The 70,052-nt window shown below is 45.4% G+C and overlaps 6 protein-coding genes and 1 gene segment (V, D, J or C); 2 read left to right on the top strand and 5 right to left on the bottom strand.

The window, feature by feature from the left end:
• The window catches only part of LOC308109329 (opsin-5-like), a 4,808-nt gene extending 4,350 nt beyond the window's left edge, over nt 1–458 (bottom strand). For 2 of the 3 annotated variants that reach the window (XM_080462831.1, XM_080462829.1), the window contains exon 1: nt 244–419. Coding sequence is in view for 2 of the 3 variants with exons in the window: in XM_080462829.1 (XP_080318955.1) it covers nt 244–373 (130 nt within the window). In the remaining variant the exon portion in view is untranslated. Of the gene's footprint in view, nt 1–243 lie in introns of all 3 variants that reach the window. The other variant, XM_080462830.1, reaches the window with a different exon arrangement.
• A 1,095-nt stretch (nt 459–1,553) lies between these two features.
• Nucleotides 1,554–8,234, top strand: LOC308109325 (serum response factor-like). Of its 2 annotated transcripts, none has more exons than XM_080462821.1 (8): nt 1,554–2,434; nt 3,290–3,559; nt 3,647–3,848; nt 3,988–4,152; nt 4,242–4,349; nt 4,528–4,713; nt 6,098–6,177; nt 7,815–8,234. In XM_080462821.1, the coding sequence occupies exons 1-8, from the start codon at nt 2,006–2,008 to the stop codon at nt 7,899–7,901; spliced, it is 1,527 nt and encodes a 508-aa protein (XP_080318947.1). In that variant the 5' UTR covers nt 1,554–2,005; the 3' UTR covers nt 7,902–8,234. The 2 variants fall into 2 exon arrangements, with proteins under 2 accessions (XP_080318947.1, XP_080318948.1); XM_080462822.1 differs by having other exon boundaries at nt 1,703–2,434; nt 4,582–4,713.
• Nucleotides 8,235–8,323: 89 nt separating this feature from the next.
• On the bottom strand, nt 8,324–11,460 carry LOC308109328 (BTB/POZ domain-containing protein 3-like). Of its 3 annotated transcripts, none has more exons than XM_080462826.1 (5): nt 11,307–11,460; nt 10,924–11,146; nt 10,752–10,842; nt 10,271–10,389; nt 8,324–10,196 (listed from the first exon to the last, which is right to left on the bottom strand). In XM_080462826.1, the coding sequence occupies exons 2-5, from the start codon at nt 11,076–11,078 to the stop codon at nt 9,164–9,166; spliced, it is 1,398 nt and encodes a 465-aa protein (XP_080318952.1). In that variant the 5' UTR covers nt 11,079–11,146; nt 11,307–11,460; the 3' UTR covers nt 8,324–9,163. The 3 variants fall into 3 exon arrangements, with proteins under 3 accessions (XP_080318952.1, XP_080318954.1, XP_080318953.1); XM_080462828.1 differs by having other exon boundaries at nt 8,929–10,196; nt 11,251–11,447; XM_080462827.1 differs by having other exon boundaries at nt 8,929–10,196; nt 11,315–11,447.
• A 768-nt stretch (nt 11,461–12,228) lies between these two features.
• Nucleotides 12,229–14,097, top strand: map1lc3c (microtubule-associated protein 1 light chain 3 gamma; the record flags this gene model as incomplete). The annotated part of the gene is made up of 4 exons (XM_080462841.1): nt 12,229–12,289; nt 12,369–12,424; nt 12,489–12,595; nt 13,932–14,097. The coding sequence occupies 4 exons, from the start codon at nt 12,229–12,231 to the stop codon at nt 14,095–14,097; spliced, it is 390 nt and encodes a 129-aa protein (XP_080318967.1).
• A 342-nt stretch (nt 14,098–14,439) lies between these two features.
• On the bottom strand, nt 14,440–18,320 carry LOC308109331 (Ig kappa chain V-III region 50S10.1-like). The segment is given in 4 exons: nt 18,220–18,320; nt 16,775–16,969; nt 16,050–16,202; nt 14,440–15,232 (listed from the first exon to the last, which is right to left on the bottom strand).
• A 4,467-nt stretch (nt 18,321–22,787) lies between these two features.
• LOC308109767 (sodium/potassium/calcium exchanger 3-like) lies at nt 22,788–63,358 on the bottom strand (the record flags this gene model as incomplete). Its single annotated transcript, XM_080463571.1, has 16 exons — nt 22,788–22,940; nt 23,028–23,093; nt 23,248–23,360; nt 23,449–23,563; nt 24,584–25,024; nt 25,362–25,522; nt 26,934–27,067; nt 27,157–27,210; nt 27,300–27,325; nt 28,041–28,115; nt 30,637–30,740; nt 31,398–31,482; nt 32,062–32,136; nt 34,565–34,641; nt 59,491–59,613; nt 63,160–63,358. The coding sequence occupies 16 exons, from the start codon at nt 63,356–63,358 to the stop codon at nt 22,788–22,790; spliced, it is 2,001 nt and encodes a 666-aa protein (XP_080319697.1).
• Nucleotides 63,359–67,860: 4,502 nt separating this feature from the next.
• dtd1 (D-aminoacyl-tRNA deacylase 1) overlaps nt 67,861–70,052 on the bottom strand; it is a 10,705-nt gene continuing 8,513 nt past the window's right edge. The window contains exon 6 of the mRNA XM_080463543.1: nt 67,861–68,886. The gene's annotated coding sequence lies outside the window, so the exon portion shown is untranslated. The remainder of the gene's footprint in view (nt 68,887–70,052) is intronic.

The raw sequence follows: 70,052 nt of genomic DNA, 5'->3' as shown, positions 1-70,052 counted from the left end.
AGTAACAAAAGGCTGGAACAATAAAGGATGCTAGAAACAGTCCAATGTTGTTGTGTAGCTGTTGTGCAGTCCTGTAGTGTAGGCTGTAGCTGTAGGTGTAGGGTAGATGAAGGTGGAGGTGTACGTGAAATGTTGGTATAGGTGAAGGAGTGGATGTAGGTTGAGGTCTAGTGGAGTGTAAGTTTGCGAAGTGTAGGTGTCAGTCAAGGTGAAGTTGTAGTCTAGGTGTTACGCAGCACTCACCCAGCAGAAGCAGGTACACTCCGATGATGGTCTCTCCCTGGTCAGACAGAGGAGGGTCTCGGCCCCCTCCCAGAATGAAGCTGTGGTTCCTCCAGAGAGCGCTGCCTGGTGCAATGCCTGTCCCTGACATGCTCTCTGCCTCCCAGTGTGTGTTCGTGTGTGTGGACCTGCTATGTATCTGTGTGGAGCTGCTGTCTGTATCTATGTGCTTCCCTTCTGTTAATCTGAGGTAAATATAGAAGCTGATCCTCTGAGATCACCAGCAGGCATCAAACCAGCACCTACAGGGTTCACAGGTCATTCTCTAAACTCAGCTCTGATTGGCCGATACCTTTTGTAGGGTAGCTTTATTCACTTTACTGTACTGGGCTGTTTGATAAGGTCTGATAGGATGAAGGAGAGAATCATTCCTCAAAATAAAACTAAAAACACATTTAAATCTCATCTGTTGATGTTTATAAAGCACAAATTCCATTCAATTCAACTGTATTTGTAGATAAATAATCAAATACAACAGTCATCTCACAGCACTTTTACAGAAAAAACCCCAACAAATTCACATGAGCTAGCATAAGAAATGGTGGGAAAAAAAACAACGATTCATATGTGTAAACTTTCAGCTGTTCAAGTTGGGGTTAGGGGATACAAAGAGAGAAAAGAATAGGACAGAGACAAAGAGGAACAAGCAAACAAACACAAATCCACTTGTTGCAGACGTGATGGGGCAGGAGGATCAGGCCATAAACTATAGAGGGAGGGAGGGAGGAAGCACAAACAGCTTCACCCCAGACTGTTTCAACAAGCTAAATTCCTCTGAGCAGTTGCTTTTTTCCCATCCAATCAGAATCTCAGATTGCTCCACCATCTATCAGAAAATCCATCTTTGTGAGGCCAATACTAAAACAGCTGCTCTCCATTGGAATGACAAATGTCCCTTAAGTAAGCATAAATGGGATTTTTTTAAATTTTATTTTATCTTTTATGCCTTGATTTTCCCCCAGATGCTGCATAGTCAATCAATTTAAATTCAACTATTGTTAAGTGTTGTTAGTCAATCTCTATGAAGGAACAATGAATGGGAATAAAATAATGACTGTTTATTTACATAATAATAATAATAATAATGATGATGATGATGATGATGATAATAATAATAATGTTCTCTTATTATTATTTCAGGCCGTTGACCATATATGGAATGGCGGTGCCTTAAAAGGAAATGCGTTCTTTATATGGAATGAAGTAGTCCCGGCGCATTGCTGTGAAAATGGTTAGTTCTGGTATCATTGCGCCAAACCTCCATAAAACTCGCACATTTCTATGGTGAAACGACGTTAAATCCATTAATGTGTCGTTTTCAGCAGACCGTGGACTTTTTGAGGTTGCAGCGTGTGCACGTGGCGTGTAACATGTGGGATTATCTTTTACTGCGGATGCAGCCAGTCATACTTGCAGCGGAGTGATCTGGGGGGGGGCTGGGCCTCGCTGTGAAAACAACTTTAAGTTAATTTGATGATTCCTCATCAAACTTATCGACCCGACACGGATCGATCCCCTGAGGCCCGGTGACGCCCCGCCGAAGTTGCCCCGAACCCTCGCCGACTCCCTGCTGACTCTCATGGATTGTTGCTAAAGTAGTAGTTAGCCTGGTTAGCCGAGCAGCTAGCGGAGCAGCTCCTCTCTCTCTCCGGGAGGAGGACGCTCTCAGGCCCGGGAGGAGGACGCTCTCAGACCCGGGAGGAGCGAAGGGATCCTGCGGGGAATGCTGGCAGGGAGCGGGGCCATAATGGGCACCCGAGCCGGAGTGGCGCGGGCGGATAACGGCCCCGAGCTGAGCAGCCTGCCCGTGAACGCGGCCGCTGGGCCGGGACCCGGTGATGCCCTCAGCGCCGAGGTGATCTACAGCGGCTCCGACCAGGACTCGGATTCCGGGGAGGACGAGGAGGCGGCGGGCCCGGTGGGGGAGCGGAGAGGCGTGAAGCGGGAGAGGACCGACAGGATCGTGGGGCACCAGGCGACACGCACCCCCGGAGGCCGGAGCGAGGGTTACGGCGACGTCAGCCCCGGTGGGTCAGGAGTGAAGCCCGGCAAGAAGACCAGAGGAAGAGTCAAGATTAAGATGGAGTTCATCGACAACAAACTGCGGCGGTACACGACCTTCAGCAAGAGGAAGACCGGCATCATGAAGAAGGTAACTTCAGTCTGTGTGTGTGCGTGTGTGTGTGCGCGTGAACCCACATGTTGCGTCCACAGCAGCGTGTTCACTTAATAAATGACAACTAAAGACTTCTGTAACAGTCGGATGAAGTCAGAAAAACGTCTCAGGTGTAAACGTGATAACAAAAGCAGCTGAAACTCCAGTCAGTAAATGGTTCAATAAAAAGCTACAACACTAGACGAGACTGAGTTTATTTATTTTAGTAGGTATCCCAGTTTGAACTTGTTTAAACCAGCTTGAGATAGCTTAGGCTCAGTTTAAACCAGTGGAGTTGAATCCGACTGCTGACAGGTCACCACTGTGGCTCCCTGAACACGACCTTTGACCTGCTCCCTGTGCACTGTCGCACTGTGGCAGTCCACTGTTTATTTAACATTAACTATGAACAGGATGGGTTGAATGAAGAGAAGAAGCATAGTAATCTCCCCGAGGAAATCTATAGACGGGACTTGGGAGCTTTGTAGTTGACAGTCGCCGCAATAACAGTCCAACTTGGTCGTCTGTCCCTATGGATGTCCGTGTCCTCCCGTTGTTACTGTTTCTACCGTATTGTTCTCTGCTGCGTGTGGTTTGATTTACAAAAACAATCAACAGCACTGACTCGTGGCCTGGAATGCAACTACATTGTTACTGCTGTTTTCGTGTAAACGTGAAACTTTCTGAAACAAAAAAACATGCGTTTTACCATGAAACTGCGCCTCCAATTCTGTTTAGTTACCGTGTAGGAAATGGTAAACAGTATTGACGTTGAGTTAAAATCCAGGGAAGCACAGTCCTGGTGTGTAGTATTGAGTCCAGTGACCTTGTGGCAGTGGCTCTCCTCCGCAGGCCTACGAGCTGTCTACGCTGACGGGGACTCAGGTGCTGCTGCTGGTCGCCAGTGAGACGGGTCACGTCTACACGTTCGCCACCAGGAAGCTGCAGCCCATGATCACCTCAGAGACCGGGAAGGCGCTCATCCAGACCTGCCTCAACTCGCCCGACTCGCCGCCACGCTCGGACCCCTCGTCTGACCAGAGGATGAGCGCCACAGGCTTCGAGGAGACTGACCTCACCTACCAGGTGTCAGAGGGTGATGGCTGCCTGGACGGGGCTAAGGTAACGCTGAGTGAAGGTGGGGCAGGAGACGCTACGGCTGCCGCCATGTGTTGAACATTGAAGACGAGCTCACTTTGTCTCCTGCAGGATGTGATGAAACCGACCTTCAGCCTGCCCGGTTCTGCACAGCCCCCCTCCTCCTCAGTGTCTATGCAGATACAGAGCAGCACCCCCTCCTGGCAATCCCCCTGCTCTTCCTCCTCCTCCTCTTCCTCCCCCTGCGCCAATGGAACAGTGTTGAAGACGTCGGCAGGCGTCGTACTTCCTGGAGGCTTTACTTTGATGACCGGTAAGTGGGTGGAACTTCCTCTTTCTGTGTGGCTGTTACTCAGTGGAAAACGTTGACCTGCTTGTGTTTGTCGTCCACCACCACCCCCCCCACCCCTCCACGCCCACACACACACACACACACACACACCTGTCAACAGGTGGCCCGCTGCCCCCTGGCACACACACCATCCCCCTCAGCCAGCTGCAGGGCCAGCCCCTTGCCATCCAGGGCCCGGTGGCCCCCGGCACCGCCAACATCCTGCACACTTCATCCGCACAGCCCACCACGCTGCTCCGCCTTCCTACCACCGTGTCGCTAGCAGGTCAGAAACAGCGCGCACACACACACACACACACACACACACACACACACACAAGAACTGGTGTTCATTAGATGTGACGTCACCATCAGGGGGCGGAGTCTCTCAGCAGCTCCATGCCATCCAGGTCCAGGCCAGCAGCCAGCAGACCTCCACCCAACTGACCAGCTCTGACAGCCACCCACCCACCTCCACCACAGGTAAACTGGAGCCCAGCGTTCTCACTCCTCTGCTTTCAGGATTATGTGATGTTTTTTAATTTTGAATGCACACGATCTCTCTCTCTGTCTCTCTGTCTCTGTCTCTCTCTCTCTCTCTCTCTGTCTCTCTCTCTCTCTCTCTCTCTCTCTCTCTCTGTCTCTCTGTGTGTGTGTGTAGCTGGACTTCCTGTCTCAATCGTGACCTCGACTTCCTCCTCTTCCTCCACCCCAGGGGCGGGTCACATGATGTACCCTGGCGCTCACACGGTGATGTACGCCACGCGGACCTCCTCGCTGGGCGACGGAAGCCTCACGGTCCTGAACACCTTCCCTCCGACAGGCCACGCCCAGTCACATGACCCCTGTACGACCCTGCTCAATGTCACACTCCCTAGTCGGGCTGCACATACACACTCTTTCTTTTCTCATTTCATCCTGGCAGGAAGCATTTTAAATCAAATGAAATCAGCTAGTAGCGCCTTTTGAAAGTAAAATGAGTCTTTCAGTGCTGCCATTCCTGATTCAACCTCGGCGGTCGCATCCAATCAGAACATCTCACTACTTTCTGTGAATCTTATTATGTAGTTATTAAAACTGAATTGAGTTTTATTTCTGTAGTGCCAAATACAACACCGTCATCTCAAGGCACTTTTACAGATAAAAACTCAACAATTCCACAGGAACACGCAAAATCCTGCAGAACTAAGATACTAGGGAATTCCAAGAGTCCAATCTGGAAGTAACATGGATTATTTTCTCAGCGTCACTCTGAGTCAACATGTCAATGAGTTTAAAAACATTCCAGGTGAAAGAAAGCAGACCTGCAGACTTGTTTTATGTGGGAGTTAAATTCCTGGTCTAAAGTAACTCCCAGGTTCCTCACTGTGGTACTGGAGGTCAAAGTTTTACTATCCAGTGTTGTTACATGTCGACATCATTTCTCTCTCAGATGTCTTGAGCCAAATATAACTTGTGTTTTATGTGAGGTCAGAAGCAACAAACAAAGGCTCATCCAGGCTTTTATGTCTTTTAATATAAACTTGTAGTTTCACAAGTTGATCAGTGTCATCTGATTTCATTGATCAATATATTTGTGTATCATCTGCTTAACAGTGGAAGGTAATAGTGTTTCCTGATAATATTCCTACAGGAAGCGTGTATAATGTGATAATAGGTGCTAGGATGGGACCCTGTGGAACTTCAGTCTGAGCTGAAGAGTCATTAAACGCAAACAAAGTGGACTCTGTCTGATAAATATGATTGAAACTCTTTTAGTGCTGCACCTTTAATACAGACGTTCTAACAAGCACTGAGTCTAATCCAACGCCAGTTATAAGCTTATAACTATATTCGTCACGTTATAAATTACTAATAAGTGTTAATATTACCTTTTGGTGTCATGTTATGTAGTTAGTATCAGATTCGTTAAGTTAATCAGGATTTACATTTAAGTATTAGTATCACGTAGTTGATGGTATTTGGTCACGAGTTATAATAATGATAAATATTAACTATATAGCACTTTTTAAAAACATGGTTACAAAGTGCTTTACATTAAAAAAATCACGTTAAAAATTTACAATAATAAATTACAGAGATCAGAAAAGAAACAATAACAACAAAAGAACTTTCCATAATAAAAGCCAAGCGATTAAAAATGAGTTTTAAGACCAGACTTAAAACAAGACGGTGAGTTTGCCTGTGTTTGTCGCCATAGTAACAGTTTTGGTGACGTCATTGTTTTTCAGCTGCCGTCTCGCAGGTTTTCCTCACGTCACTTCCTCCAGTCGCTGGTCAGATCCCTGTTTCTGCAGTCCAGCTTCACCCAGTGAGTACTACTGCTATTATTACTACGACTACTACCACCACCACGACATAAAGGGTTATAATAGTCGATTTCACTGCAAGTGCAAAAATAAATCTGAAGTCTCCCAGCATGGAAATAAAGTTGTTTATCATCTGCTCGCTTGTTGTTGTACGTTTTGTACATGGTTTGCTCGATCCAGTTTTATTTATGTCGCACCAAAAAAAACCACAGTCACATCCAGACTCTCAAACATGAGCAATGGTGGAAAGAAAAACTTCCTTCTAACAGGAAGAAACCTGCAGATCCAGACTCAGAGGTGGAGACTTTGGCCTCGTTCCCACTGCAGGGAAATGCGACCCAATTCAGATTCTTTACTCACAAGTGACTTGTATCCGACCTGTTGTGTGGCCGTGCGAATTCCGATTTTTTTTTTCACGGCCTCGATCATATGAGGCACCAATTCAGATATTTTTCTACATGCGGCTGCTTCGTCATCGACGTGTGACTGACGTCACGAATAAACGCCGGAGGAAGCGGCTCCGTTAAATGTTAAAGGCGGTGCTCTTTTTTTTAATTTTTTTTTCCTCATTCTCCTTCTTTCCCTCGTCATGCTGTCTACAGTTTGTCGGCTCGTATTTAACAACCACTTGAAAATGGATCTATAGGCTGACCAGACATGACGGGTATCCCCCGATTGGGAAGCCAAATTGTCTTACCTTTTAACTTTGCTTATTTTGTGTGTTTATGGTGTGTTCATTATTAAATATATAATAGTTTTACGGTTTTAACATGATTCCTACACAGGCTGAGAGTTGGACTGCTCTTTATTGAGGTGTGTGGGGTTTTATGTAGTTTGGGCTGAAAACATTGAGTCACATCTGGCAACCCTGGCGGGGACCTGCGTGCCAAGCGTAAAATGGCGTGCTCAACGTGACTTCACGTCATCTTCTGCGCTCTGGTGCGCGAAAACGTCTGGTCCCATCACGTTCACACGAGTTTGAAATGATCACGCAAAAAAAAAAATCGGATCCCAGAAAAAAAATCAGAATTGAGCATCGAGACCTGCGGCGTGACCCGGAGCCTCCGAGTCTTTTTGTAAAACGGCTATGAAAATGTTGTATTGGTCCAAATATGAGGTTTTTATTTCTTCTGAAATGTTTCGGAACAAGTGAGGTGGTCTTGTAATCGGGGTCTCAGGACAAACAGATATCTGCTCTTGTTTGTCTTTTCAATGTTAACAAACAAATCTGATGCAGTTTTTGTTCTACAAAGAAATAAAAGTCTCCTTTAGCATCCAGAGAACTCTTCCGATGTTAACGTAGCCCACGTTGTCTTCATCTAGAGAGCAAGCTAAACACGTTGTGAACGATCGAATCTGGTGAGAGGCCAGAGAAAATCGTGGAATCAAGTTTTTGCAAAGCTGACGCAACATTTCTCTGTGTGGTGTGATCAGGTGTCACTACCTCCCGGCATGGATTATGATCTTATGGTATTTATTACTTTTAGCCGACTCGTTTCAAACCAGGCTCGGTGTCGCCTGTTCTGGTCCCTGGTGTCTCTAACGTCACGTTTCGGACTATGAAGCTGCCAGAGTTCGAGAAAGAGCCAGTCTGTCTTGTTTGTTTTTGCCCTTTTAAATGTTCTTGCTCTTTGTTCAGATGGTGATCAGCGGGCAGAGCGGCAGCAGCAACCTGACGGAGCTTCAGGTCGTCAGTCTGGACGTCCACCAATCAAAACACGACTGAGTGTCACACGACTGCCTCACGCTTCCTGTTTACTCAGTGGTGGTGACGGTGAAGCAAACACAAACGTGTTGGGTGGAGGGGGTGATGATGTTACGCGGCGGACGATCAGGCTCGGAGCTGCTGTGAAGTCATCGTCATGACGACACAAAGTGAAATCCTGACGGTTTGGACTGATGCGTTCAGGGACCCTGTTGGACACGAGGCTGCATCAAACTGACGGTTGATATGAAGCCGTTCAGCCTTTTCATGTCTCTGGATTTCTGCGTTCAATTATTTTTGATATTCAGAAATAAATGTTTTGTTTTTTTTAAAATAAAACTTGTTTTCTACAGCTTCGAGCTTAAAGTCTCTATGTCAATGAATGTTTCTTCATGATGTCGTGTGACATTAATTCACAGCAGCAAGAACAATCTCTCGAAAATAAATGGAGACGTCTTTCATCTTTTCGTCGGACCTTCATAGAAAACAGTGGAGACACTAAAGAGCATCAGAATCTCTCACAATATGGGAACATTTTCTTTTTACAGTCATACAGTTTTTCTCTGGAATCACCATGGCAACGGTGTCAAACTGTCCAGCCTGTTTCTTCCATCCATTTGATTTTTACTCATTAGGAGGTAAAAAATGTGAACTTTAATTTGGACCTGACAAATAGAACCATTTAAAAAAAACAAAAACAAGCAGATTTCTGTGATCTGCAGGTGTTGGGTGGCTCTTAGTTGACAACCCTGAACCTTCTAATAATAAATGCTCAGTTCTTTAAAAAAAAAAAAAAGTCATATATATCTATAGATATATTTCACTATCTTTGCCCAACTTTAAATCATTTCCATGCTTTTTACCCATTTTGAAAATATTATGAACAGACCTGTGTGAGTCCTTGTAGCTGCAGACTTTTTCCTGAGTACTTTGCACTAATACTCGCTGTAGTCTGCAAACCACAGTATATCAAGAGCTTTAGCCGTCATGCAAAATGTGACTTTCTTCTCCTCGCCATGTTACAGCACGTTAGTTTTGTCCCACGAACACCGGTACAAATATTTTTATTGAAAAAGGCAAAAAATTAACCAAAGCTTAATAACGTAAGTCCAGTTATTCTAATTATAATAAAAAATAAAAAAACTGAGCCAAAAGGTGTTACTTAACACTTTATAAAACCTGTTTTATTTGTTTTTATAAATGCACTTTGATGAAAACGTCCCCTTGTGCATTTCAGTTGCTTCCTTGTTGAAGTGTCCAGACTTCCTGTGAAGGCGGCGGGCTCAGGCATAGAAGATGAGTTCGGGGATCTGGCCCCCCTGCACTCCGGTGCCGTTGGTGCTGTCAGACGAGCACTGGAACTGGAACGTGACTTTCCCGCACTGCACCTCGGTCATGCCTTCCTGGCCGAAGTAGCTGAGCTCGTTGCCGTCCAGCACCACGCTGGCGGTGTAGAAGGTGTCCGGCTCGATCTGCACAGGGTACTCGAAAAACACTGGGAAAGTGTTGCTGGAGCCGTCTGAGAAGTACTTGATGAGCCGGTGCGCCATGGACACGCCCTGCCGCTTGAGCTCGATCTTGGCGCTGTACTCAGCCGAGCCGCAGCTGGAGCCGTACAGGCCGAAGCCGGCGATGAAGACGCGCTTGTCCACGGCGAACTGGATGCTGTCGCAGCGTCCTCGGTAGCGCCACTGGTTGCTCCGGTAGGCGCAGGACTGGAAGCGATGGCAGCGCTGTGATGACAGGCCTTTCCGTGGCTTGGTGCAGAACAAGAGGTCGGGCTTTTTGGCGGCGGTGTACCACAAGAAGATGTCGTTGGTCTCGTTGAGCGTAAGGACGCCGGACTGCGCGGCACCGTTAGCAAAGTCCTCCAGCGCCATGGTCGGCACGCGGATCAGGTAGATGGCCTTCCCTAGCACCAGCCGCCTGTTCTCGATGGTTGGCGGGAGATCCTGTCTCTGGCATTCGGCTTCAGCCCAGTTCAGCGCAGCCTCGAACACCACCATCTCTTTAGCGTTGAGCGTCTCCCGCCGCAGGATACTCTCCAATGTTTGGTCATCGATGTCGCAGAAGCCCTCGGAGCGCAGCGATAGCTCCGCCTGCGCGTCGATCACCTCCCAGCAGCGCTGCGTCAAGTCGGGCTCCTCAAACAGGCAACTCTGAGACAGCAGCACGCAGGCGTTCTTTGCACTGAGGCTGGTCTCCAAAAAGTTGACGCAAGCGCGAGCCAGGTGAGGCACGATGTACTTTTTGGCAGCGTAAAGGGTTGCGAGCACGGTGTCGGCACACAGGTCGATCTCGTCGCAGTAGATGTACCTGTGGGGAGACACAGGTTAAAGGTCAGTGACAGCAAAACCAAACGGCTCAGGAACTAACTGAGCTCCACCTACTTCAACATGGCCAAAAAAGACGGCGGCTCCACATCAGGGATCCGGATCTCTTCCTGATCTTCAGCCAGTTCTCCGTAGAACATGGCGTGGAAAACAGAGCTGCCCACGGCCAAAACGTACTGCAGACACAGTCGGCGCACAAACTGCAGGTCATCTTACAAACACTTCATATCATCACAACACACAGTCCCAACTGCTGCTCATTAGCTGCAAATGAAAGTGCAGTTATTCAGAGAAACAAATCTTTGACTCTGTATTTACTGCAAATCAAATTGTTATCGTGATAATCAACATGTTAATTTGATATTGAACAGTCCTGCTTTTGATCCGGGAAACATGCTTCACCCTGAAGCCACAAATGTTTCACTATATTTTATCAATCAAACCTTTCAAAAGAAAAGATCCCATTTCTTAAGATTTACATGCCTGTTTCCATAACGACCACCTCATATTCACACTGTGTGTGTGTGTTTTGTGTTACCTTGTGTCCTGGGACTCTCTGCGTCCCCCCTGGAGGTCCAACCACGAAGTGAACGTCTGCCATAATCTCATTGTTGAACATGATTGAGTTTCTGGAAGAAGGCAGGTTGTTTGAGTCTGTGCGGGCAGCAGCAGTAACAGGGCTGAGCTGAGTTACTGGGCTGGACTCTCACCTCTCTCGGATGGTCGGGTACAGGCCCTGCCAGCTGCAGCACGCGCTGCTGCTGCCGTTGTTGTTGGTCAAGTTCTGGTACTGCTGGACGGACGAGCTGCTGCTTGTCGAAGTGGACGGAACCAGCTTGTTGGTGAAGAACAGCTCTGCTGCCATTATCGTCCAGTTAAACCGCGGATCGGTTCATGGCAGCGACGGGGGCCGAACCGAATCCACTAAATGCACTAGATGTCAAGAGTTCAAACAGATTAATATTAGAGCATAAAGTCAGCAGCTTTCCGGTAGATTTAACTTTAGCTTCTCCATGCTAACCACTTGTTATGCTCACACGGATGTTTCTGAGTTAATGTCGTAGCTCGAAGTCAGTCCTCGGTTTATACTTACTGTTGTACCTTCTGGGATCATTTAACGTCTTTTATTCCGTCTCATGGAGCCACTTTTTGTGATTTTTTGTGTTTTCCTTAAACGTTTCGGAAGCTTCGCTAGCTTAGCTTTGTTTACACGCACAGGTTCCGGTGTCGGTCTGACAGCCAATCACAGGCGAGCCACGTCTTCTTCGCTGAATTCAAATTCAGTAGCACAAAGATGAGCCGCCGCTGGACATAAAGCTCACTGCAGTATAAAAACTTATATCAAAACACACACACACACACACACACACACACACACACACACACACACACACACACACACACACACACACACACACACACACACACACACACACACACAAACAAAAGAGCAGTGTTGCTCTTAATCTGCATACTTAATCATCCAAAAGACCAATTTTTTTTTAAACCAAATTATTTTGTTAAATTAGTATGTGTCAGTGTCGTATTGTTTCTAACATTACAATGACAAAAGCGATATATTTTGTGATAGTTGGATTTTCTAATAAAGAACAATCATTCGGAACAGCGTTTTTCTGTATTTATTTGTAATTTAGGACTGTAAAAGATAGCTACTACGATGTTGTTGTATTTAGATTTACTATTCAACATTCCGGAGAGTAAATTTCTGGAAGATATCATTGAGCTCTCGAACTGGGCAAATTCTGAGTAAAACTCAATTAAGTAACTAAAATGTATTCATCCATGACAGCGTCAGACATAACCGTCAGTGGATCAGCGTTTATCTCCACCCTCCACCAGCTCTCTGCTTCTCTGTTGTCACATGATGGTTATTGGTGCGGTGACTGTGGACATGAGGTCATCAGCTGATGATCTGCAGCTGCTGAACTCTATTTAAAGTGAGTCTGCGCTTCACACCGACACACACGCGCTCTCCCCCCCCCCCCCCCCCCATCATGCCGCCGTTCGATAAGGCTCAGCTGCAGAACAAACCTTTCAAACAGAGGAAGACCTTTGGTAAATGTTGGGGGTCAGCAGGCCGCAGCGGGAGCACAGACTTTGATTCTCACCCTGTTTGTTTTTCCCTCCCTTCCAGTGACCAGGAAGCAGGAGGTGGCCGGAATCCGGGCAAAGTTCCCCAACAAAGTCCCGGTAAGTCTGCGGAAGAAAGGTCTCCCCTGTGGCGGTCCAGTTCTGACCTGCTGCTGGTCTCCAGGTCATTATCGAGCGCTATGAGAGGGAGAAGTACCTGCCCCCGCTGGACAAAACCAAGTTCTTGGTGCCACACGAACTCACCATGACGCAGTTTGTAACCATCATCAGGTAAATCGGCGAAACCCCCTGAGGGAGGCTGGGTGGTGCTGGGTGGTGTAGGACTCTTCTGAACCTGGTCAAAGATACTGAGTCTTTTCACACTTAAGAGGCTCACGTCTTTTAATGCACAAACTCCTCTTAGTTCAGGGACCACACAGTCCAATTTCATCTTTAATGGGCTGGACTGGTAACGTAGAGCCATAAGGACCTTTTTTTAAATTTAAACTTCAATGTTTGTCTTCGTCGTGGTGAAAATGTCTATTTTCATGAAGCCAAATGATTAAGACCAGAAAATGACCCCAATCTCAACATGAAGTCAGTTTTAAACCTTCGGGTGAAATGTCCAGAAAAATTCTCCCCCTGCAGCTGTTGCATTCTGGGTGTTTTTACAAATCCCCCCCCTGACGGCGCGGCTTTGAGGCTAGTTTGATAGCAACCAGGTCGCTGAGCTTTCACAACAGCATCGCTGAGATCTCCGGTCTCTGTGTTGTATTTGTTAAATAAATCTGTTCTATTAGAAATTTTTCCGATTTGCTTGGTGGCCGGTTATAGCCGACGGGCCTCATGTTTGACGCCCCTGGTTAAATGCGTTTGAATAAAGTGTAAATAGTTTTCATTTGAGTGTAACTGAAGGATCGTTTGCGTCTGAGCTTTCTGTTCCAATTCATTTCCAGGTGTTTGCCGGTTTCACTCCTGACTTAATTTTACAAATGGGACTTTTCTTCAGGTTCAGGAAAGTTTCTGCTCCACGGTGCTTCTTCTGTGTTCTGAGGCAGAGACGGTTTAAAGTCGCCAGTTTTGTTCTTGGACTTGAGCAGCGTCTGTACGCTCGTGGTGATTCCAAAAGTAAATGGGCTCATTTGAGGGTTTCATAGAGCAACTTGGTGTGTGTGTGTGTGTGTTGGTTTATAGCTTCATCCTCCCTGTATAGTAACTTTGCTCCTCTGGCTCAATCTGAACCATGAAACCAAATCTCTTGTAGTAATCCCAATTCTGTAACTGGTACTGTGAGCTTTAATTATGAAAGATTGACTTCCTCGTTGTGTTTTCCAGTCATATTGCATAAAGTATTCACAATACGGGCCTGCTTTCCAGCTTCACCTCGTATTGTCTGAAACCTTTCTACCTTAACTTTTAAAATGATTTACCCCAAAACATCTACGTTACTGATTTTGTTCGTTCTCTTAAGACTCATTTCTCTAAATGTGCCGTCTCGTCTCCAAATGTTCTTTCCAGGTTTTTTTTCTTGTAAAAAATTTTTTTTGGGCTGCGTCTTTCAGAGGGAGACTCTTGTTTTGGTTTGTGGGAGTGTCTGAACTGTGTAGCTGCTTCTCTCTCCGCTCAGGAACCGCATGGCGCTGCTGCCCAGCCAGGCGTTCTACCTGCTCATCAACAGCAGCGGGCTGGCCAGCATGTCTCTGACCATGGCTCAGGTGTACAAAGACCACCAGGACGAGGACGGCTTCCTCTACATGACCTACGCCTCTCAGGAAATGTTCGGACGCCGATAGCTTCGGGTTTTATCCACCGACGCCTGATTGGCTCCTGTAAATAGAAAACTTACCGTTGGTTCTGCACGTTTAGTAAAACGGCTTTTAATTCGGTGTTCGTCCATTAAATGTATAGTTTTAACCGTCCGCTTGCTGACTGCTGTGGAGGTTTTATGAGTTGCTAATGATGGGCTTGAGCGTAAAGACGGCGCTTCGCCTGATTTTCTTCGGGCGAATTGACAAAGGAAACACGTTTCCCCTCGGATCGTCCAGAAGAAGGTGCAGCAGCTTGTCTGTCAGAAATGCAACGAGACATGTCTATTTGTTCATGTTCAGGTTTTTTTTTTTTAATATTTTTTTGTTGAGTGTCTGAGTTAATGTACCAGTGACCGTAAATAAAGCACGCATTTAAATTATGAATTTTATTGTAATTGTTGTGCCTTTTCAAGACATTTAATAAAAAAATTTAACTGGATATTCTTGACTGACGTCCACATATCTGAAGGTTTTCCCAGTTCAACACTTGGCGCTTCACAAACTGATTTACACATTTGGTCCATTAGGAGGACCAGAGTTCTTGTCATGTTGAGTCTGAACTTGTGGTCACAGGAAATGAGCGGCTGTAACATTGCAGCGGTGCCTTCTTGTGATTGTACCGCTTCCTGTTTACCCTCTTTATGTTCTTGTTGAAACTGGCTGGAGAGTCGCATCCATTTACAACTCGAGTTATATCAGTCTCGCGCCAGCTTAAAAAGAACCTGTTCAATTTGCTTGTGACTTTTCAATAAGGAAACTATCTGCTCAGTGTCGTACCGGTTCTTCTCTAAAACCGAAAATCCTAGTAAAAAAACAAACTTTCTTTTCACACCTCGTCCTGTTGGCCTTAATGAACCTTTAAACATACTCGGTCAATAAGTGAACGTTCAGTGTGGCTGAGCAGAGTTTATTAGATGGTAGGGGGGAAGAAAACAGACGTGAAAATAAAAGCATAAAGCGCCATCTTATCTCTAGAGATTTTGGGTCTTCATCCTCCTCTTCTTTGGTTTGAAGTTAAAGTGGATGAAGCAGACGGTCAACACCATGATGAGCAGCGCCGAGCCCACAGCCACACAGTACCAGTGGTGGAAGTGGAAACAGGACGACTCGACCGATGCACCTGAACACACAAGAACTGAATTGTCTCTTTGACGCTCTGAAGGGAACCATCGGAGTCAATCCCTCCCTTGGTTCCCTGGATGCGGTATTTTGTGGTTTGATTCAGTTTCAAAGTAAATTCCGGAATATAAGTCAATCCTGTTAAATGTCATCAAGAGAAAAACTCTTGATTCATGTAAAGAACCGAGCTGACAGACTCACTGTCGCTGAGTTCATTTCATGAAAATGAACACGATCCTGTCGGGAGCAGGGATGTCACAGCTTTCGGACTTGTGGGGTTATGTTAATAGTTCTTACATTTCTTGGTGATAAAATCATTAACTTTTAAAGAATCTGTTGGCTCCAGTGAAGAGGACAACTCAGGACAGCCTGGCAGAGCCAACGGGAGTTTTCCGTATCACCGTATGTTCTGGACTAGATGTATCTGTCCAAAAACCGTCACAAAGAGGAAAAACAGATCCACAAGTCTCCCCACTGCACCAGGACATTTATTTGTCCATGTCCAGATGTAACTGCGCCGTCGAGTCGCTGCTGTTCCAGAACCCTCTGTGAGTTTGCCCTCCATTTTTGGTTTTCTTCATCACTAAGTTTCTCTACTTTTCTTCAGTCCATCACACGTTTCTCACACAATCTGAACTCTTCCTGATGCTCTGTTTCTGTTTCCTGCTGCACATTTGATCATTTTGTTCTTAAAATTTCGAGGTTCTTGAGTGTCACTGCAGCAGCGTTCTGCTGTCATACAGCGGCACCTAGTGGCCCCGGGTGGTATGTGTGAGTTAATTTTGATATATAATCAGATCGAGTGTAAATGATCTCACCTTGCAGAGTGACTCCTCCTCCTACCAGCGTGTGCGCTTTGTCTCTGGCGGTGCAGTAGTAGAGTCCCAGGTCACCGTCGTCCACGTCGGTGATGCTCAGGCCCAGCGAGCGGTGGATCAGGCTGACGGAGTAACGAGGGCCGAGCTGGAATACTGACCGGACACCTTCTTGTTATTATCTTCAATCCAGAGGCACCACAACCACACAGCGAGCCATCAGAACAGCCCGAAACAGAGCGTTCACCCAACTTTTGTTGGCGAAGGTTATAAATAAATAAATAAATAAATACACGCGCACAAAAACAGAACCTTTGCCCGGACTTTTGTTGGCGAAGGTAAAAAAAAAAACACGACACTTTCTAAATTGCTCAAGAGGCTGTTGTCTTGTTGTCTTGTTTAGGGAAGATTTTATAAAGATTCCAATCATGATGAAAACCACATGCGTCCAATGAAACCATGAGAGCAGTGAAGTGAATGTTGTGGACGCAGACTTCTACATAATTTGGCCGATATTTCGAAAACCTCCAGTGATGGTAAGTATTTCCCGATGAGAATCGATGATCAATACATTAACTAATTCCTTAATACAGTGCATCCAGAAAGTCACAGCGCTTCACTTTTCCCCGACATGATTTTATGTTCCAGCCTAAAAGGACCCGGAGAAACGTCCGGGACGTGGAGCCTGCGGATCGTTTCCCACGAGTGTGACCTGATGGGTGTCGAACCTTGGACTGGTTGACCTCCAGTGAGGATGGCACAGAGGACCACGGTGGGCGGGAGACCCGGGTTGTGTTTGAACCAGGTTGTGTGCCTGATGTAGGAGATGTTGCAGCTCAGGGTGACCTTTGCACCCAGTTGGACATGCTGGACGTGAACAGCAGGCGCAGACAGACTCCCGACCTGGAGCCTGCTGAGCAACCCTGGAGTGGATCACACAGTAACACAACTTTACCACAAGAAGAGGAATATTTGATGTCATTTGGATTGTAAACAGACGAAAATCACTTACCTTCTTTGGGGGGGAAAAGTGAATAATGGTGCTTTGTAAATCTACAATGTTTTATAATGGGAACTGTTGTGGCTACTTCCTGTTCATTATGTTTCCTTGTCTGTGGCATCCCCCAGGGCTCAAACCTAGGGCCCCTGTATGTCTTCCTGTATGTGTACGTTCAAGCAATCACTCAGGACTTTGCAGATGATTTTCTATTCTCTCTGACTAAAACAGCAAAGTGTTAAATCCAGCAATCACTGAAATGATTGCATAGTAATCTTCAAATAATGACTTCAACATAAAGACGACCACATCTACCAAAGAAATTGACTTTCATTTATATATATATATATATATATATATAAATTATCAAAATTATCAAATTCAAATTATCAAATTATCAAAAATTATATATATATATATATATATATATATATATATATATATATATATATATATAATTTTTTTTTTCTTTTTTTTACAAAACCTAAATATATATTTGTTGGAATAATTCTACGTAAAGTTATCACATTCACTGTACCAACAGTCTTTCTCATGAATTGCAGAAGTACTGTGTGACTTATGTTTCCCCACTGTGACCTCGGAACAAGATAATAAAAAGAGAGGAGACGCAGAGAGTTTTCAGAGCGGGTTGGAGATTGTAACTGAAACACTCTCTGTCCGTTCTCCTCGCGAGTAAGACCAGAACTTGACTTCGGTGTGTGTTCTTTCTTGCAGATTTAATAAATGTCCAGAGGTTGAACCTGACAATATTCATATATATATATAAAAAAATGCCGAAGTTGAAGGAGTGTCGGAAATTCTGCATGTTTCTAAAAATTAACTCACTGATCAAATAATCCGAGTGCGCGGGGAAAGGTTTTCCATACCAGTTGATAGTTTCCTCCGCTGCGGTGTTCCTCAGGGATCAAATCTAGGTCCTTTGTTTTTTGCTTCGGTCACTCACGTGTACACACGACTTTGAAATCCGATGTTACGCAGACGACACTGAACTCCCCGTCCAAATGAAACGTTTAAAGTTTCTCATGTTCAGTAGCTCACGTCTCACAAGATTTCACACTTACGTTTAATCCACATTCTCTGATTTAAGTCACCAAGTATTCTGTTTTCAGCTGATTCTTGAGTTTAATCTGCTGCAGGAAAACATTTCTAACTCACCAACAAGCACCAGTGTCAGTACAGTCCAGCCAGACGTCATCTTCTTCTGTCTTCTGGTATCTTTGTGGTTTTCTTTGTGTCTTTCATGAGCCTCGACAAAGTGAAGCGGTGAACAAACCACACCACTTCCTTTATAACAGCCGGCCGCTCGCTTTCCACTGAAAGCCTCGTCGCCTCTCCGCTCTGCCTCTGCAGCAAAGTCAAACATCCTCTGACATAAAGTTACTCCATCAGTAAATAGATGGAGATTTAAATGAGAGTTTTCTCTTCAGAGAATCAACTTATTCACAGAAAATGTAGATCAAAAGTGTTTCAGTACTAATTCACATTCCTCAGTTAGTCAGTAACTTAAAGGGCAGATTACATAATGTAACTTGTACTTAAGTATTTGTAAAGTAATGTACTGGAAAAGAAACCATGATAAAGTACATATAAATACTCTGTAATGAAAGTTGTGTGAGTATCTGTCAACAGTTGCTACAACACACTGAAAGTAATGAGATTACAAGGTAGAAATTGTACTAAAGTTTAGTAAAAATACTGACTTGGAACAGTATCTAAAAAAAACACTTTGGTATCAAGAGTATTTGTAATTAGTTGCTTTCGTTTCACTATGTAGTAAAATCAATTAAATTGACTAATGTTACATACCAATACTTGATACTTCCAGACACAGCAATTCGTGTAATGAGTTACTTTCACAGATTTATTATTTTCAAAGCTGTTTTGAATTTTTTTCTAAGTATGTTACTTCACTAATAGGAATGAGCAATTCACACCATGGAATCGACTTCATTGCTTTTAAAATCACAAGGAACTTAATCTAACTATTTACAAATACACACATGAACGCACTTGTACTTTTGTGGGTATTTTTTCCAAGTGTGTAACGTCACTTACTTGAGTACAGTTTACACCGTGTAATGAGCAACATACAGACATAAGGAAACTCCATCTGTGTCAATAAATCGGTTTATTTGAAGAAGACCAACGTGTGTGTGAGATCAGCAGTTACTTTCACAAACAGTGCGACAGAAATTCTATTGGCTGCAGCTCTACTTTCTACAGATTCTACATGTCAGAGGTCTAACTGCTGCTCAGTTCCAAATCACTCAAATCACACCGAACGTGATCAGTTCGAAAAGAGGTACACACACACACACACACACACACACACACACACACACACACACACACACACACACACACACACACACACACACACACACACACACACACACACGATAATGGAGCAGAAAGACGTTTGTGTGTGAAGCTACAAGAACTTTGAAATGTTTTCACTTCATCTCTTGCTGGGTTTAATTTCCCCTCAGCATTGGCTTGCAGGTGTCCGCCGTGCTCAGAGAGAACCTGACAAGTCTCCATTGAGGGCTTGTTGCTCATCTGCTCTGATGAAGAATTTTGCATCTTTCAGGGTCTCACAGTTTTCTATGTCCAAAGTTCTGGGCATGAAACTGCTAAAATAAACTAACACCCGGTCAGCATACTTCAGTTATCTTCTATGGCTCATGACCCGCCCCTTCTCTCCTTAAGACTACTTCTGGGGTATTACTGATCGACTCTGGAGACAGGCGAGGCTCTTCAGCTCCTCTGGAATGACTCCATGAAGTTTTCACTCAATCAAACATTTTGTTTTAATTTTTATTGCGCTTGCAGACCACACTGATTTTCAAAAATGGTTTAGTCTCCAGGCTAAAATCAACTAAAGAAGGTAAAATAGATAAAACAACCAGAATGGCTAATAATAATAATACAAAAAAATAAATATGGTCAATTTGAATTGATTGAAATTGCGAGTACAGCTATTTTTCTTACAGGAATAAAAGAGAAAATCAGGAAAAAAGATAGAAAAACTGAAATAAAGGAAAAATTAAGGAAAAGAGAAATAAAAAAAAAATAAAAAAAAGAAGAAAAAACAGGGAAAAAATAAGAAAAGGAGTAAAAGTAAAAAAGAAAGAAAGAAAAAAAAACCGGGGTAAACAAGCTGTTTACAAGCTGCTGCAACCAGAGGAAAAGCACAGCAGCTGTAAACAGATAAACAGATAAAGAGACTCAGAATCATTAAATACATTTTAAGCCAAGGTGCATAAAATGGAAAAAGATGGAAATTCTATTAAAAAAAAAAAGAGGGGACATCTTTAAAAATGGCTATAAAAGCTAAAAAGAAAAAAAAAAAAAAGAAAAGTAAGAAAATTGGAGCTATGACTCTTAATGAAGTCAAATACAATTTTTGTTTATATAGCAACATTTTCTAAATATTCTTTCTTCATTCCAGAGAATTAGCATGTTTTGTGACTCCAGACAAATTTTATCTGGTGAAATAAATCATGAGAGCTTTGGTCATCAAGTTATCAGATCTGTGCCGGGCTGCGTCATTTCTCCTCAAATGTCTCAAATCAAATTAAAGAACACGACACTTTATTCTTGATCCACATGCAGTCTGAGACCGTTTAGCTCTTTTCACTTCACGTCTTGATTTGTCTCCGTTGTTTATAGGTGTTATTTCAATTAAAGTTCCGTTTATTCACAAATATGTGTTTTAATCCAACAAGAGATTTTACATGTCCTTGTACACACACACACACACACACACACACACACACACACACACACACACACACACAAAAGATAAACCTTTGTTCCGTGACTGCGTTTCAAGGCGCAGTATGTTGAGGTTAACTAATGCCGCCTCTGAGCACTAGGTGGCAGCAGTGAGTCAGTGCAGTGTGAGCTGAGCATGCTAACATCAGTACCGAAACACGTGGCATGAAATCACGACTGTTGTTCCTTTTTGAGTCTACTTCTGAGAGGAAAAAATAAAGATGTACTGTACCTTTAAATGTCTACACTGCTGTAATCTGATTACACTAACTAAAACGTGCACACTGATTCCCTCCTCTTTTAAAACGCTCTCAGCACAGAGACAAATGTCTCTCTTCCAAACTATACAAAACTTATAAACGATAAAGTTCTATTCTTAAATATAAACAACATCAAGTCAGTTTCCAGTACTCAGATTACTTGGAATATATTAAGTACATGTCACACTGCACGCAGTCCGCAGGGCTGCAACCGGAGCTCAGACATGATCTTTGAATAAATTAATTCATAAATAAATCACGATCATGTCTTTCCAGTTACAGTGGTAACCCCCCCCCCCCACACACACACACACACACACACACACACTTTCAAATCTACAACTCCTAATCTAAAAAATACTTTTGGCTTTAATATGTAACAACAATATACTCGACTAAAAACTAAGTCTTTTATTAACTTGGTACCAGAGGACGACTGTCTACAGCAGAGGGTTCAACCTGTGGTCCGCCTCACACTTGTCAGACCACCAGAGGTCACGTGGGGGGTTGGGGGGGGGGGGGGGGGGGTCTCCTCTCAGTCAGAACAGCAGCAGGTCGCTTCCTGGTCGACTCCACCTTTCATAAAGTGTCTTTTTCTGCCTTTCTTTCACGTCTATGAGTTTAGTTTTAACGGCCCAGAGCAGACGAAGCCTCTGACCCCCCCTGCGAGCTGTGGTGGTCCACCCAGAGGGCCCCAGACCTCGGGTTGAGATCCGGTGATCTAGAGGGAACCTAAAGCTCAGTAGTTACATATCCAGAGAACCTGTGGATGGTTTTGCAAAAGAACGATCGAAGATTTAAATCAGTAAGTCATAAAGTGACGGTGCCGGACGTTTAAAGTGGATCCAGCTCATCTGCTCACTCTCTGCAAAAGGGCAGCAAACAGGAAACAGGAAACAGGAAACAGGAAACAGGAAACAGGAAATAGGAAGAAGAAAACAAGCAGCAGGAGAAAGGAGGCAGGAAACAGGGTGTAGGAAGTAGAAAGGAGAAGAAACGGGAACAGGAAGTGTGGAAAGAAGAAGCGGGAAACAGGAAGCACGCCGCTATGGCCGGTGTTAAACATGGAGGCTCTCTCTGTCAGTGCAAAGCTGGAGCTGTGGCGAGGACAGCGTGCCGGCGCCGAGCACGATGGGAGATGTGTTGGTCGGCGTCCCCTGCAGGACGGAGCCCCGAGGAGCCGCTCTGCTCGGCGGCATCGAACCGCGCGAAGACGACTTCAGCTAATAGTAGTATTTCTACAATGTTCAAATATATACAGAGTTTTTCTTAAAAATACCTTAACGCTGTGCTTATATCCAAGAGTAACAAACAATCCATCAGAGAACGGGCTGGTTCCTCTGGTTCCTCACCTCACTCCGTCACTCTTAGTGGCAGCTTCGGCCTGTCAGAGTGAATACAGATCAGTTCATTGAACTTTCAGCCTCCACCACAATACTCACAGCGACCTGTGCAGCTGGGAGCTTCTCTGAGCGCCGCAAACCTCAGAAAACCTCCAGAAACCGCCGCCGTATTGCACCAAGCATAAATCATTACGGAGCTCTACTCTACTTTAAAAATAAATCAAAGTGTTTAAAAACGTCGGATTCAAGGCGCCAAGATACTGGAAGCCATGTGAGCCTTCCTCCATCAGCCAGTGGAGGAGGAGGATGAGGAGAGGAGGAGCAGCCGGAGGGGAGGGGGAGGTCAGTGGATGTCTCTGCACATGGGGAGGTTGACGAAGATGAAGACGTTGAACTCGATGAGGATGGAGAAGCAGAGGAAGATGGCGTACATGGCGAGGCAGGCCAGGCCCAGGCGCCAGTCCAGAGTCCATTTGTTCAGGTGGACGCCGAGCACCTGCAGAGAGGAGAGGCGCACGCATGAGACACTCCCTGTTCACGGCAGCCACCGGGGGGCGCCACAGAGACGGAACCAAACACTCACTGTGAAGAAGACCGAGGCCAGCAGGAGTCCCACAGAGAAGATCAGTCCTCTGCTGTTCAGATGGATCTGACACACACACACACACACACACACACACACACACACACACACACACACACACACACACACACACACACACACACACACACACACACACACACACAGATCAGATGTGATTCGGTGGGTTCTGATGCGAGCGGAGGAGTTGGGGGTCACTCACATTGGAGCCGTAGTCGATGCAGAGGGTCTGCAGAGCCCAGGGCAGACCCAGACCCACCAGGATGTCGAACACGTTGCTGCCGATGGAGTTGGAGATGGCCATGTCTCCCAGACCTGAGGAAACCAGAGCAGCACTGTGAAGACACAGCGAGACGCGTCCCTGTGGAACCACCCGCAGGAGAACGTCAGGCCTCGTCTCTACCTTGCCGGGCCACGATGACGCTGGCCATGCAGTCCGGGACGCTGGTGCCCGCTGCCAGGAAGGTGATGCCCATGATGACGTCCGGGATGCCGAGAGTGAAGCCGATCACAGTCACCTGGAAACACGCAGAACAGCTTTAGAGGTCCCATATTATAGAGTTTCTAGACATTGTCACATCGATGACAGAGGTCCAACAACATTGTCTTCAAAGTGAATTCCCCCAAATCAGCTATGAGCCTGAAATTAACTCTAAAAGTCCCTCCAGTGAGCTGGACTGAGAACAGGCTGTGTCTGCGGGGGGGGGGGGGGGGGGGATTCAAACAGCTGCTGAAACAAACACTGACCAGAGAGGAAGTAAAGAAGAAACACGGCTCATTGATTGGTCCAGAGCAAAAGCGGAAGTCCTGCCGCTTTAGCCCGTGGTGGCTAGGCCAGTTAGCTCGTGGCTAATATGCAGCCACAAACATCTGCGATATATAGTCTTCAGACCAAATATCAATAAACGTGTTTCTTCTTCACTCCTTCAAAACTTTCTTTCTGCGTCTAATTCTTCTGATTCATGCAGTTAGCCATGTTTGTTTACTACCCAGAATGCGTGGTGCACTACGTCACGTCCTCTCACCCCGCCCGCTAGAAAGATCGTTTGTAAACGAAGCGAGACCTGGCATTTCACGCGGACCAGAGATCGCTTGTTCGCTCCGGTTCAGAGTTCATGTGCGTGTTCATGTCGCCCAAACGAAACAGTGAACTGCGGTCCGGATCAAACAGGGCAATGTGAACACACCTCCAGACAACAGACGAAGTGGTTTCCCCGTTAACTGGTGACACTAACTGCTTACTGTGAGGCTAAGTGTCGTTCAGTAAAAAGTGGTGCAAGTAAGTGAGGGCGAGGACAGACACTGTAATGTCTTAGTGAGAAGACATTTGAAACCACAGGAGACAAAATCTCCACAAATCAAAATATGGAAACGATCACGGTTTAATACGATTATAGGCGACCGGTCGATTTTGGTGACGAGAGGATCCGCGCAAGGTTTCCATCCACGGTGCCGATGAATCCACATCAGAGGGTCCTTGGGTTTCTAAAACGTGACCCCCTCCCCCTCAAAAGACACACACACACACACACACTCACCATCCACACCATGATGTAGGAGAGGCCTGCGATCCAGACGGTGGCCGTGAAGAATGTGACCATGAACCAGCTCTCCCAGCGCCGTTTGGCACAGTTGGGCACGGTGAGGAAGAGCAGCAGGGACAGCGGCCACATGACCAGCCACTTCAGTTTAAGACAGACGCCCACAGGGATTCTGAAGGGAACCATCGGGCCCTGGTTCTCCTCCTCCCCCCCGTCCCCCTCTTCGTCGTTCTCGTTGTTCTCGTTGTCTTCGTTCTCGTTCTCCGTCTCGTCGCCGGACTCAAGCCGCTGGAGTCCACACTTCCCGTTCAGGCCCCGCTCGGCCCCGACCATCCCGTTCTCTACGCCCCGCCTCCCCTGAGAGCGGGCCGCGGGATCCGAGTCGCCGTTGGTGATCCGATTGACCCGGGTCTCTGTGGTGTTGATGAGTCTTTGTCTCTGGAAGGAGGTCGGGACAGAGAAGAACGCAGAGATCATCTTGATTCAGTAAAACATTTTGTTCGAGGAATTGTTTGTAGGATTTCTTGATTTAAGCCAAAGCAGGAAAAGTTCTTTAGATGTATCTGAGACAGAAGTTTGAATTCTTTCCTGGTCTGTCTGAGGAAACTCTAAATGTGCTTGCTTGGTTTGGATTTGAAAACAAACTGCAGCCAGCAGGTGTTTGAGATTTCCACCAGAAAAAGGAACGGCGGCTGTCTTCTTCATCTCCGGCTAAGCCCGGACAGACGTGCTTCTATTCCTGCTCCGGCTCTGGGTTCTGACAGGAGATTACTACCTCGTTGATGAGCATGCGGGAGGCCATGGTGAGGCGCGTCCTCGGGGAGAAGTGGCTGGTGATCATGATCCTCATGCCGGCCTCAGAGAAGGAGAGCTGGTGAGGATACGCAGACAGCAGCTCGTCCACCATCAGCACCGACGGCTTGCAGTGGAAGTTAGCTGCAGAAAGAAGAACGCACACTGTGGCTGCAGATCGGCTGAGTCAGAGTCCCGGGCAAATTCAATCCTGATGTTTTAATAACCATAACCCAGTATCCAACTCGGCATTTTTAACCAAGACTTTAGAGAAACTTGATATCACTCAGTTAAATGTTTTTATTTTAACAGAAATCATGTTGGTGGGAGACGTCAATCTGGCTTGAACCACAGCACAGAGACAGTCCTGTCAAAGACTGTCTGACTGATTTTAGGGGCAACTTGGACTCACACAAGAACTTAGACCTGTACGACTGGATCTGAGTGCAGCTTTTGAAACAGTCGACCACCCAAATCATCTTAAATAGACTCAACCACCTCTGGCACTGTTTTTTTTACTGGTTTAATCCGACCTCACGGATAGAAGCTTTCTGGTAAGTATGGACACATGCTCCTCAGAGATTCCTGAGTACCCCAGGGCTCAATTGTTGGCCCAATTCTTTTCTTCTTCTACTATATATTTTTTTTTTCAAAATCATTTTATTAACATTTTTCAATAAACTTGACATTTTAAATGAAAATCTGGTTAATATCATAGTTCAAAAAACAAAAAACAAACAAACATAAAACAGAGGATATCATTCATGCAATAGTTTTTGTTAGTTAGTTTTTTTTTTTTTACATACTCAGTCGTCGTACATTTGTTGTACTAAAAAGTCTATAAAAGGCTGTCAAATCAAGTTAAAAATGTCCAATTTCCCCTTTATTATAAACTAAACTCTAAATCTTGTATTAAAGCTGAGTGGGGGGTGCTACTTGTTTCCAGTTCAACAAAATTAACCGTCGTGTCCACAGTGTCACAAATGGCACCATGTTGCTCTGAGCGTTCGAAAGTTCCACAGCAACCGGCTTCACTCCAAATATAGCCACAATTGGATCTGACTGGACAGTTTTTTTTTTAAAATATTGTGGACAAAGTTCCGAAGATTTTATTCCAATAAGTTACAATCTGGGGACATTTCCAAAACGTATGTGCTCACGAAGCCGGAGGGATTTACAGAAGGAAACATTTCTGATTCTTTTTAACTTTTATATGCTTCCCAATGAGGATGTGATCAGGAGACACTGGAGGCATCGAGTTTCACAGCTATGCTGATGACACAGAGCTGTACGTTGAAATGTCTCCTGAAAGTTCGATTAGATTTTTATTAGTTCAATGATGTAATAAACCATGTAGTAACATGTTAAAAGCTAACATCCATCCATCCATCCATGCTTCAGGTTTCACAGGGTTTACCCAAATTCCTGCAGAAGAATCCTAATAAAGGCAGCAAAGGGCTTTTTAAACCTGAATATCAGTGAGGCTCAATCCAGGAAAATAAAACAACTCGTTCTTGACTCTTCTCAACATGCAGCAGAGTAAAAGTAGACCCACCTTTCTTCAGCAGGACTGCCGTGGCGTCACATGTGACGTTATCCTCCAGGTCTGTGCTGCCCGTCAGCCCGTTGGCCAGATTCACCGAGGACTTCCTTCGACGGTCGAAGTACCGATGCGCTCGCCCGTTAAACCTGACAGGGATAGAAAATCGAACCCTCAGTAAGAAGAACTCAGCAGACTGGTTACCCGAAGACCTCCACAGTCTGATCACATCACTCACTTCATGATGAGGATGTAGACGGCGTACATGAGTATCAGGATCAGAGACTCCCACCTGCACAGGTTTAAAGACAGTGTGAAGACGTCAGACTTGGAAATGTGGGATTCCGCTGGGAATACATATCAATAAATATCAGTACGCACCAGCACACCTTCTCATCATAGATGAACTGAAGAGGAGAAACAAAGGGAGTTAGATGGAAAGCGTCCTAATCATTGGAGTTTAACTCATCTGAATGCATTTCAGTATCTGTGCCACTAGGGGGCAGAACTGCTCCAGAACCCAGAGAGAAAAGAGAGGTTTTGGTTTCTTTAATAAAGACCTCACATAATTAAAATTCGCATGCATGTTCAAGAGAAAACCAACATAATTTCAAATGGACACTCGTATTTAAAAAAAAAATAAAAAGCTTCATATGGGTCGATATTTTGGGTGGATTCTACATTTTGGACAAAGAAAAGATTAATTTCTCAACTCTTTAATCTCTTGTGGCTGTTCTAGGAACTAAAATAAATCATACAGATCACTTAAAAGTTGACAGATTGTACCTCATGCCCTGCATATTGAAATAGCTCAATTCAAATTTCCATGAAGAATCTAATCTAAACTTCCAAACTAACTGAAGCTGCAAAAGAACCAAAAAAGAAATGGACAGAAGCTGACAGAAATGGGTAGAACTGTTAAAAAAAACAAGCAGAGAAGTTGACAAATCTAAAGGAAAAGTGTAAAATTATATCAAGTCAATAAGTAATTAAAGAATACAAACACACGACGCGTGATGAGCTATTTAAGAAAATAGTAATGCTTTTATAATAACAAGAAGAACAGATCCCCCGAAACACACCCTGAAACACACCACACACACATACTGTAGCAGCGCTTACCGCAATGAGCGCAATGATTGAAAAAGTGTAAAATATGGAGTCTCGGAGCAGAGCCCAGTGTGAGAGCTTCACTGCCTGCAGTAAAAAAGAAAACACAGGTGAACACAGTGGCACCTGAGGAGCCGATTGCTGCTCTCACAGTAACTTATTCACAGTGAAAGTGGTGCTGACACGATGGAAAATGACAGAATATATTGGAACCAGAGAAACTAAGCAGGTTGAGTTGATCTGTTCAGTCGTTCTGTGGAGCAGAAGTGAGGCGGCTGTTTCTATCATTCGCCTATAGAGCCATCTGACTCCACTTTTAAGACGTTTCTATTTCATAAAGTTTAGAGTTAGAGCTGCTTCAGGACACCCGGGACCATTTTGTAGTGACGCTGCTGTATGTTTACACTGCTGGGAGACATTGAGATTCTTTCCTTTCTTCCTCTGCATACAGTGAAGTTTCACCACTGAATATCAGTTAAAGTGTCTCGTAGTTTTTACTCTCTATTTTCTTTCTTTCTACCTTCCTGCAAGATTTCAAACGAGCAAAACTGGAAGTTTGTGATCTGAGCCTCCTGGCTCCATAAAGTCTTCACCCAGTGGATTAGTTTACTATCTGATGTCAATCAGTCTGTTGCTTGTTTCCTCTCCTTTCGTCTCTTTCTATCCTCTAACCTCCGTCAGCAGACGAGCTCCATCTCCCGAGTCTGTTTCTGCAGGAAGCCTTCGCCTCTGAGTCTGGTTCTGCAGGCTTCTTCCCGTTTAAAGGGAGCTTTCCCTTTGCATTGTCTCGCCTGCTTGCTCATGCGGAGTTGTCGGTTTCCCTCTGTAAAAGTGCCTGCAGATGACTGTGTTGCTTTTGACTGGGATGTTCAGTCAGCAGACTGAAGGTGCTCAGAGGTTCTACAGGTATGTGGAACAGAGAACACGTTCTGGCCTGACTTCAGAAAGAGTTGATTCAGTCAGCTAGAGACAGACTCTCCTGTGTTTCTCCAGCTGTACAGAGGAGAACATGAAGGAGCTGCAGCAGGTGGTGAGGGTGGGACATGATAAACAGACCGACCCCCCCCCCCGTCTCCAAGCACTGGAACAATGCGTGTAAAGACTCGGACAGTCGGAGGCTGCAGGGTTGCCCACGTGCAGCAGGTGCTGCTGTGTTCGTGGAATCACACGTCCCTGTGACTAACAGCCTCCCACACGGCTCAGCGTGAGCTGGAGGTGAGGAGCAACATCTCCAACCAGCCACTCCCTGTGAGGGCGAAGTCGGAGCACCACCCAGCTCCTCGTGCTGCGTTGAGGGTCCCGCCGCCACAGACAGCCAGCGAGCGATCGCAGACCCCCGCTGCTGCATCCGTCCCTCCGCCTGAACGTCTCAGCGCGCTTACGTAACGCACAATCTGGGATTGCATCAGTGTTTGGACTCCAGCGCATCTATTTTTCAGAGCAAAGAGCTTATCCTTGTAGCTCCGCTCATTTCCATGTCCCCGCATGTCAGGAGGCATCAGAGAGAGGACACACACACACACACACACACACACACACACACACACACACACACACACACACACACACACACACACACACACACACACACACACACACACACACACACACACACACACACTCTATCCCCTGTAATCGGACTGCTTGCAGTCGAGCACAGAAAAAGGTTAAAAGAACAAAAACAACTTTTCTTTGACGATCTTTGTGATCATTTGAACAATTTTAAGGTTTTAATGCAGAAATAAAAATATTTACTTTTACAACACATTTTGTAAAGGCGTCGTGATACAATACCGCAATAAAAAATGGTAAATCTTAACTGAGGCTACTTTTTATTCCATGTTCTGTTGCTGTGTTTACTGTTATTGTTTATTCATCTCGCTGTTTATTCCTGTTGTTTTTCACTTATTTGTCTGTAGTCTTTAGCACTTAAATGGTCTTGTTCATTTATTGTTATTGTTCAAGTATTGTTTATTAGTTATTTTCATCTACTGTCAATCCCACATTCATGTGGTTTATCTTGTTGTTTACTCATGGTATTGTTTAGTTATGTCATTGTGTATTCATGACATTATAAATTGATGTTGTGGTTTTTTTTTCTGTCATTGACTATTCATGTTGTTGTTCTTTCATTGTTATTGTTTATTCCCGCTGTAGATTATCTATGACGCTTCTTCTTTTTGTTTATTCATGTCGTTGTTTTTATTTGTGTGGTGATGTTATAGTTTATTCATGAAGAGACGATGTTCTACAGATCGTTGAGGCAAAATGATTCATCCTGAAATACATGATGCTTAAAATACAAAGTGAGACTGAAATATAAGAGTAATAAAATAGCGTATATGACATATAAAGAGAATAAAAAGGTGAAAATGGGCCAAATCTGATCTTCATTGATCTGTCAGCGCTCGTTACAAGGTTTAAAAATAGTCACAGCAAATATAATAAACCTGAGAATGTTTGAAGGAAAAAACTAAAACATTTATAAAAATGATAAAACCTGCTGTAATGTGTGATTCTTTTTAGATTATTTCTAATTTCAATAAATCTCACTGAATCTATATTTGAAAGGTCACAGGGTCAGAGGCGAGCTGTGATGACATCATACCTGCCCGGCGAAGAAGCCGCATACGCCGACGATGCAGAGGATGTTGAAGACGGCCGAGCCCACGATGGTGCCGACCCCTACGTCACCCTTAGTGACGAACACACCTGAGGACACGCACGCACGCACGCACGCACGCACACACACACACACACACACACACAGACTGTGAGATCCTGTCCACACACGTTAAAACAATCTTTTTTCTCCTCGTCGTTTAAAAAAAATAAAATTCCGTCCATATGTCAAAAGCTGATGTAGTACATATGCCCGGCCTTTGGGTAGCGCTGTATCTCTGCCACAGAAATACACCAAAAAATGCAGAAGAAGACAGAGAGATTACTCCTGCTCATTCTCGAATTGGAGAAATCCAACATCCGAGCAAAAAACTGAGAAATCGACAAATCCAACATGTGGCCTTATTAAAGCGACTGGCATCAGCAGCTTCTGCAGCTCGACCTCGAGCAGGTCGTCCGCCATTGTTGTTGTTGTTGTGACGTCACAGAGAGGGTCGTGGGGTTATGGGGTGATGACATCATCGTCTTCAGCTAATGTTTGTCTTGTCTATCCACAAGTCAAAGCTGAGCTGTGTTTTCAAATTTCTCCACTCTGGAACCCGCTTAAAAAAATATATATGTTCTCCGGCTCCTACCATGTGGATGACCGGACAAACACAAAGCGATTTTATGAAGCGGCGTTGTCGTGTGGACAGGGCCTATGTGTATTTAAAGCTGCGTTTGAGTCTCTCAGGAGGGAATGCGTACCGATGATGGAGGTGAAGAGCTCCGGAGCCGAGCTGCCGGCGGCCATGAACGTGGCTCCAGCCACATCCTCACTCAGGTTCAGACGCTAAAAACAAGAGAATAAACATCAGGACAGCGATCACTTGTTGACCTTCGACCTGATTAGCCGAGATGGATTCTCCTGGATCCCGCTGGATAAGCCAGGTTTGTTTGTTGGTTGTGATTAAACTGCTTTGTGCTTTGATTTTGAAGGAGCCTGCTTTTGCCTGCTGCTGAGTGGGCGTGGCCACACTTGTTTGTCTTCACCGTGGCGTTTTGGAGAATCAAAGATCAATGAAAGAGTCTGCAGTGTTTCTTCTCTGACTTTTACAACCTAAAATGATAGATTAATTCAGTAAAAATCAGTTTTTAGTTTCTACGTTCGCTTTAAAAATTCCTTTACAATTTGTCTGATAATCAAAGAACCTGTGTGTGTGTGTGTGTGTGTGTGTGTGTGTGTGTGTGTGTGTGTGTGTGTGTCCTCTTTCAGAATGACTGAGGCTCCTCCTCCAGTAAACAGGAGTTTAGTGACACAACTTCACTGCAACCAACGGAGAAAAAGAGCTCAAGCTTCTTTGTTTTAATTCAGTTCTTAAATTATTAACTGTAATTTCCTAAAAGTGCTTGAAAGCAGCGAGCTGAATACCTCACAGATCTTCTCCAGGGACGGGACGAAGTAGTCGTCACAGACCAAGGCCAGAGCGCAGAACATGTAGACGGTCTGTGGAGAGAGAGAGAGAGAGAGAGAGAGAGAGAGAGAGAGAGAGAGAGATCTCATTACGAACAACGTTTCCATGAGGTTATTCAGACACATGCTAACATGTGTGAAGTGTCCACATGGACGCTGTCCGGCTGTGGCCGTGTTTACCCCGCTCCATGTCTTCACATTCTGTTTCAACCGAGTCCCGGAGCAGCGCGGTGCAGAACACCTCCGGGCCGCAGAGCCACATGAAATTTAAATGTAAATTAGCATGAAAAATGAAAGAGTGTGCTTCACAGCTAAAGACTCTCGGGTCTGATCCCAGGAACATCGAGCACGAACCATGAAACATTCACGGAGAACGGAACACGGGGCGATTTGCATTTTTAAATAGGGATGTTAGTCTTCACTTTTAAAACATATTGGCATTAAAAAGTGGTGGGGGGGTTATATATCTGCCCGGTGTTTGCACAACAGCCGACTTGAACATCACTTAGCACAAGCTAAAGAAAAATGAGCACAGTGGAGCTGCTCCATATTTCTCTCTCCATGACTTTAAATCAATTTATATATATTTTTTTCAGAGTTTAAAAGCTGCTGAAGTTGGACACAATTTAATCCGTGCAGTAGTCTGGAAGTTAGCGTTTAGCGCTCCTGCACCGTGCGTTTGGACTCTTCCAGTAACTTTCTGAAACCATTAAAGCAGGGGGTGTCAAACATACGGCCCGTGAGACAAAACCGGCCAACAACACAACACGCTCCGAGATAAAGGTTATTAAGGATTTTATGGCTCTATTTCCCCGGTCCGGCACTCTCAGGAAACTGGTCTGAATGTGGGCTCTGAACTCAATTGTATTTGACACCCGTGTTTTAAAGCTTCGAACAGTGAAGTGAAGCAGATCTTTGCGCTCATCGTGGTGATGTCATCTTCACAGACCAGATCCCAGCGGCTCAGGGTAAATGATGTCAAGCCAGCCCGAGCGCATGTAAACGCTTGTGTGGTTGTGCATTGCTCCAGTGGTTACACGATACTTTATTCAGATTATCTGGATAAAAATACTGCTTTTAAAATCACAGTAAATGACCCTCTAGCGCCGCTGAGTGGTGAACAACAGCAGGACATGTAAGAAGCTGACATTTCTTTTAGTCGCCTGCCTCCGTTCATCCTGATGAAAAGCTGCCTTTTAACTCTATCATTTATTTTTCATTTTAAATATGCACATTCCTTTAAAGATCCTCTGGGTATTATATGATTTTCATACTTTCAGCCTGTTTAAAAGTTCATATTTTATATAAAAGGGTTTTTCTGTTCAGGATTTCTTCCCTGTGGGCTGATTTACTGACTAGGGAGCAGAAACAAGCTATGAGAGTATCTGTGTGAGAAAGAACCTGAATTAAAGTCTTTCCACAAACCAGAGCAGACCTGCAAACGTCTTTATTCTGAAGGTCGTTAGATATTATCATCTGTACGTCCTCAGCACTGCGGATCATCCCACAAATGCATGTTTCCTCACAAACAGGAATCAGTTTAAAATAGTAGAGAGGAAGAAGGAGGAGGAAAGAGAGAAGAGGAGGAAAGAGGAGAAGGAGGAAGAGGAATGGGAGAAGAGGAGGAAAGAGGAGAAGGAGGAAGAGGAATGGGAGAAGAGGAGGAAAGAGAGAAGAGGAAAGAGAGAAGAGGAGGAAAGAGGAGAAGGAGGAAGAGGAATGAGAAGAGGAGAAGGAGGAAGGAGAGAAGATGAGGAAAGAGAGAAGAGGAGGAAGAGGAGAAGGAGAAGAGGAGGAAGAGGAGGAGGAGGAGGAAGGAGAGAAGATGAGAAAGGAGGGAAGAGGAGGAGAAGGAAGAACAAGAGGAAGGAAAGAAGTAGTAAGAGGATAGAGAGAAGAGGAGGAAGAGAAGGAATGAAGAAGTAGAAGAACAAAAAGGAGAGAAGAGAAGAAGAGGGAGAGGTGAAGGAAGAAGGGAAAAAAGAGGAGAAAGAGGAAGAGGAAAGAGAGAAGATGAGGAGAAGGAGAGAATGGAAGGAAGAAAAGAAGAGGAGGGAGAGGAAGAAGGAAGAAGGAAGAAGAGAAGGTTGAAGGTGGGGGGGGTCTAATGTAATCTGCGTTAATCTGGATTGGGATGAGATGAGACCCCCCCCCATGAAGCTCCTCTCTGACTCCTCGACGTCTGAAGGTCAAACAAGGATTCACTTTCTAAAATCTACGACAGACTTGGAAAACTGATCAGCGCTTTTATTTGGATGCTGAACTTCACTGTTGTCCGTGGAAATTATCAACAGGAAAGCAAATATAAAAGCTCCAATGTGTGAGACGACATATCAAACCAGCCCCAAAGGTTCACCCCCCCCCCCCCCCCACCCCCCAATCCCCCCACATGCCCCCCCCCCCGACCCCCCAAACCGTCCACCTCTCCCCGCAATGTGGCTGATCGGCGGCGTGAACTCACACAGAGGACGTGCAGGGCCACGGCTCCCTCCGTTCGCTCTTTGTGGGTGAACACATCTGTGGGGAACTCGTGGAGAGCTGAAACACACACACACACACACACACACACACACACACACACACACACACACACACACACACACACACACACACACACACACACACACACACACACACACACACACACACACACACACATTAGCAGATTCAGATGAAGTTCTGTAGACTGACGGGCGCCACAATTTCTGTGTAACTCCAGCAAAAGTAATTAATTTCTGATGGAAATCACATTCAATCTAATTATTCAGTTTTAAAATTGACATTGCAGAACATCAATACAGTTGTATAGAAGGAGCAGAACCTTTATACAAATTAGAGTAAAATAACCTTGAAAATGTTTAAATATTCCCTTAATTTTTTTGCATATGGCAGAGGGAAGATTTGTGTGTGTGTGTGTGTGTGTGTGTGTGTGTGTGTGTGTGTGTGTGTGTGTGTGTGTGTGTGTGTGTGTGTGTGTGTGTGTGTGTGTGTGTGTCCTCAGACAGTAGCAGAGAACAGAGATGAAGAGCAGAGGCAGGATGGGGAGAGGACGTACAGGAGGGATCGCTGTAAAAATAGATATGGGGGTATTTAGGGTGGGAAAGAGGCCGAAGCAGAGGAAGGTCATCGGTAGTTTCTCTGCACAGGAAGACAGGAACACAGAGAGAACCAGACTGAAAGGACCAGGAGGAACAAGACAGCAGGAGGAGCAGCTCAGGTAGTAGTGAAATAGGAATAATGTCTTATTGCACAGGTATCATGAGACAAGTAAAAATAAATTCTGGAAAAAAACAACAACAACAAAAAAAAAAACAGGCAGGGCTTGTCTGGAAAAATGTTTGGGAATTTCTGGAATTGCATTAAATTGGTCAAAATCTTACTTGCAAAACACAGACTATTCTGTTTCAATAGATATTTATGAATCTGAACATATGAAAGTCGCCTGTGGGGTTCCTCAAGGTTCCCTCTACGGACCTCTATATAACATTGAGATGCTCCCTCTTGCTCAGAACATCATAACATCTCCTGTCATAATGACGCAGATGACACGCAGCTCTATATATCAGTGTCAGTGAATGACCACAGCTCCTTATACCTGCTGAGGAACTGGATGTGTCACCACTTTTCATATCTTAACCCAGAACGGACTGCGGTCACTGCAGGGATTGTACTGATGGACCGGCATTGTGCTCTGGACTTCTCCTTCAAGACGGTCACTGAGGCTGAACCGACCATGAAGGAAAAGTACTCAAGGCCCCTGCATACTCCCTTTTTGAACCCATTAGAACAAGAAGAAAATTCGGCAGTGACGTCAGCCGGCTGCCGAAAAAAAAGCTTTATCGGCAGGACTGTTCATACTCCGATAAGAAGCTGTCGCAGGCCACGCCCCCTCGCAGCAGCCACACGTCTGTGATGCGGCGTTTAAACTTTTCAACTGCAGAGTTTATTTCTCGCCTCCAGTGCTTTCAGAAATACATTTCTCTGAACTTTTTCAGTAATAAGAGAGAGAGTTTTTGTCCGAGCGCCATGTTGGTCTGGTTTTAACTACAGGAGCTGACAGCTGTTCGTGATGCGTTCAGGTGCATCATGTAAAAGCCTGCGCTCCATTTTAACGAGCTGCGGGGCTCGTACAGTAGCGATGTTACGAGCTAAATATGATTAAAATATGACTGATAGTCATGAGCGAACTGGAACAGGCAGGAGCAGCACACGGCAGTGCAGAAGTTTCGGCAGTGCCGCTCCCACATAGTTCGGCCAGGGCGGTCGGCACAGCCCAAACAAATTTCTTCGGCCAGAAGGAGCTGGCCCAAGGAAATGACGTCATTTTGTCCGGCAGGACCCCACACTGCCGAACTTTCGTCTTGTTCTTTTGGAGTATGGAGGGGTCTTCAGCGTCACCATCTGCAGGGTGAAGGACGCAGGAACATCCACCAGCGACTCATGAAATCTTTGGAGACTCCTGAATCCAGGCTGAGAGGTCACCTGCAGGGGGCAGCAGGGAGACGTTCCCCAGATGTTTCAGGATTAACGCCTAATTTCTAGTACCTGTGCAAACGATACACAAAGGCTTTGTGTAACAGCGATCCACCTCTGTGTAGCCTGACGCACAGCTCCAAACATTTCTAAATACGCATCACAGCTACGTAGACCACGGGGGTTGTGATTGGTCGGCTCTACATGTGAGGAAACTCCACATGTGACGCAGACAACAATGTTGTAAACGTGCACTTTACTGGAGAAGCTCTTAAATTTTAGAGTGATCAGAACATACTGAGCAGGGGCAGGGCAACATGTTGTGGTAGCGATGCCGTCTACAACGCTTTGCACACATTCTGATAATATGGACGACATTGTGCGGGAAGCTAGTTTGTAGCTAGCCGCTACGGCTTGCTGGTTTGCACTCGAAGCTAAAATTCATAGCGTCACTGCCAATACCTGTGACAACTTGCTCGCTACAACCGCCAATGTACAACTGGAAAATGAACAACACCAACAAGTTTCATGGGGTTTTGCAACTTCCAAGGCCCCTAGAATTCTGTTGGTGAACTACGGTAGCACAAACAAGCTCGACGGAGGACTTCCAGCGGTGAAGGGACTGCGGGAGGGCTGCCCTGTCAACGCAGTAGTACATCAGCCTTAATGGAGCAAAACATCAATTCAGTTCAATTCAATTTTATTTATATGGTGCCAAAAAAAAAGAAAAAAAGTCATTTCAAATTACTTTTACAGTGAAAACCCAACAATTCCACATGAGCAAGCATAAGTGGCTGTGGAAAGGAAAACCTCCTGAAGACCTTGCAGTCAGGTCAAAAGGTGGCGTTTTCTGGTGGGCTGCATACGGAGCTCACTCTGAGTTTCAGCTGTGAAGGTGGAACCAGGGAGTCTTGAGGTTAAGTACTGACTGTGGGGAAGTTAGTCCCATGAGCACCATTGACGGTGTGCAGGTAGTGGACCAGACCATGGTTCCCCCCGAAAAACAAATTATGGATCCCTTGAAAATAGCTTGTGAGATTTAAAGTGTATAGTATTCCTCCTACAGTGACCTGGATTCTCCACACCGGCGATCCACTACTTATCCAGACAATGTACCTGCAGAAATCTTTACATGCAGCAGATAGCCTTCTAATCTTTGTCTATGTTGTGTCTCAAATGACAATAAATCCATTCTGTTTTCTTTTGTTCCGTGGAGTCTGACAACTCCTGCCTGATTGTCAGACCTTCGGAGGAGGTGATAGAATGAACCACATCACCTCCCACTGCTTCAGCTCCTCCACAACATGCTGCAGAGGAAGCAAGCGCTCCGCTTCCCTCTCTTTCCTCCTCTGATGACCAATTTCAGCGTGGTGTGCGGAGCTGAGCGGCTCGGTGCTCCTCTGCTGGAACTTTTAAAGTCTGACACAAAGCAGAGCGGCTTTAAAAAGCCACAGAGAGCTGCCTGTCTTTAATATTTACAGCCGCAAGCTGTAAAAACAACCCAGCCACAAACACCAGAGACGCAATGAAGAAACCATCCCTCCCTCCTCCACACACCTTCATCCAGCTCAGGGTCTCAGGGTGCCGACCTGACCACCGTGTCGCTCTTAAAGATTGTTTTATCAATCCAATTTGCCTTCGCTAGATTTAGAATATATTCAGTTGGAAAATGCTTATTTTAATCAAATAAATATCAGTGTCAAGCTGTTTTTGTCCCAATTTGACAGAGAGTAAGGACTTCACAGATGCTGGTGGTGCTCCAGTTTGAACACACGTCGGCTGCAAGATTTCCATTACTTCACTTACTGTTCAGTTTCTCTGTTCTCCTGCACGGTGCACAATCAGAGTCAATGCATCAATCAGTAATCAGCCTCCAACCTGTCGGGGACACAGTCTGCTACACGGTCTGAGCGGCCTGCGCACCGCCTGCGCACCACCCGCGCACCGCCTGCGCACCGCCTGTGATCTGCCAGCAAACTGCCTGCTTCACCTCCTGCCTTTTCTTGGCTGCAGACAGTCTTCTTCTTCAAAGCACGGTGGAAGCACCACCATGCTGCCGGGCTGCTTCGCTGTCTGTGGTGCTGAAGCTGCTGATCATATCAAAGAAAATAGGTAATTCGAAGACATTAAGGAGAGAAATGTGCAGCTTGAAGGCGTCGCAGTCGAACGTCAGAAACTAACGGCGGTGAAAGAAGCTTCTCAACCTGCGGGGCGAGACGCCATTCAGGACGTGTCAAACATCACAGGGGGGTTTTGTCTCTGTGGTTCTCAAAATTTGATTCACAGGTCAAGGGAAATCTAAATAAGACTCTTTGTTGAATCTCTTCCGTATGTTTTGCTTCACTGCAATGTTTCAGTAAATCAGTATAGAAACACTTCAAGCTGAGCGATGTGTTTGATTCTCTCATACTGTAACTGAACATTTATAGTTCAGGCAGCAACAAGAGAAATCTGGAGGTCAGGGGTCAGCCTTTTCCAGTTTCTATCATTCTAGTAAATAAATCCTTATTGAGCAATCAATAGTATAATCTTATTGGAATTTAAATAGTTTCAAGCTGTTTTCCTCCTTTTGTCTTCGTTATCGAGAGGAGGACCATGTCCATGCAGATCGCTGGTGTCAAGGCCTCCTTACATCCACACTTTGAATCCCAGTGGACACTCGCAGCATCTTTCAGAGCTATTTATATCCGACATGGAGATGGGGTTGAAAAGGTGGAGCAATGCTTGAGAGTCTCTGGGGAATTCCTGCAATCGCTGCTGTTTAAATATTAAAAAAAGAACCAGGGAACACCCCCCCCCCCCTCCCGCTCTGCCTCAGCTACAGCCTCCTTCCAGCACGATCTGCTTCATGCAGCGTAATAAGTACATGTCTACATATTCAGCCTAATGAGCACAAACCAGAGCAGATTCACTCATTCAGTTAAATGCATCTGTCAGAACAAGTTAAACAAGAAGATTCCATTAGGATGAACTGCAACACAGCGTTAGCTATTAGCTCGCTATGATAATGCTACTCGTTGCAATCCAAAATAACTCATAATTAAAAAAAACATTCTTATTAATTACAGTCATGGAATATATGTGAGACATTCACTCCATGTTTATATCAGCTGGAGAGCTGCTGTCGCTCTGTGTTCTGTATGGAGCCCAATGATAGCTTTAGCATTAGCTGAAGCTTTTACCTTGAAGGGTTGCCTTTCACTAAACTCCTGTTTACGACAGGAGCGGATCATTAATGCTGAACTAAACCAGACGGCAACATGAAACACGTCACACTATAAGAAACCACGAGCTTCTTCTTTCCACTGTAGCTGTGATTAGCATTAGTGTTCTGAAATGAAGGTGAACCTCATTTTCTGGATGCTCACTTCACATCCAAACGGTTAGCATTCACATTAGCTCTTGATGGTGCAGATTATAGAGCATCTTCCTCCCACTAACTGTTGCAACTTCAGCTAACATCCAGATTATAGAGCATCTTCGAGGAACAACCTTGCGTTAATTCTCAGTCACTTTATCTGTGAATGTCACAATTCGTCCCAAAAGAAAACACGACTGTGCAATCTTGACGTTATAATTAATGAGAGTAAAACCGTTTGACATCACAGCGCTCCTCAGCTGTGTTCGTACTGATGTCACTTCTGGGAGCTCTTACATAACAGGGGGTTAGCCCGGCGGGGGGGGGGGGGGGGGGGGGGGGGGGGGTTCGGAGGGCAGTTTGGGACCTGCGTGTATATACATGTGTATGTGTGTTTTGTGTGTGTCTGTACGCCAATTTTCTGCCCTGCTCCTTTCTTACTGATGATATAATACTTTCAGGCTGTTGCTATGGAAACGGGCCGGCACCACTGGCTAGATTTGGGACTGTGTGTGTGTGTGTGTGTGTGTGTGTGTGTGTGTGTGTGTGTGTGTTTACGCTGCTGTTTTGCGGTCTCCTGATGACTAAGCATATTATGTTACAGTTTTGGTGCAGGCCAGACCCGACCTCTGGAGTAAAAGGCTGAAGAGATGAAGAGAGGATTTAAGGATTTCACACACACACACACACACACACACACACACACACACACACACACACACACACACACACACACACACACACACACACACACACACACACACACACACACACACACACACACACACACACACACACACACACCCACGCCCACGCCCACGCACACACACACACACACACACTTACTTTGGAGTTTACTTGAATTGGACGATAACGTACTGAGAGATGTAAAGTGTCAGTGGATGGTGTTAGCCTTGAAGCGAACCCTTTTGCTTCCTAACTTAATAGTGGCTGCAATGTCACACTGAGCCGTCCTTTCAGAATGGTGGCCCAGGAGGGCCAACACAACAGCAAAAGCCACAATCTAAATTCAAAGGCCACAAGAGACGTTACCCCTCAATAGAAAGGTGCAGCGGTTGGAAGAACAGGCTTTGTTTCTGAGGGACAATATTTTCTGACGGACTACTTTACTTAATTTAATTACAATCGTCAAGCAGCAGCGTTACGCTTATGTTTCATTAAACTCTCCAGTAATCAAATAGTCCGTCAGAAAATACTGTAACCCAGAAACAAAGCCTGTTCTTGACTTTCAGCGCGTTGACCTTCCGGAGCCACCGTCTCCAATTCAGTCCAAATCATTCTGAGTGACAGCTGAACTTCTGGAACAGATGTGGTGGTTTGTCTCATTGTCCTTGCAGAAAGCGTGATGTATCCGGGTGAATTTCTCACTGTTATCGGGGAGCCATTCGCACACAGAGAGCTACAGTCGGAATGCTTAAACGAGGCCGCGGCGTGTGATCTTCATTAGCAGCTTTGTGCCGCTGCAGTGGTGATAAATAACAGCTGAGTGTGGCATTAATGAATTCAGGGCTCACAGCTCACTCTGAGGACGGACACTACCTCTCCCTCTGCGAACATCACACCGCCAGCGGCTGGACGACGTCCAGCACATCACCACCACCATCATTCCTCTTCCCCTCACGTCGGGCTAATTATACACAGAGGGGAAGGCTTTTTTCTTCTCATATAAAGTATGCTTGGTAAATCTAACAGAATATTGCTCCTAAAGCAGGAAAAATATTTCATCTAACGCACACACAGGAGGAACACGTTCCTCTAGTCACATCCTGTGTCCTGCTCTTCATATCTGTAGAACAGCTGTGAACACGGACATTTCAGCTGCACTCACAGTCTTCTGGCGTACGACTCTACCAGCTTGGCACATCTAAAGACTGAAATTTATCTTATATAAGCTCAGTCAAGTGGAGGGCGTCTGCGAACAGCAGGTTTACAAGTCATGATTTTCAATCGGATGAAGGTCTGGACTCTGACTGGTCCTTCTTAACACCTGAACATGTTTTGATCTGAACCTTTCTATTGTAGCTCAGCTGGATGTTCGTGGTCGTTGTCCTGCTGGTAGGTGGAACTCTGCTCCAGTCTCAAGTCTTTTGCAGGTTGTCCTCTGAGATTGCTTTGTTTTCACCTTCCTATCAACTCTGAGCAATATCCCTGTCGCTCCTGAAGAAAAGCATCCCCACAGCGTGATGCTGCCTCCGCCATGTTTCACAGTGGCGATGGTGTGTTCGGTGGGAGGTTTCCACCACACAGCATTTCGCATTTAGTTCAAAAAGTTCTGTTTCGGTCTCATCTGACCAGAGCTCCTTCATCCACATATTTGCCGCGTCTCCAACTAGTATTTTTTTCCATTTTCGGATGATGGCGTGCACGGTGCTCCATGAAGTGTTCAGTGAGTCTCAGAACAGGTTTTCTTAACCAAATTAAAAAAGGCTTTCTTCTTAATTTATATCAGTTAAACTCTTAATATGTTGTTGCCTTTAAAAGATTAATTTTTTATCATAATATCAAACTGAAGTCAACTCCTCTGCTTGAAAGTAAAGTTTCCAGCTAGCTTTAAGGCATATTTCACTTTTAAAATGACATCAGATTGTGATTCAAAGCAGGTGCAATGTAAAAAAAAAACTACACATTTAAACTGTGGCTTTAGAACCATCGGGATGTGAAAAAAACCTGAGATGCACACAAAGAAAATGTATTTTTATAATAAAAAGGATGATATTCCGTGTGAACACTTCCTTTTGAATGAATAAATCTTACCTCAGTGCACAGATCTGAAGCAGTTATACTGGGTTTATTTTTACTTCTGTCACTGTGTCTGTACTTTGTCCCTCAGTGTTTTTTCTCCTCGCAGCTCTTTGGAGCGTCCGGATCTGCACAGACACATTTTCATTTTTTTCCATCTGATCTCCAGATAATTAAAATTAAAAAAATAAAAAAAAGGCACAGCTGCCGTGTAAACTTGTCTTAGAGGGAATAAGTTCATCGAGGCGTGAAGCCATCGTCCTGAAAACAGGAAACAAAGACACTTCCCTCCTGATTTAGTAAAATTATTGACTTATTTAAAGCGGTGACATGAAGCCGCTCAGTCGTGAAGCCGCTTGAGGCTCGGAGATGTGGAAACGCATCTCCAAGAAGCTTCTTACGGACGTCAGCTCAGTGGCTCTCAGTGTGAGCTACTGATTGTGATGAAAGAAATGAGTAGAAGGTAAAATTAAGACTTGTTTTCTTGTAACACATATTTGTACGACAGAATTTATTGTAAGGTTTTAATGGGGAAAAATTAAAGATAATCTGAGAATCTGCTTGAGTGAAAGTGAAAGTGATGTCTTTTTTTAAATGGTGAAAACAACAAAACAGGATTTATGCAATGTTACTGCGAGAGAGAGAGAGAGAGAGAGAGAGAGAGAGACAGAGACAGAGACAGAGAAACAGAGAGAGAGAGAGAGAGAGACAGAGAGAGAGAGAGAGAGAGAGAGAGAGAGAGACAGAGAGCGACAGAGAAACAGAGAGAGAGAGAGAGCGACAGAGAGAGAGAGAGGCAGAGAACGACAGAGAAACAGAGAGAGAGAGAGAGAGAGAGAGCGACAGAGACAGAGAGAGCAAGAGAGAGAGACAGAGAGCGGGAGAGAGAGAGAGCGAGAGAGACAGAGTGAGACAGAGAGCGACAGAGAGACAGAGAGAGAGAGAGAGAGAGAGAGAGCAACAGAGAGAAAGAGAGACAGAGACAGAGAGAGAGACAGAGAGAGAGAGAGCGACAGAGAGACAGAGAGAGAGACAGAGAGAGAGAGAGCGACAGAGAGACAGAGAGAGCGACAGAGAGAGAGAGAGAGACAGAGAGAGCGACAGAGAGACAAAGAGAGAGAGAGAGAGAGTGACAGAGAGAGAGAGACAGAGACAGAGAGAGAGCGAGAGAGCGAGAGAGAGAGACAGAGAGCGGGAGAGAGAGAGAGCGAGAGAGACAGAGTGAGACAGAGAGCGACAGAGAGACAGAGAGAGAGAGAGAGAGAGAGAGAGAGAGAGAGCAACAGAGAGAAAGAGAGACAGAGACAGAGAGAGAGACAGAGAGAGAGAGAGCGACAGAGAGACAGAGAGAGCGACAGAGAGAGAGAGAGACAGAGAGACAAAGAGAGAGAGAGAGAGAGTGACAGAGAGAGAGAGACAGAGACAGAGAGAGAGCGAGAGAGTGACAGAGAGAGAGAGACAGAGAGAGAGAGGCCACATTTGGGACCTGTGGCTACTGCGAAACGCACGACGAAAGCTAACTAAGAATCGTCTAGTCGCACAGTGTTCTAACATGTAAACTCCACCTATTACCACGACTCCAGATCAATGAAATACAACAACGATGCTCCGGCGAGGGAGAGCCAGCATGTCAGGTCACCATCAACCCCACAGTCCAGGGTTGGGTACCGAGCCCCAGTAGATAATGTATGAACATCCCCAGTGAAAGAGCAACTGGAAATCTGCTGCACCCAACAAACACCAAAGTTGTTAAGGACCTTCAGACGCTCTGCCAGAGGATGTGAATACTGCCCTTGATATATCCAAAACAACCATTAATGAAACCAACACGGTGATACACAGTGCAGCGGCAGTACTTCAAGAGGAGCTTTGATAAAAGACAAGGTCCAGCATCCTCCATGGAAAAGACAGTTAGAGGCTGAAATAAAGGCGGCACGGAGAGGCGTCAGGCAGCTGGCAGAGATACAGAAAGGGAACTTTGTTGGTAAAGCGTCACCGAAGAAATACAACAAGCTCTCCATTCCTGAGGTACTTGAAACTGCTAAACAGAGGTGAACGGCTCAAACCACCCAGCAAAAGAGATACACCAAAGAGGTTGAGGCAGGACAACAAAATGGAAGTTCTCCACTGAAACAGCTGCTGGACGACCAAGCGGACATTGTGGTGGTCGACAAACAGCAGAAGAGGACTGCAGTGATGGATGTGTCAGTACCAGCTGACCCGCAACATCAGAAAGAACGCAGAAGAAAAGGTTGAGAAGTACCAAAGTTTGAAGGAGCAGATGTGGTGAGGTTGAATCTGTCCTGGTCCTCGTAGCAGTAGGAACACTCAGGGTAGTGACCCTCAAGCTAGGAGAGTGTCTGCAGCAGATCCAGGAGCAACGTCTGAAGCCTCAGTCCAGAAGAGCACAGTGCGAAAAGGAAGAGCTGAGAGACTGAGCTGAACCCCTCAAACCGACTGCCAGGCCTCTGGTAGAGGATCGGAGCGGTGGATTCTACAACTTTAAATAACTGTCAGGTTGACAGGTCACTTTCACCTTTAAACACTTTTATTTGATGTTTTTCAGCTGGTGAAAAAGCTTTGATGACTCTAGATCAGAGATACAGAGGACCCCCCACCCCCCACCCCCCACCCCACCACCCACACCCCCACCCCGACAGCATATAGTCCTCTGGAGTCACAGCCGTTAATCGAAGGCCTTGACAAACAGAGATGTCGGCATTCTGCACTCAGATAAAAGATTAAAGTTCCATTTCCACCCCCCAGAGGACGTGTGCACGCTCATCTCCGTGTGCTCCCCGTCTGTGTTCAGAGTGCACGTGGAGGGCTGCGGGGGGGTGGGGGTGGGTTGAGTTATGCACATGCTCAGTGTGCAACGCTGATATGAGCTGACACATCGCATGTCCAGGGCAAAGTTACTCTGCTGAGTAATGTGAGACATTTAAGGAGTCCCACACTTCTTCTACCTCTTCAAAGATGCTGAGCGAGCTGAATGTTGCACCCTGTCTTGACTTCCTCCTTTAAAAACGTCGACCTGAGCGTCTATTTAAAACCTGATCTGATCTTTTTATACGGCGCTTCCATAGGCTGACGTCACACGGAGATGAGATCTTTCTGCTCTGATATTTGTCTTATTGCCTGCATCACTCAGCGTGAGTCAGATCAGCAGCAAACTGATCAAGGTTTCATCCAGTCAGGAGGGAACGTCACCGACACACAGGAGAGGCGAACATCTACGAACATCTGATTCAGATAAATCATCGCTGCGATGATTCAAACCTGAAGTAACTATTATCCTAAAAGTAACTATTCAGACGACAATGAGCAACTAACCAGTAACTAGTAATCCTATCACTGACAAGTAACTCATGACAAAGTGGATGGAAGTAATGAAGTACCCATGTTACTTTAATAAGGAAGTACTTCCACCGTTAAGAGTATTTATTAATTTATGAACTAGTAAGTACAAAGAGAAGCAGCAGCAACAAAGCAGCTGAGATAAACTGCCAACATGCAGACAGCTCTTAGACAGAACGCTAACTGCTATTTAGCATGCTAATGCTAATCACAGGTACTGTGGATGCAGGCTAATGCTACTAGACATCATTCATGTAGCTGTCAGTTGCATAGTAAACAGGAGTCTGGTTGCACTGCAACTCATAAAGTGAACAATTTGAGCTCAGGTGGAAGGGAAGGGGGGAATAAAGACACAACAGCAGCTCAAATGTTCTAAGATTAGACTTTAAACACTGATGAAGCTCATGGTTCACGTTAGCTCCACTCACTCTGCAGCATTTCATGAGTGCTTCTGCTGGAGGTTTATTCTGCGAGAAGAACGTCTGCAACTTAGGCCCCTTTTACACAAGTGTGCACCGTTTTCACATTTTTTATTTTCAAAGTTTTACAATTACAGAAACACTGAAAATGATGTAGTTTTCATGTTGGGCCACTGGTGGGTGCTGTTGTTTGTTTTTGTGCTGAAACCACACACACACGTGCATTGAACAATATGCTATTAACATTGACAATGGGAGAACATGGACATACGCATGGACAGACGACCATGTTGCATTGTTATTACGGTGACTGGGAGTCATGACGCTCAAGAGGCACACATTGTTCTTACTGTCGCGATCTATGGCTGTGGTGCACATGCGCAATAGCTGCAGTTCAAAACGTTTTCAGTCACTCTGAGCACAGTTGTCATGTAATCAAACACCCAAAATTAATCAAGCTTTCCATTTTCATTTGAAAATGCCATGTAAACAAGGCCTTAATCTCCTGTAGTCTGTCCTCTCTCTCTTGTCATCTGTCCTCTCTCTCCTGTAGTCTGTCCTCTCTCTTTCCTGTAGTCTGTTCTCTTGCTCCTGTAGTCTGTCCTCTCTCTCCTGTAGTCTGTCCTCTCTCTCTTGTAGTCTGTCCTCTCTCTCTCCTGTCATCTGTCCTATCTCTCCTGTAGTCTGTCCTGTCTCTCTCGTGTCGTCTGTTGTCTCTCTCTCCAGTAGTCTGTTCTCTTGCTGCTGTAGTCTGTCCTCTCTCTCCTGTAGTCTGTTCTCTCTCTCTCTCCTGTTGTCTGTCCTCTCTCTCCTGTCATCTGTCCTCTCTCTCCTGTAGTCTGTTCTCTTGCTGCTGTAGTCTGTCCTCTCTCTCCTGTCATCTGTCCTCTCTCTCCTGTAGTCTGTTCTTTCTCTCTCTCCTGTAGTCTGTCTTCTCTCTGCTGTCGTCTGTCCTCTCTCATAGTCTGTCCTCTTTCTCTCCTGTCATCTGTCGTCTCTCTTTTATAGTTTGTCCTCTTTCTCCTGTCGTCTGTCCTCTTTCTCCTGTTGTCTGTCTTCTCTCTGCTGTCGTCTGTCCTCTCTCATAGTCTGTCCTCTTTCTCTCCAGTCATCTGTCGTCTCTCTTTTATAGTTTGTCCTCTTTCTCCTGTTGTCTGTCTTCTCTCTCCTGTAGTCTGTCCTCTTTCAGTTTTTCCACTGATCCTCTGCTCTTCGTGTGGGATTGCTGTAATTTTATACAGTTTGTGGCAACAAACGAGCCAGTGCTCGACAAAGTAAATGAAAGTGTGAATGAGATGAAGTCTTTTGAGGTGATGGTGTCAGAGGATTTCTCAGAGCTGCTGCAGCGTCACACTGCTGCTCATCAACAGGATCAATCAGAGCCACAAACACTGGAGCGCCGCTGCCGCCGCCAGGTCAGCAGGAAGCCGTGACTCACCGGTAAACAGTGTGTGTAACCACGGCAACGCACAGCTTCCTCCTCTGGTGGGGTTTAGTGTGTGTGTGTGTGTGTGTGTGTGTGCGTGACTCAGTGTGGTGGAAAAACGACATAACTGCTGCATTCAGAGAGAAGTGACTTTACACCCACCAGCCAGAACATTATGACCACTGACAGGCGACTGTCTGGAATCGATCACTGTTCAGGTGAACATTTAGCCCTCAGAGTTTCTGTCAGAGACAAAAACATGGCCGAGCATGACAATTTCAGCCCGTTTGATAGCGACTGGATCAGAACATCTCCAAACCTGCAGCTCTGTTGACATGGTCCAGGTCCAGGTGTCACCAGGATGCATTATGGGAAGAAAGCAGTGTGACGCTTTCGTCGGGGTGACCCTGGGTCTTCAATCCATGTGGATGTGACTGTGACCTGGAGCAACTACTGAAGCCTTGTTATGAAGAATCGTCGCACTATGATGCAGTGAGTCTGCGCCGATGGCGTCTTTCACCAGGATAACGCAGAAGACGCAGCATTTCAGACCAGTTTGACACATTATTTAAACTAGCTTCAAACTGGTTTTGGACATTACACAAGTTTTGTCTGCACAACAGCAACTGTCATTTTCAATCTTTTATTTACCTATTATCGCCAGGTAACTATTCATAATCATCTCATTTAAAACCTTTTATAGTGTTATAGTTTATCAGTGGTTTCCAACGTGGGGTTTGGGGTCCCCATGGGGTGGGGGACAGGGGCTCCAGTCTTTGTCTGCTCTGAGGTTAATGAAGGACACCTGGGAAACCATCCAGAGCTTATTTTATAGTCTCCTGGGTTTGTATGTGGGTGAGAGTGGACATGTCCTCCTGTGTTTGACTTCACCTGACTGGCATAATAATATACAGCACATATTACATACTATATGACTTTATTGTGGTACATCATACATAGCTGCTGGCTCTTATATAACGTGCAAGGTTGTCAGGTTTAAAGGAGGCGGAGGACACAGCTGTACGACCACTGAGGCAGCAGGTTCCGATAAACAAGAAGGGAAACAGAGTCACAGAAAGCGGCAACAGAAACGATGTCGTGCCAATGGGCCTGAGTCCAAAAACCACAAGAAGTTCAGCAAACAGCGAGAACAAACTGTGGAGGCAGAGAAAGGAACGTTTCCAGGGGAAGAAAAGCACAGGAGGAAAGCCACACAGAGTCAAAGCAACACTGAGATGCTTTTGTTTAGGTACTTTCATCCACTGTTGAGGATCCTGCATTCTAAAGTCATGTGACTGAAAGTCTCACTGAGCTGGTTTGATTAAATCCATCATGTTTTCTTCTCTTCAGGCAAGTCGGTTTTTATATGTTTCGACTGTGTTCTTTCATTTCTGATGAGGATAGAAGATCTCAGTTCACATGTCAACGGCATATTGTGAAAATGTCGATGAGCTGCAGTCTGACCTGCTCCTCTGATAGCATTAGCATTAGCAGAATCTACTCGAGCCAGACCAGACCAACTGAGGCCCAACACTGAGACCAACAGCACACAGAGTACAAGTAACTAATTACACAAATACATCACTGCAACGTGACGCAATGCCTGCGTGGCTCCGTTCAATGTTTCAAGTGAAAACACATCTTTTTTGTGTTTTCGTTTCAGAAAAGTTTCATTTTACACTGCCACATTTCAAAAACAATGTCCATTTATACCAAAACGGCAGAAACATTGAAAACTATGTAGTTTTCCTTGTGTGCCACTAGTGGGTGTTGGTTGATGCGCTACCCTGGAGTGCCTTCTGCTGGGTTGGCGGGGGGGGGGGTTACCCGTGAACTGAAAATAAATGGTTGCCAGCACTTCCACATGGAGCCGTCTCGGTCTCATCGATTGATGAACCGGCCCTTGTCACTATCAAGACAGGTGTTGTTGTTGGTTTTTGTAATGAAACCACACACGCATGTAGCAGATATAAATACACTTTAGATATTAACAAAGGGAGAACACAGACAATCTAGTGGACAGACGACCACGCTGGATTGTTATTACGGTGACTGTCAAAATAAAACTACCAAGTCCCAGGAGAAAATGGACTGTGAGTCATGACACTCTGGGGGAAACATTGTTCTTATTATCCATCTACTGAGCATGTGTGCAACAACTAATTACTACGGTCATGGTGGGTAGTATGTGCAGTAGCGGCGTTTCCGCTGTCTACACGAAGACAGAGCGTTTTCAGAAAGTTCCACCTTGGAAGCTGTTTTCAACAGTTTCGTTTACAGTGACTGAGCATCGTTGTGTAAACTGACACACAAAACGCAACCAAACTTTTGCATTTTCACTTGAAAACATTGTTTTGTAAACCAGGGCTGTGACTCTTTACCGCTGTGACTCTGAGCACAGAAACATTTTGTGCATGTCTGTGGATGTTCGTCTTTCTCCACAGAGCTCACAGTCACACGAGCAGGATGAATCTTTTACGCCATGTTGGGTGACTAATGCTGCCAGTAAACATCCTCCATAATTCAGCAGGAGGAACTGCAAAAGTTCTCCTTTGCTCAAAGGAAGGGAGGATGGCAGGAGGAAGTCAGGAGAAAGGAGTGAATCAAGGAAAACAGGAGGAATGAAGGAGTTTGGGGGGGAAAAAATAGGAAGCCAAGAAAAAGGATGGAATCAGGATAAAGGAGTAAATAGAGGGGAAAAAAAGAGGGAATTGAAAAAAGGAGGGCGTCAAGATATAAGTCATCACCTCCCAACTCTTACCATGAAGGGGCGAGAGACCCAAAATACATCCAAAGTTGATGTCTATATTGAGATACATATTTTCATGTGATTTTTCTTTGTGAGCAGCGCTGAAGTACAAGAACAATCCCAGAGGAGAACCACTCATCTCATTGAGTTAGAGATTACACAGAAAGCAGGGCTCCATCGGTGCATTAATCAATAGAGTCGGGCCAAGTGCAGCACATTCTTCACAGGGAAGCCCTGATTAAGTCATGGAGGCCTCCTTTCCTGGAAGGAGAGCGCAGAGGAGCAGAGAGGATCTGTAAAAACAGAGAAGGAGGACAGCCCCTGGGGAAAGACCTGTGGAGAGCAGCAGTCACATGCACGGGGTACCCAGAGCAATATACGCAGGGAGGTACGGGGGTGGGGGGTGGTGGTGGCGGTTCTACATTAACCACCTGTGTTCCAAGCGACAGAAACACTGAGTCCACTTTTGTTTATAACCAAAAAAGGTAACAGCCTCATCAATTAAAAACTCGGACTGATCATCAGATCGAATCTACCCTCAAAACAAACCTGTTATCTCATGGTCCTTTTCTGTTGTCATGGAAACAAGGAAAGTCCTCGAAAGCGGTTCATCAGTAACTGATTACTGTTGTAAAATTAGCTACTTGGACAAAATTTATCACGTTTTCAGTGGGAATGCTACTTGAAAACCGCTGAAGGCTGCAGAGTCCAGCTGACTTTGCTAGTTCTTAGCTTTAGCATTAGCTGAAACGGTTTTCAAAATAGTACATTTTTTCTTCTCTAAACTCCTGTTTATTAGAGCGTCTTATTAATCCTTAACTAAAAGCAACATGTAAGTAACATTAGCATTAACATCTCTCCTCAGCAGCTGTGATTAGCATTAGCGTGCTTGAATAGCAGCTCGTATAACAATCAAAAATAAATTGGAATAATTTAACTGTAAGATGTGTTTTGTGCTACATGTTCATCTACTAAAGTTACCGAGCGAGCCTAGTCTCAAACTACTCTTCACCTAGATCAGGGGCCGGCAACCCGTGGCTCCAGAGCCGCATGCAGCTCTTTCGTCCCTCTGCTGCGGCTCCTTGAGCCTCGGTCCCACTGCAGTACATCCCTGAGCACAGAGGTACGGTAAGGCAAAGCGCACTCAGACCCAACTGTGTTGCGCAGTCCCACTACAAAGAGCGCAGTAGAAAGTAGGCAGGGTTGTGAACAAGGCAGGGACGTAATGTCATTACGTAACAATACTGGTGCGATGAATGTGGCAGCCGCATCTCCGTGGTCATCTGAAGGCATGAGCTTCCTTTATCTGTGGCTGTTAGGTATTACTGAAGGTTTTCTTATATTCATATATATTATCCTACTTCCGTTGAGAGGTCAATTTATTTAGTTTGTTATATATATATAAAGTAATATTTTAATAATAATAGTAAATTAATCTCTATATCCCCTTGTTTGTTTTCTTGAGGGATTATTTCAGTATTTGTTATTTATTATTTTTGTAGGATTCAGTGAAGCCCGCCTCTCCACCTATAAATAGGCGGTGTCTAAAGCATTCGGGGCTGCCCTCTCTCGATGAATCCCGTACAGACACGCAGCCCGGCGGCTTCTCTACTTCGACCTCTCCCATTCGTACCCGCAGTCAGGCGGCTTCCTTCTTCGGCTCTTCCGCCTTCGTTGTATGTTTGGGGTTAGCACAGATCCTTTTTCCCTGGTGGGATCGGTGGTCCTGTTTTCGTCTTTTGTTTGTCCTGCAACAGTAGGTTGGGGGTTTTGTTTGTTAGATTGGGTGTTGGTACCGGCTCCGACGGCCCTGTACAGGGTTGGCCCGGTACAGGGTTGGCCCGGTACCGCACCTGTTTGTTTGTTTGTGCCAGCCCACCAGGTACTTGTTCTTTTGGATATTTTGGTAGTTTAGGACACGGGGTGGTTTTGGGGTTTTGTCGGGTTCTAGTTTGTACATAACCCGCTTGTTTTTCAGGTTCAACATTTTTTTTGAATTAAAAACCAATGAGTGAATTAAAAGAAAATTAAATAAAAATTGTAAAAATCCAACTGTTTCCCAGTGTCCTTCCAGATATGTTCCGTCCCTCTTCGGGGTGTAACAGTGGCACAGCGAAAAACTTTCTCAATCCGAACTGCAGCATCCATCTCCCGCTGGATCTCCTCCTCTCCTGTTACTGAGATCAGCTTCTGAACCTCGTCGAAAGACTGCGGTGCTGTGGAGCGCCGACGTTTCAATAAACCCAGTCAACAGAACCACCAGTGTGCGCAAAGCAGCGTATGCGAACAATAACGGGAGTGTTTACGGCAGATGAGATATTTTAATATTGTCGACTTGTTCAGAGTGGCGATTGTCACTACCAGTCAGCAGACGTGTGGAGGAACGATGCTTCATGCTCACAGTCACAGAGAGCAGCAATTATGCACTTATTGCTAAATAATCCTGAATGACATTGAAAGCCACACCACTCAACACTCATGGTTCTAAAAATCCAGATCTCCCAATTTAATAATATTATAGTGACAGCCGGGGGGTGTCGGTGCAGCTCCCAGTGTGTTGTGTTCAGTGGGAAATGGGTCCAAATGGCTCTTTGAGTGTTGAAGGTTGCCGGCCCCTGACCGAGACCTTTAAACTGTTCGAGGTCTGTTAAAAAAAAAAAAACGGTCAAAAAATTGTCGGAAATTTGTCCAAAACTGGTCTAGAGGTTTGAACCTAGTCCCAAACAACTAGTAAACCACTAGTCTTAAACCCGTCCAAAACTACTCCAAAACTCATCTTGAACCAGTAAAAATCAAGTTTAAAACACGTTTGAAATGGGTCTTAAACTAGTCTCAAACCAGCCTAAAACCAGCTTGAATCCAGTCCAAAATTAAAAAAAAATATTTTGAAATATGCCCCAAACCAGTGAAAAACTACTTTCAAACGCATCCAAAACCAGCATAGAACTAGTGTTTAACGACTCTTAACCTACCAAAACTGGTCCAAAAAACTAAGACGTGCCCCAAACTAGTCTGAAACTGCCCTTAAATGACTTCTAAACTATTCTTGGACTAGTCCAAAACTTCTACGAAAATAGTCTGTGATCAGTCTTAACCTAGTCTGAAACTAGCCTAAAAATAGCAGAAACAATGCCCCAAACCAGTCCAAAGCTAGTCCAAACTCTTACTGAAATTAGCTTTATTCAAGTCTAAACTACTGTTAAACTAGCCTCAAAATCAATCTGAACCCATTAACCTATAACTACTCCCAAACTAGTCTAAAACTAATCTAAAACTGGACCAAAGCTAGTGCGATACTCATCATAAACGAGTTTGAACTTAGTCTCAAGCTACTAGTTAACTACTTGTCTTTAACTAGTCCAAATCTTAAACTAGTCAAGAATTAGTCCAAAACTTCTATGAAACTATCCTGTATTTGGTCTGAACACAGTCTGAAACTAGTCTACAAACTCGTCTATATAATACGCCCAATACCATTTTGAAGTAAATCCAGAACTGTCACGCCCTGCACAGCAGTGTCCACGTAGGGACACAGTTGGTCTCTCCCTGCTCTGTCTTCAGGTGAGCGTGGCGAGGCCGTGTGTTGACAGAGTTGGGTCTAATGGGAGATTCTGTGCAGCCGTTGTCACCGGGTGAGCATCATTTGGCAGATTAGGAGTTCGGCTATTCAACCGGGCTCCGGACTTCACCCGATGCTGGAACCTTGCACAAATCAGGGAGAAAAACTCTGAATCAGCTCAGCTCCAATGTAACTCCGGCTCCCTGTTTGTTTTGCTGCAGCACTCTGTTGGTTTTTTGTTTCGCGGCTCGGCAGCCAGCTGATCTCCCGCTCCATGCCTCCAACACCGCCTCGGCCGTCTGGTCATCACCCGCTCAGTCACGGACCCCCCACAACCCGAATATGGGTCGTACCAGGTGTTTACAGAAGAGAGCATAAATTGTTTGATCACCCAGTAAGAGGGAGGGAGACAAACGATCGGCTCACCTTGCTGTGCCAGCGATCCCGCAGCGTGGCAGAGTTTGCTATCGAGTTCGCTGCTTGGAGTGGATGGAACGACCAATCTTTTCAGTCTGCGTTATACCGTGGACTCCAGGACCACCTACAGGATGAGATCGCCAACCGAGACCCCACTCTGAAAATGGACCACCTCAGCACTCTGATCAACAAACGGCTCCGTGAGAGTCAACGGGAGAAGTCTCATCACTGGACACCCTCGTTCTTGTCCCTGCGAACCCAGGAGGGTTCCTCCCCCACTTCTCCTGCCCCGGAGCACATGCAGATTGGGCGTGTCTGAGTCACTCCACAGGAGGTCCTCCAGCGACGTGAGACAAACGTCTGCCTCTACGATGGTAAGTCAGGGCATTTCCTCACCCGTTGTCTCACGAGTCCCAATAAAGATTGGGCTCCCCAGTAATTAAGGGGTTACTGGTGAGCTGAACAATCTCTGAAAACATAATCCCCGGATCGACTGGGTGAGGGAGGAGATCAGCTCCTGGAGCTCCCACTGTTCCAATCACAGTCTTTGTTCCGTCGAAAACTGTTCGGTCTCAGGTCCTGCAGTGGGTCCACTCCTTGCACATCTTCTGCCATCCTGGTGTCACCTGCACCCTGGGAGTCCTCCGGCAGAAGTTTTGGTGGCCCACCATTGACAAGGACACCCAGTTTGTTGCGGCCTGCACCACTTGTGCCCGGAACAAGACCTCCAATCAGCCCAGCTCTGGTCTGCTCCAACCCCTGCCTGGGCCTAGTTGCTCCTGGTCGCACATCGCTGCGGACTTCGTCACCGGTCTCCCACTATCCAATGGGAAGACACTTTGTGGCTTTCCCCAAGCTTCCTACAGCTAAGGAGACAGCGGACCTGTTGGTGTCTTTGGTGTTCCGCCTGCATGGCATCCCGGCGGACATAGTTTCAGACCACGGCCCTCAATTTACTTCTGAGGTGTGGAAAGCCTTCTGCACAGCCCTGAGGACCAAGGTGAGCCTGTCCTCAAGTTTACATCCTCAGTCCAACGGCCAAACAGAGCACCTGAATCAGGAGTTAGAGACCTTCCTCAGATGCCTGACATCAGAGACCCCAACCGCTTGGAGAGACCACCTGCCATGGGTCAAGTATGCGCGCAACTCTCTGGTCAACTCCTCCTCTGGACTGTCTCCATTTCAGTGCTCCCTGGGGTATCAATCCCCCCTGTTCCCTTTACATGAGACTGCGTTGGTAGTCCCTTCAGTTCAGGCCCACATCAAGAGGTGCAGGAGGATTTGAAAACAGGCCCGGGCTGCACTCCTCCTGTTTTCTCGCAAAATGGAGTAAAAGGCCAACTGTAAGAGTTCTGTGGCACCCGTGTACATTCCAGGGCAGATGGTGTGGCTGAAGGCAAATCACCTCCCCCTCAGAGTGGAGTCAAGAAAACTCGCACCCCGCTTCATGGGGCCTTTTGAGATCGAGAGGATCATCAATCACAGTGCGGTACGCTTAAAGCACCCCTCATCTAAGCGTATCGATCCAACCTTCTATGTTTCCCAGATCAAGCCGTCAGAGAAGAGTGAACTGGCCCCCCCAGTCCGCCCCCCCTCCGCTGCCCAAGATGTTGGAAGGCGGCCTGGTCTACACAGTGGGTCAACAAGTGGACATTTGTCGCCATGGACGAGGTCTCCAATACCTGGTGGATTAGGAGGGTTATGGCCCTGAGGAGGGATCGTGGGTACTGCGGAGTTGCAACGAGGACCCGGACCTCATCCGTGAGTTTCCTTGCAAAAACCCTGGATGGCTCTGTCGTACGCCAGGTGGTGCACGGCCGGGTGGTGCACGGCCGGGTGGGGGGGGGGGGTCTAGATTTAATCAGTTTATTAATAAACACTCTTGAACTTTACTTCAGTTTCTTGGCGCCTGAGCCACAGTACCGAGCCCGTAACAAAAACTAATCCTAAATGAGTGTAAAAGAAGTCCAAAACTACTCATAAACTAGTCTCAAAACCAATCTGCGTCCGGTCTGAAATTAGCCTATAAACACTCCCAAACCAGTCCATAACTAGTCTAAAACCAGTCATAAACCTGATTCAAACTGGTACGAATTTAATTTAACACGAGTCTGAAGTTATTCTGTAATGCGTCGACATGCTCAAATAGCAGTTAGTGACATTTTTAGCTCAAAACAGACAAAGAAAAACTGAAATAATTGAACAATATGGTGCTGGAGGTTGAAGTTCTGTCCTTTCCAATCACCTGGTGAAAAACATGCTTAGCAGTAAACTGCAAAAACTGAAAACTGCAGAGACTTATGCACGAGTGGCTTAACTTTACATAATGCACATTTTAATCTTCAAAACAACAATTCCCAAAAATTGGGATGCCGTGTTAAATGTCATAATCTCATCAACAAGAAAAGTTTGGACATGGCAACAAAAGGCTTGACAAAGTCAGGAGGAGCATCTGAACTAACACGTGTGCACACGAGAAAGTGGAGTGAATGAGTGAGAGCATTGTGAGTCATCCCCTCCAGCTTCCCGTCTTCTCTTCTCCGACTGATAAATGAGCGATGGAAGAGGGCGGGTGTTGTGAAATCAACAGAAGCAGCGGGACCCTGACAATTAAAATCATGAAGTGGGATGTGACACGGGCGTGGTGGTGGGGGTGGGGGTGGGGTGGGGGTACACGAGCAGACGAGGAGCTCCCTCTTTGGTTGCCTCCTCCATCAGCAGCTCTCTAATTTCAGCCCACAATCAGCCAGCGGAGTCGTGTTGCATCCTCTCAGCTCATGGTGGGAAACTTCCTCAACACACACACACACACACACACACACACACACACACACACACACACACACACACACACACACTAGATGCGACATGATTACGCCGATAGCTGAGCGCTGGCTTGATTACGCCGAGTTGTAAACTGTGATTGTAACTGCGTACAATGCTTTCCCTCTTTAAAGCCACACGGGTTCAAAGTATCGTGACGCTGGAGCCTTACACCGGTCAGCCATAACATTATGGCCACTGCTTTCACATTGTGGAGGCAAGGACTCCTCTCCAGCTCTGACGCTGACCACAATGTTAGCTCAAGATCGTTCCTGTCTTTTACGTGGTGAGGTGGATCTCCGCGGATCACACTGGATCGTCCTGGACGTCTGGACTGCGACCTGCAGAGTCCTGAGTCAACACCTCAAACTGATTGTGATGTTTCCTAAACTTTTCCTGACCCATATTAGCCATGTAACTTGTCTCAAATACATCCAAAACCAGCGTGAAAAGGAATCTGCCGAAAGCTAGTCAGTACCTTTCTGAAACTAGTCTAAAATTATTCTAAAATATTCCACAAAACCATTTTTTGAACTCAGCCAAAAACCAGTGTAAACCTTGTAGTGTCTAAATACTCCCTGTCTAGTCTTATACTGGCCTGGAACTCGCTGAAAAACAGTTGAAACTGTTGAACTGGTTTAGGGTTTAGGAATACTCCTGAACTAGTCCAAAACTCGTATGAAACAAGGTTTTAATTAGTCTTAACATGGTCTGAGACTAGTTAAAAAAAACTGTTGAAAAAAGTCCAAAACACAAACTAATATTAAATTGGCTTAAAACTAATCCAAAACTACTTTAACTGTGGCTGACTTCAATCCGTCACAGGACTGACACATCAGACACAGAATCCTTTCTACCGACGAGTCAACAAAAGCGTTAACTAGCTAACCACAGCCTCCGGCCGGCTAACCATAACCGCTATCTTCCGGCGGCGTGCAGCCCTCGGATCACATCCTGAGGATAACGCACGAACGCTCTGTGAATGTAAGCTGCGCTGGCTTCCTGTTGAAGGTTGGCCAAAGGACGCTCCCGGCTCCTTCCACAAAGAGTCGACGTCACCGGAGCGGCCGACTCCAGGTGATTGGTTCCTCTGGGAGGGACCACCAGGGGGCGACTGCGCTAAATTTAGCAGCCAGAGGCTTGTGTCTAATCAGCATGAGGAGAGAATAGGTTGACCTTTGACCGCGTCTCCTGTTTTAGATGACCTCGGGATGTCATGCAGAGAGATTGATGATGATGTTTTACCTAACGAGCTCACCAGAGGGTCGGCGCCACCTGCAGGGAGTCTGAGCATGATCTGGCCTGTGAGTAGCATTGCCGCGCTGTATTAGCAATTATCTTATATTTGTAAGAGCTGTTGGTATCTTATCTGAGATGTTTTGGTCCTGCTTCCACTTGTTGTCTTTAGTTCATAAATCAGTTTCCTTTAGAAGAGCTAACAGTCAGATTACAGAGCATTTTCTTCCACTAACATCCAGATTATAGAGCGTCTTCTTCCACTAACATCCAGAAAATAGAGCGTCTTCCAAAAATGACTTTTTAATCATAAGCAATTTGCAGAAACAAAGCCTGAGCAGTGTTCAAACATCCAGCTCTAAAAACAGATAGAAGTAAGTGTTTCTAATCCCTGCAGGCCCTCTGAGTTGCAGTGACTAAAGATTACAAGTATTTTTGAGGTTTTTCAAACCTGCTGGTGAGGAGATGAGAGCTGTTTTTATGGATGTGGTCTGTTTGTGGGACATGAGGGGAAAGAGAGAGAGAGAGAGAGAGAGAGAGAGAGAGAGAGAGAGAGAGAGAGAGAGAGCCGCTGAGGCAGCTGGAATCTCACCGCCGGCTGCAGCGAGTGCTCATGGGAAATCATCTGACCTCACAATCTGGGTTAGCCCCACGTTAGCGAGAGGAGACGCAGAGGGTAGAGCGAGACGAGATGTGGGCTGAGAGTGATTTGTTTCCCTCTGTTTCTGCCTTGTTTCAGGGTGGGGGTGGGGGGTGGGGGGTGGGGGGTGCAGTGTCCTCTTTCTTTCATTCCGTCTCCGTCTCTCTTACCTGGTCTGGTGCAGTTGCTGGCTGCTTCCTCAGCCTCCTCCAGGCTGCTGTTGTGTGTCTCCTGCAGAAGCCTCCTCCCCACCAGCCGGAGGTCCGCGTCGCCGCCGCCCGACACCTCCACACCTGGAGGACGAACAAAGAGACGCACTTTTACAGACAACGCGTAACATTACAGACCGACAATTCAAACGTTTACAGAATGGATCAGGTTCCTGGTGTCGGAAAACTGCTGAAAACAAAACTAGTCCAACACTAGACCAAAACTAGTCCTAGTCCACAACTTTTCCAAAGCTCATCATGCACAAGTTTGGACCTAGTCCCAAACTACTAGTTAAACTGCTAGTCTCAAACCAGTTCAAAACTACTCCGAAACTCATCTCGAAAAATCTAATTTTAAACTAGTCTGACTTTATTCTGAATATATCCTAAATACGCCCCAAGCGAGTCCAAAACTACTTTCAAATTCATCCAAAACCAGAATAAAATCAGTGTTTAACTCCCCCGAGCCTACCGAAACTGGTTTTAAATTGTTATAATACTAGTCAAAAAACGAAACTATGCCCCAAACTAGTCTGAAACTACTTCTAAACTATTCTAGAACTAGTCCAATGCTCATTTGAATCTAGTCTGTAATCAGTCTTAGACTTAGTTTGAAACTAGTTGGAAAATAGTTGATACTAGAACTACACTCGGTAGAGCGAACACCTTCGCCAACGCCACATTTGTTTGTAGAACCGAGTTAGCATCACTAGCATGATAGCTGTTAGCTCATATTGCGACTAACTCGGGAGGCGAGCTAGATCACTGTGAAACACTGAGCAGGGAGCGTCTCCGTGGCAACAGATGCTGATCGCCTCGATCTCCATTGATCTGCAAATACTTAAAAATACTCTACTACTCGTCTTAAAGTAATCTAATACTTGTCCAAAACTAGTCCGATACTCATAACAGAGTTTTATTTATTTCGTCCCAAACTCGTAAACTATTAGTCTTAAACCAAGTACTCCTCAACTCGTCTCAAACCAGTGAGAGTCCAGTTTAAAACCAGCCTGAAATGGGTCTTAAACTAATCTAAAACTCCTCCTAAGCTCGACTAATACTCATAATAAATGAGTTCATGACATGACAACTGTGACACCTACTGGTCACAGACGGTACGTACCGATACGTTCTGATATACAGTGTAAGTTGCTTTTTAATATCGGTGAGATAAAGGAGCTGCGACCTCCAGTCCAGGACAGACGGTGGGTCTCCTGCTTCGGCCCTGAGCGTTCTGTGTTCTGGACTTGGTGCTGGTGAGGAGCGGTGAGCGTGGCTCACAGGCGTTCATGAAAACAAACATCACATTTATGAAGCTCTTAAAGAGGTTTTTTGGTTGTTGTTTTTTTTTTTTTAAATCACATTGTACGTGTGACAAGTTGGACTTGCTGTTGTTCTGCAGGTATCATCTTCTTCACCGTCTTTTTAACGCGTTAGATCATTTTGATCTCGAGTGCAAACAGTCGGTGTCTGTATGGTGTCGCCCCCTGCCTGGTTCATACATGAAAAGGGGAAACTTCATCATTTTCCAAAACAAAATCCTCGTGTGTGTGTGTGTGTGTGTGTGTGTGTGTGTGTGTGTGTGTGTGTGTGTGTGTGTGTGTGTGTGGGAGGTGTCCCACTGTGTGGCTACATCTGCACATTCTTCCAGAAGGCAGCAACAGTTCTGAATTCATTTCATACTTCAAAGAGCACAGTGGGACGAGCGTCCCGCCCTGGTCCATCCGAGTCCTCTTCCGAGTCCTCCTCTTCCTCCCTCTGCTTTCTCCACCTCCTCCTCTTCCTCACACTCGACCTCCACCTCATCCTGCTCCTTCTCCTCCTCTGCCTCCTCCTCCGCCTGTTCTTGCTCCTCTTCCTCTTCCTCCTCCTCAATCATCATTCCCTTTTTTGTCCTTCCCATCATTCTGCTTCTGCTCCTCATCCTCCTCCTCTTCCTCACACTCGACTTCCTCCTCATCCTGCTTCCTCTCATCCTCCTCCTGTCCGCTTCATCATCCTCCCCCTCATCCTGCTTCTGCTCCTCATTCTCCTCCTCTTCCTCACACTCGACCTCCTCCTCATCCTGCTTCTTCTCCTCCTCATCATCCTCCTCCTGTCCGCTTCTTCATCCTCCCCCTCATCCTGCTTCTGCTCCTCATCCTCCTCCTCTTCCTCACACTCGACCTCCTCCTCATCCTGCTTCTTCTCCTCATCATCCCCCTCCTCCTCCTCCTCCTCTTCTCATCCTGCTCCTCCTCCTCCTCCTCTTTCTCACACTCGACCTCCTCTTCATCCTGCTCCTCCTCCTCCTCTTCCTCACGCTCGACCTCCTCCTCATCCTGCTCCTTCTCCTCCTCCTCCTCCTCCCCCTTTGTCCTCTTCCTCTTCCGGAGTGAGGAAGAGGAGTGTGGGAATGATTAATGTGCGTCATAAGTAATCAACTTTAATTGATCTTTCAGCAGCTGATTAAGAGTTAACAAGAACACAACCAGGGAAGTGCATTAAACGTGATGTGTGCGTACAGCCGCGCTGCCTCCGTGTGTGTGTGTGTGTGTGTGTGTGTGTGTGTGTGTGTGTGTGTGTGTGTGTGTGTGTGTGTGTGTGTGTGTGTGTGCGTGCGTGTGTGTGTGTGTGTGTGCGTGTGTGTGTGTGTGTGTGTGTTGCAGAGTCTCTCTGATGATGCACAAATCATGAGTGTTTGAATATTCATGCAGAGCGTCCGTCTGTAGAAAGTGAGAAGCTGACTCGGTGGTGAGGTTTACTCTCGACGGGGATGAAGATGAGATGAGGAGGAAGAACATGCAGCTCTCCATGTAACTTATTCAAAATGAAAGTGAGTGAATGTTTCTTGGCTGTAACAATCCTTGTCGGAAATAAATCTAATCCTATAAGGGAACCTGATTAGTTCCATTTTAGATGGTGCCTTTCTGTGACGATGATGCATTTGTAGGATGAGCAGCAGACGTAGGGAACATTGGCCAAATGTCTCTGCCAGCAGGTAACTACTTTACTGTGAGAGGAAGATGCTCTATAATCTTAAGTTACATTAGTTTAGGAGGAAGATGCTATATAACATATAAATGGGAACCTACTGGGAAAAAAATATTTATTGAAGTAAAAGTATGCAAAAGCAAAACCTTATTACAGTAATGTGAGTATTTGTATTCCATTACTTCTACTCATTGGGATTATAAAAGTAGTACGTGGTTTAAATTGTACTTAAATGAGTAAAGTTTGTATGAGTTACTTTCTCCACAAACAAGATTACATGTTGATATTATATACAGATTAAAATCATGTGCTTTCATAAAAGTATTTGAAACATTAACTTGTGTAAATTGTAATAAAGTATGAGTAAAATTACATTTTTGAACAAAATACTTATGAAAGTATTGAAAAAGAATGACTCCATGAAAATAATGTATTTGTAAGTCGTTACTTTCACCCTGTTAAAATGACTGTTTATCTCTTTAAGGACTAATTTATTCTCCTGTTTTCGGACTGTGAGTAGTTTGATTGTAATAAGTGTCTTCATCTCTGAGTAACGCGTTACTTTGGTCCCTGGAGATTACTAACATAACGGAATGTTATAGTGTGTTTGTGAGGAGGTAAAGCCTTCCTCCTCCTTCGCCTCCTCTTCCTCCTCACCTGAGTGTCCCGTCACGGAGGAGAAGCCCCGGACCAGCAGCAGCAGACCTCCGAACACGCAGATCTGGAGGAGGAGCAGCTCCTTCCTCCGTCCCCGCCTCGCCTTCACCTTCACCCGGCTCGCCATCGCTCGCGCAGCCCGGCCCGGGCGCCGGTTCCCGGGGAGAGAGCTCCCGTCCTCCGCCGCCTCCACGTCCATGTTCCGAAGATTAGAGCGCTGCCGGCTGCACCGAGCTGCCCCTCCTGGAGCCCCGCGGAGCGGACTTCTGTCCCGGCGAAGGGGCTGAGAGAAAGTGCCCCGCAGTGAGAGAGGGTGCGGGGGTAAAAAAAAAAGAAAAAAAAAAAAAAAAGGAAAGTTGGGATTCTGCGCGGGGAGCGGCGCGCGGGGCTGTGATGATGAAGAGCGGCAGCTCCTCTTATGTCATGATCAAAGCGGCTCGTGGAAGTGGGAGAAAGGAAGCGAGCGGCGGCGGCGCGAGAGCTCCACGGACGCGTCCATGATCCTGGTGTTGGAGGGGGGGTGGTGGGGGTGGGGGTAGGGGGGGCTTCACTCCTTCACTCCTTCAGTAACGCAATATAAAGTAACACATTACTCAAGTAACTGAATACTAATATCTCAGTTATCACAGCTGCTGGAGGTCATGACAGCTCCTCAGTCTGACTGTTTGTTGTAGGCGGGGGTGTCGTATCGTACTTTTAGTACAGTTTGGTAATCTCCTAGTAAAAATGTAACGAGAGGAAGAAAGCAATTACATATTGTTGCAACTATTATGGAGTATACCGTCACTGCTGTTAAATATAATTTAAATCATGTAATCTACTGTACTTCTGGCTATTTATTACAAATACCTATTTTGTGGGTATCTGTACCTATTTGTAGTAATCCTGAAGTACTACAGTTTCCACCTTGTAATCTACTTTGCAAGTCTTAAAATACAAGGAGTGAAAGTAAATAATTACAAATACTCATAGTTCTGTTATCAAGTAGTATGTACTATAATTTTTATTTTATTGTTAGTATATTAATTATTGCTGAAGAGTTAATTGAGATTTATTTCTTTTTTATCTCAGTTTGTTCATTTTAAAAAAAAAATTTCAACGTAATCTTCACTACAAGTGACAGTAACTCATCACAAGTACTCACAAGACTGTCATTAAGTAGTATTTTGGGGGTATTGATGATTTCATGAGTTTTACAACGGATTTTAGTTTATTAATTAAGCATATGTTATTATTATTGTTATCATTATCAACATCACACTTACTTTAATAATTAATTTTCTTTACATTTTATCTCATGTTATTAAGACATGACAGTAGTAGTAGTAATAATAATAATAATAATAATAATAATAATAATAAACTCCTTCCATGACTACAAGTAGTGATGTTTTCAAAGAGGTACAGCCCGTCTGTGTTCAGGTGCTGTTGGAGCATCATTGTCTGGGGCAGTTTAGACGTGTGGAGTTCGTACAGGTCGTCCAGCTCTGATCCTACACGGCATCAGATCCGTCCACCGGGTCATCATTCTGGAGGAAACCACACTCCAGTGGGGGTCCGTGGACCGCCGGGCCCGAGGACTCGTATAAATAGCTCTGGAAAGTTTCCAGCAAGAGTGGAAAAAGTTGTGCAGGCTCAGGGCCACTGTTTGATTGTGCTTTATTAACCCTTCATGGGAAGCGCCTCACAACACTTGGAAATTAAAAAATTCCTCTTCGGACTGCAGAGAAAAGAAAAAAATCCCCCCCCCCCAAAAAAAATCCCCAAAAACTTAGACTTTCTACATGTTTTCAAACAGAAAGATTTTAACCAGCTCTATTAAACTCAAAATACTCACTCACATAATGTGAAAATTCTAATTATATGTTATGTTGTTGTGAAAGAAAGCCTCCAAACTACAGCTCGTTCATATGTTTAAAAAAAACTGTGATAAATTCACTTGCACCAACCTCATGAGCTCCTGAACCTCCTCATGTCATGACATACTCTGATGTGTTTACCTCTAGGCTGTGGTGAAAGTCACAAAATGTGGAAAACTGTGTCACCATATCTAATCCAAGAGTCCATAAAACAAGAGCCAATCACCACACGTGGAACGCTGGTTTACTAATCTCGGTTCCCAGTCACAGATTACATTGTAGGGCAGCAGAACTGAACCAGATTAGACTGTTTAAACACACATTAAAGCTGAGAATCATGAAATATCAGTTTAACTTTACCCTCAGATCTTATGAGAAATCAATGGTTGTATGATGGTGAACGTTTGTAAGGTCTGCTGTGTTCGAATCGTAAAACATTAATTTAGTATTGAAATAGACGCTCAGGGAGGGTTTTTGATGTTTCGTACCTTCGGGATTGAGATGATCTGTGACCTGAAGGAGAGGAAGTTTGGACTCTTTCAGCCCGCTGTGTGATTGTGCGAGTAAATTAAAAATCAGCCGCTGCTCTTCGTGTCCTCATGTTTCATTTCAGAGAGATAAAGAGGCGCTGTGGTGATGTTTGTTCTGATCACTGTTGTCAGCCGTCTGGAGATAATCAGGAGGGTCATTTTGTTGGTACTTGGAGAAGTCGACATGTTCTCAGGACAGGCAGAGGAAAAGTGGACGAGACGTGAGCGTCTCGGTACCGACTCCGTCTGAAGGGAACCGGCTTGTATAAATAAAGACAGAAGTGAAAAAGAGACTGCTGCTGTTTTATTCAGATAAAAAAAAATTAACCTTGAGCAGAGGTTGTCCAGCGTGCAGTGACGACAGAGGAGCACTCAGGAAGTGATTCTGAGGAGAAACCCAGAGAAAAGTTTCCTCTGAAGGGGTCCTGTTGTTTACAGAGCTGCAGGAAGGCTGAGGTGACTCCGGGCCTGCTGCACAGCAGAAAGGCTACAGAGCTACAAAGATACACCGCTGCAAAGCTTCAGAGCTACAAAGCTACAGAGCTGCAAAGCTACAGAGCTGCAACAGGAAGCCTGACACGACTCCAGGCCCGCGGCAGAGCTGCAGCACTTCAAAGCCGCAGCGCTCCAAAGCTACAGAACAACAAAGGTGTGAAACCGAAGAGCTGCAAAGCTGCAGAGCTTCATAGCTGCAGATCTACAACCTTCAAAGCTGCAGAGCTGCAGAGCTAGAGCTGCAGGACTTCACAGCTGAAAATCTGCGTCCTGCAAAGCTGTGAATAGAGCTGCAGAGCCGCAAACCAACATATCTGATCTTCAAAGCCCCGAAGCTTCATAGCTGATGAACTTCAGAGCTACAAACTTGCAAAGACGCAAATCTACAGATCTTCAAAGCTTCATAGCTGCAGAGCGACAATGATGCACAGCTAGAGGGCTGCAGCAGGAAGCCTGACAAGACGCAAAGCCTTATAGCTGCAGAAAGAAACTAGCCAGCTGCAAAGTTGCAAAGCTACAGAGCTGTGAAGCTGCAGAATGGAGCTCAAACTGAGCACAAAGTTACTGAACAAGATGAATTCCAAACCTCACAAAGAAAAACCTGAAGAGGAAGAGGAGGAGGAGGAGGAGGAGGAGGAGGAGGAGGAGGGATACAAATTAAATCCAGTTAAATTGTTTTTCCATAGCCAGTGGGCCTGACAAAGTGGTCTCTCTCACACACACACACACACACACACACACACACACACACACACACACACACACACACACACACACACACACACACACACACACACACACACACACACACACACACACACACACACACACACACACACACCCTGAGATAAGTTGAAGCCCGAGCAGAAACAGGCCTCAGATGTAGGAGAATGTCTGGAATTTAACCCATTTTCTCACGTACAAACAACATGAACGCAGAAACTTCCCCATGTTACGAGTTACTTTTTTACTACCAGTAACTATGAAAGTAACTGCACTACTTCCAGTGGTGCTGCTCAGTGCAGTGCAGATCAGCTGGCTTCGCTCTGACACTTCCACTGATCCACAGGCAGGAAATTGGGCCAAACCATTAGGAAGGAGACGGGGGAAATAATTCTGGTTTTAAAGATAAAAATGTTTCTACTTTAAACATTTTTAACATTTTAACATTATATATATGTTACGTTATCTGGTAACTAGTAATTTTTTATTACCTCGGCCAAGGAGGTTATAAAATCATCCGTGTTTATTTGTGTCTGTCTGTTAATCAGATATCTCAAAAACTAATAAGCTGATCTTCATGAAAATTGGTAAAACGGTGCATTTTGATCGAAGGAAGAACCGATTAAATGTTGGTGGTGATAATTGTTACATTAGAAAATTTTCATTTTGCAATATATTGTCTTATCCTGTGTTCTTTAAAATTATGCAATAAAATCATGTGATCACCAAACTAAATAAATGAATAAAGGCAGTTGAACTGGATGTGGAATATATGTCATTGCCCTGTGTCGACCTTGGCGGAGGTCAGAAATCTCTGATTGCTCTTGTTAGCAATACTTTTTAAAGTATCAGGAAAGTAACTAGTAGGTGTAATCAGGTACTCGTGTTCAGCCGCTCCAGAGCACTGCAGCAGAGGAGCAGACATATCTGGGTCAGGTCCAACTCCTCACCGCTGGAGAAGCCTCAGCTCAGGGGGGGAAAGGGGGGGTACACATGGCCAGGAATAGTCTCCATGAACTAAAAAAAAAATTAAACAATAAATAAAAAAAGGTTTAAAGAAGCTAAAGTTGGGACGGTAAAGATGCTCCAGGTGGTGAAAGGAGAAATAAGGACAAACAATTCGTCTTTAATAAAACTTTCTCCTGAAACACCAGAGAAGATTTAGATCAGTCGAAGAACGGCCGAACGGTGGGGGGGGGGGGCTCAGATTTCACTCATCTTTCAATATTACTTTGCAATTATTCCAAAAAGTTTAGACATTATGAGGAGAAAATGATTTGCGTGTCCCTCCTTCTGGTCCTCTGGTCAAGTGGAAATATTACAGAAAGTGACGACTGAGCAAATATCATTATTCGGTTTATTATTTGCTTTGCGTTTTCACATTAACATTCAAAAGACGGTTGTTTTCTTGAAAATAGTAGGATGATTGTAAAGGTACAGTATTTCTTCAATACCAAGTTGAGAATAATCAGACTGGAGCAGAGAAATGTACGTATTCTAACATGCCAATAGCTACCCGGTAATACCAGTGTGTACCACCAGGTGGTGCAGTGACTCTCTGCTGCCTCCCAGTGCCCAAAAGCAACATAACGTTCATAACACATAAGGTACCTTTAAGTGCAACACATGAAGTGCAAATAGATGCAGGAAAAAAAAAAAGGTAAAAAGAAAAAAAGGCCTGAAAGATATTTAGAGATTTGTTTTTGTGTTTTGTTGCAATGACTTCAGATCTATGAGATATACTCTATGTCGCGGAGAGCTGAGTCTCAGCAGAGTCGCTGGAGATCGTTACGTTCAATGAGTCTCTGCTCCGTAAGTCCAGGTGCTTCGGAGTCTCCGAGCAGAGCCGAGGCTGGGACACAAACATGGACATAAAGGACAGGACAACGTGCGGAAAGCTGCTGAGCCACAGACGTCCGCTGTGTCCCGTCACACCGCGTGGGACACCGTGTTCGACTCCCGTAAAACTGCAGAGGAGTTGAGGACTCGGCTCAGGCTGCGCTCATCTGGGCGAGGGGACGAAGGAAACAGGAAGTGGGATGCTACACCGCCAGGCGTGAGAGTTTGGGAAGGGGCTTCCTGAGGGAGGCGGGGCTCGCCGTCACGTCCTGGAGCGACATCTGCAGGGGAGGAAACGGCAGCAGAAAGCTGAAGTCTTCGCTGTGTTATAGACAACAGAGGGGCAGCAAGGTGGGGAAGTGGTCGGCACTCTCTCTTTATAACATAGAGATGGAGGTTTGAGTCTGAGTCTTTAACATTTACATTTAGACGTGAAAATAATGTCTTAATAAATTAATAATTTTACAAGAATCCGTGCAACGCACTTCACCACTGAGGGGAAGAAATGAGAACTTGTTGTTTTGTTGTGATGGAATCAGGCAGTCTGCGAACACGCAGAGGTTCTCGGATGAAGATACCTTAGACAACGTTTCACGTGACAACACCTAATCCGTTACAAATAAGGAGTGCGTTTACACTGCAGCAGCGGACACAGAGACAACGATGTAGTTAGTATGCCGGGCCAGGGGAGGGCGCTGTTGCTTGTTTTTGTAATGACACTACACAGACATGTGTGCAACACACTATAAACGTAAACAAAATGGAGAGCAACCTACATTCGTATGGACTGATGATGCATCGGATGCTATCAGGGGAGAGTCTCAACTATTAAACTACTGATATGGACGATAAAACTAGAATACAGAACCATACTACTACGGGGGCCTACTATTTGCAATGGGGGGGTGGGGGGTGGGGTAACAGGACCCTGTCACCTCCATCAGTCTCTGCAGGAGGGAATCACGGCCGTGAAAGAATCTTTCCACCGTGGGAGCCGGGATAAAAACTTTGCCGATACAGTGGATCCGCACACCGGTGTCGTGTAAACGGACCCCCCAAAAGTGAATCAAGTTTTGCATTTACACTCGTATTCTGTGTCGTGTAAACGAGGTCTGAGACTGATCTAGAGAATAACTCCTCTGAACACTCTTTTGCTGTAACCATGACAGTAAGACTGTTCATGATGAGACACATGATTGTTCACATGTAATAAAGTAATGGTTGTTCTTTCCTTATTTCTTCTACTCGTTGCACTGCCCTCTAGTGTCAACTTGGGGGCAGTGCAACATCAACTATTAGATTCTCCTTGAACCTTTACAGCACAATTTACATAAGAACACTACAATTGGATAAGCATTGTGTGCAACCACAGCTTGTAACTCCGTAACCATGGCAACATCACAGCTCTATTCTTACTTTTTGATTGTTGCATTGCCCAGAAGTGGAA

The sequence above is a fragment of the Lipophrys pholis genome (assembly GCF_963383615.2).
Source record: "Lipophrys pholis genome assembly, chromosome: 5".
NCBI lineage: Eukaryota > Metazoa > Chordata > Actinopteri > Blenniiformes > Blenniidae > Lipophrys > Lipophrys pholis.
The sequence above is the reverse complement of the archived record's forward strand: the minus strand, read 5'-3'. Positions and strand labels throughout refer to the sequence as shown.

Excerpts from the sequence above, each read along its gene's own strand:
- LOC308109325 (XM_080462821.1), top strand. The coding sequence starts at position 2,006 with ATGCTGGCAGGGAGCGGGGCCATAATGGGCACCCGAGCCGGAGTGGCG. Across the intron at positions 3,560-3,646 it reads GCTGCCTGGACGGGGCTAAG|GATGTGATGAAACCGACCTT; the intron begins GTAACGCTGAGT and ends TGTCTCCTGCAG. Across the intron at positions 4,153-4,241 it reads TACCACCGTGTCGCTAGCAG|GGGGCGGAGTCTCTCAGCAG; the intron begins GTCAGAAACAGC and ends CGTCACCATCAG.
- LOC308109328 (XM_080462826.1), bottom strand. The coding sequence starts at position 11,078 with ATGGCAGCAGAGCTGTTCTTCACCAACAAGCTGGTTCCGTCCACTTCG. Across the intron at positions 10,843-10,923 it reads TACCCGACCATCCGAGAGAG|AAACTCAATCATGTTCAACA; the intron begins GTGAGAGTCCAG and ends GCCTTCTTCCAG. Across the intron at positions 10,390-10,751 it reads AGAGAGTCCCAGGACACAAG|TACGTTTTGGCCGTGGGCAG; the intron begins GTAACACAAAAC and ends CTGTGTCTGCAG.